The sequence below is a fragment of the Procambarus clarkii genome, chromosome 4, assembly GCF_040958095.1.
Source record: "Procambarus clarkii isolate CNS0578487 chromosome 4, FALCON_Pclarkii_2.0, whole genome shotgun sequence".
NCBI lineage: Eukaryota > Metazoa > Arthropoda > Malacostraca > Decapoda > Cambaridae > Procambarus > Procambarus clarkii.
Window position 1 is genome coordinate 5,486,276 of NC_091153.1, and position 72,089 is coordinate 5,558,364.

General features: G+C 44.6%; 2 protein-coding genes across 8 annotated transcripts in view; one reads left to right on the plus strand and one right to left on the minus strand.

Annotated features, from left to right (window-relative positions):
• The window catches only part of e(y)3 (enhancer of yellow 3), a 41,712-nt gene extending 35,416 nt beyond the window's left edge, over window positions 1-6,296 (minus strand). For 2 of the 3 annotated variants that reach the window (XM_045733944.2, XM_045733930.2), the window contains exon 1: window positions 6,155-6,296. The gene's annotated coding sequence lies outside the window, so the exon portion shown is untranslated. Of the gene's footprint in view, window positions 1-1,242; window positions 1,400-6,154 lie in introns of all 3 variants that reach the window. The other variant, XM_045733936.2, reaches the window with a different exon arrangement.
• Window positions 6,297-8,497: 2,201 nt separating this feature from the next.
• TrpRS (Tryptophanyl-tRNA synthetase) lies at window positions 8,498-21,795 on the plus strand. 5 transcript variants are annotated; one of them, XM_045733973.2, is made up of 11 exons: window positions 8,498-8,631; window positions 9,637-9,823; window positions 10,446-10,596; window positions 10,773-10,893; window positions 11,303-11,410; window positions 12,235-12,432; window positions 13,633-13,825; window positions 14,661-14,834; window positions 15,664-15,858; window positions 17,062-17,182; window positions 21,540-21,680. In XM_045733973.2, the coding sequence occupies exons 1-10, from the start codon at window positions 8,513-8,515 to the stop codon at window positions 17,170-17,172; spliced, it is 1,557 nt and encodes a 518-aa protein (XP_045589929.2). In that variant the 5' UTR covers window positions 8,498-8,512; the 3' UTR covers window positions 17,173-17,182; window positions 21,540-21,680. The 5 variants fall into 5 exon arrangements, with proteins under 5 accessions (XP_045589929.2, XP_045589922.2, XP_069188645.1 ...); XM_069332544.1 differs by having other exon boundaries at window positions 8,505-8,729; window positions 9,578-9,823; window positions 21,540-21,795; XM_069332560.1 differs by having other exon boundaries at window positions 8,541-8,729; window positions 21,540-21,795.
• Window positions 21,796-72,089: the final 50,294 nt, after the last annotated feature.

Here is a 72,089-nt window from a genome sequence, read left to right on the forward strand (position 1 = left end):
AAACATTGTTAAATGTTATTTAAAATTATGAATACAAGCTGCATCATTTTGCAAGACATTATTGTCGTGTTTGAAAATAGCACAAGCACCTGAGGAAAACTAACATGTATCAGTATATGTTAAGTTAAATTAAATTAAGATTGTAGATTGTCCAGTTCAATAATGGGAAGTAAAGTTTAGTATAAGTTACAAAAAATTATAATACTAAATTGTAAAGTTACAAAAAATTATAAAATTATAATAATAAAGCAATGAGCACCCTACAGCAATCAGTAGCAAATGCAAACACTGTTAAAAATGGAAATTAACCTTTTAATATTTCAATTCACAAACTCTAGTAATAAAGCAAGACCCCTAATTTCAAGTCTTACTGCTTTAATAGATTTAGTAACCAATGAGTAACATTTTCAATTACATAAGATGTACAGTATATTACAGTGTAACCAATACAGTACTGTAGTCTACATGGAATGTAGCCAATACAGAATGAAGATGAACAAGACAGCCTACATCCCCAGATACAGAAACAGAGCACAAGATATTAAACTACACCATCAACTACCTCTAACCAACAAAATAGCAAGTTAAACAAAAGTAAGTAAAATACAAGAGAATGGGGAAACCCAGGACTCTGAAGAGAACTTATGCAGTGTCCTAAACAGTTGCAACAGCCCTCAAATTATTACAACTACAGTCCCACAAATACAGCAAGAAATTGGAGGAAAAAAAAGAATATTGCATAGAGCAGGTAGAGTATATCAGTATTCATTGTAATACAGTATATCCCTGTTGGCCATCACACAAGTTTGTGTTAACTTTTTTTTGTATTTCAAGAAAACATTTTCTCTTGATTTCATAAGAACATGTACTGAAATATATGCTTAATGTTTACTGCTGGTTATTATACAACACAGTACCATATTTAAAAGTGTACACATTAATAGTGTATAGTACTGATACACAGTATACACAGTATTCAATTTAATGAACAAGCTTTTATTTACTGTATACTGTATTTGAATCAAAACTAACTTGACAACCTGACCTAACTTGTATTTACAGACAGTACAATACAAAAAAGTTTAACAATAAGATACAGTATTACAGCACGTGTAAAATGAAACCTCTTTTACCTGGCCATAGGTTGGCTGCATACAAACAACTTAACTTCACTTCAATACTGTAAACTTGTTAACTAGCCTACACACACAAACATGAAAATTATGTTGAAATTTTACTAACCTTAAAACATAGTGCAGTCCATCAAATAGGCCTCGAGACTGTACATTACGTACAGTATAGTACTATTGGGCACTTCAAGGCATAGAAGCTGCCCGTGGTGCAGTGGTAGCTCGCACCCCAACACACCTTACGAACAATTTCGGCCCAGCATCGGCCCCTGGGTAGGGAGGGATGATTGGGCATCAATTCTTAACTGACTGCCCCTGTTTACCCAACAGTAAATGGGGACTTGATTGCAAACTGGATGGCGGATCATGTTCCAGGGAAAACGTATAGGGTATAGCTTAAGAAGTGAGGTTTAAGGTAGAACCCAAAGCCTGCTAACATGAGTCAAAAGCTATCTGCTCCTGTACCTCCAGTATATATACTATATGTACAATGTGTGTGCATGTGTGTATACACATTACCTCTTTTCTAAACTGATTTATTCATGTCAACATCCTGATGGAGCTTATTACAACGTTTGGCAACTAAACATGCTGACCAGACCACACACTAGAAGGTGAAGGAACGACGACGTTTCGGTCCGTCCTGGATCATTCTCAAGCTGATTGTGAGATTCACCTTCTAGTGTGTGGTCTGGTCAAAATACTTCAGCCACGTTATTGTGACTCATCGCCAACTAAACATGTTTCACTCATATGGTTTACCACCATAACTCACACTCCTGCTAATGAACTCTAAAATCTACTTTTTTTTGTTCTTTAGATGCATTGCCAGCACCATAATCTTCTGCCAGGTTCCCCATTCCCCGACCTTGATCTCTGTAGCATGAAGCTCATTACAATCTTCGTTTCCTGTTCAATACTAAGTACAACATGCATCTCCTTGCTAGTACAAGTGCTTCCTGAAGTATTTGCCAAACTATTATTTTCACAGCAAAAAACAAAACAAAATCTAAATTCACTAGGCAGGGAATTAAAACACACAGATTCAGGAAAATGAGGCAACCATGAAACCAAATGTAATCCACAAATAGATTACAATCCACCAGAAATCAATCAAAATCAATCCAATCAAAATGTAATCCACCAAATGTAATCCTTAAATAGATTACTTGTACCTATCCAACTGCACTTGCATTGAATACATTAATTCAAAGATTTGTATAATACAAGCTAGGATAAATAGGTTTCACTGTACTGTATGGTATATTACAAAACTTATTTTAGTTTCATTAAATATTCATGCTAATTTTAGTCCATTTCCATACCTTTCCTTATAAGCCTCTGCAGGATAATTTACAGTGAAACACAGACATTCCACAAGCAGATAATTAATAATAATTATTAACTGAAACAAGTATTCTGTAATTTGCATAAATATAGGTATTACAGTAGTCCATCCAGAGCATGGTCTCTGCACTCAGCATGGGGTTATCTTCTAAATGTTTTAAAAGATGTATATTTTTGGTTCCTATCATTTTTATAACTTAGCTACATCCTTGGGGGTGTTCCAAACTTATTTTGTCTCTGATATAATTTGATAAGCATATTAAACAGTCAAAATCATTAGTCGACACGCATGTATGGCTCAATTTTCAATTGGCATTCCATCAACTGGAAGCCATGACATCAGTATATCATCACACCAGTGAAACTGCAGACACCATACTCATGTCTGCCTGTTATAGTTTTCATGGACTGCAGAAGCCCGAAAAGCATTGAACTGAATCACTTTTAGTATGGTTAAAATATTTTCACTTTAACAACTTTAAATCTATAAATCACAAGTCAAAGCTAAAAAGTCAACTGTATCCAATCACTGAAGCATAAAAAAAACACATAGCACCTGTACCAGTGGATAGAAAGAAACTCTAAAACTCGGGAACTTCTCGAATATACTCCAATAATATATTGAAACATAAATGGTAAATAATACAATTGTTTTTAATTTTAGAACTTTTTTTGGGGTAAATACTGTAAATAATTCTGTGCATGCTTTCAGCAATAGTTATACTGTACTGGTTTTGTACATTTTTCTGGTATGTATCAACTTTTCCTGTGCATACTGTACTTCAACAATCATATTTTTATTACAATATTTATGGAGTTATACTCAATTATATTTATTCTCTTAGGTTCAGGTGGATGTACAGTCCTTAAACTGAAGGATGACATAGGTAGACACCTACAGAATAAGAGCACACTATGGGTAATAAGCAATATGACAACCGACACCGCAATCGGCTGATCACTCTCCAGCCACCACAACCAAGCACGTGTTCGGTACTGTATATACTGTATCTGCAAACCAATTAAAATGCTACCAATGCATGCCAAACACACCATGCTGCTTTGCACATTCATAATAAATCTTTAAAGTCAGTAGTTAGCAAGGAATGAGTCACCAAATATGAACTGGGTACAGTAGGATATTACAGGAGTGCTGCCTAATAGTATAAAACAAAAGAAGGCATAATAGATCATAATATACACAGCTATACTGGCAAAATTCCTTCAAGAAGAACATGAGTAGTCAAGAGTCACCACAGCAGATCTCTTGGCCCATCTAGAGATCTAACCCATCTTAAAAAATAAGTCTTCCTTATTAAGACCACTCAATAGCTCAGTTGATAGAGCTTCGGCCTCACATGTCCATGGTTCGAGTCTCCTCGAGACCAGGTGAATGGAATAACCCATCTTCCTTGTATGTATGTATGTATGTATGTATGTATGTATATATTATATATATATATATATTATATATATATATATTATATATATATATATATATATATATATATATATATATATATATATATATATATATCAAGCCTATTTTAAAAGATAGCTATACTACTGTATTTGCCTTCATCATGTTGCTAACATATTCCACTCATCCACCACCCTATTACCAAACATCCACATCCCCATAGCCTTCCTGAAATTATACTTCAGCACTGGTATGAGTTTCAAATCCTTGCTCATATCTCCCCTGTTGATAACCCTCATCCACTTTAAAAGTTATAGCATCCCTTCCCTTCCCTTGTTCTACACCCCTGCAGGTCTTTCATCAACAGGAAATACAATGCTTTCTTAATCTCGCCAATGTAGGATTCAGTCTGGTGCAGTCTACACTGAATTTTCTCAAGGAAATCGATGTCCACTCTGTAATACAGCGACCAGAATCAGACAGCAAAATCTAAGTGGAGCCTCACCAGGCTCAAATATAATTGAAGGACAATGATGGTGAATTTTTATTGCTGGCACTTTGGGACATAAATCCAAGCATTCTCTATTTGCTTTGTTACAGTCACTGATATACTGCTGCCACGATCCAAAGTCTCAAAACTCAATTAGCCAAAATCTGCATCATTCATCCAGTAGCTAGTGCCACTGTCATTTCTCAAGTTCAGGATTTACCACTTATCTGTGTTAAGTTGATGAATACCAGTAACTTTATCCTATCTTCTTACTTTTCAAGTAAGGGACTTTAAAATTGTTGTATACAACAACATTTAAAAACAAGTTGTATACATCAACATCATGGCACAGAATTCAACATGGCACCTATATATGTAATTTAAGTTTAGGAAATTTGGAAATGTTAATTGCATTACAGTGTTACTTTTTTATATGGTGAAATTAGCAGCCAGTAATACTCAGTCCATTTTGTAAATTTAGCAAAGAAAATACTAAATCATTCAAGATAATTTATATAGCCTAATAAACTATTATTTTTCAAAATGGATGTACTCTATCACACTGCACATGCATAAGCTTCACAGCACTGAATTCAAAATAATGTCCAAGGGGTGTATATAGACCCTTCTGCATTGAATAAATCCACAATGGCCGTGATGAGGATTCAAACCTGCATCCGAGAGCATCCCAGACACTGCCTTAATCGACTGAGCTAAGACATGGTCAAAAAGAGTTGAAAAATGCAGATACTCCTTCTGCATTGTTTTTGGGAAAATGCACAATATGAGGTTAGGTTAGGATTGGGGTTTTTTTTTTAGTTAGGTTAATTATATTAGACTGTTAGTTCTTGTGCAGCACATGTACTCTGAAAATAGTTGTCAGTGCAATAAAAGCAGTGATATAAAATTATATAAATAGAAAAGTGTAAATGTTTGCTAATCAATATTTTTAGTACCAAATGCTAGATTCACCGACAGTATAGCACTTAAGCATGATAGATATTTTTGGATGCTTTTTTTCAGTCGTACAGGAACCTGTACTGAATTTAGTACCTTTCAAGACATCACATATCTATCAAACATAGCTGTTAGAGACAAATTAAACATCATTGGGCTTCTGTGCCTTTTTTAGTTTGAATTAACATTAGAAACAGTCACTATGCCACCCAACATTACCCAAACAGTGAGAGTGAACCATGCAGTACTATGAAAAAAAAATAAAAAAAGGGATAGGTTCATTAAAAAAAAAAGATTAATGAACCTATCACTGGCAAAAAAAATATAAAAAAAAATCTGTATGAGGACTTATGTGATCTTAACACCTAATGTTACATTCACCACAATCTTTCTTTTGTTATTTTAGGGCTAATGCGAGCTATGTTAGGCAAGGTGGTTAAGTAGGCCAGGCCTAGGTAGTTTATATTTCCTGTAGTAAACAAAACCTGGGGACTGGCAAACAAGGAGATAATAAATATTATAGAGTACACAATTTTTTAGGCACTTTTGGGGACGGGGCCAAACGAGCTAATTAAAATGCTATTGTCAACCCTCCAAATAGTATAATACCCCAAAGGGACTGCATCCAAATACCATAGGCTGTGAATCTATGAAACAATGATACTTTCACAGATTAAAGGATATAACCAAACATGAAAAGAAGCTAGCTGACCTTGTCGTGTTCCGGCAGTCTTATACTCTATAATCCAAGCCAGCGAGTGTCTTCCAGCTTTTTAGTGCCACAGGAAAGCAGGCAGCCACTTAACTTACCTACTATCATCCAGTGGTGACTGGTAAACACCTAACCGGAGGAAACACAGCACCCCAAAAAAATTATTTGGGCGAGACCTGGCACAATACCCCAACTCTGTTGTCCGGGTTTGTTTACCAGCGGGTGACAGGCGCGCGCCCCGCCGCCTGCCGGACGTCCCCTCAACTACACACACATTCCCGCCAAATTTAAATTTTTCAAGCAGGTCGGCGTTCAATCCCCGACCGTCCAAGTGGTTGGACATCATTCCTTCCCTTACCGTCCAATTCCAAATCCTTATCCTGACGATTGACGAAGATTGATGAAGATTTAGCCACCCAAAAGGTGGCACGGGCATGAATAGCCCGTAGGTAGTGGCCCTTTTGAGCCATTACCAGTATCAATAGATGATACAGGAGATCTGTTGAGGTGCGACTGCACCCTGCGTGATGGGAGATGTCTCCCGTCTTATCCTGACCTCCTTCCCAGTGCTATATAGTCGTAATGGCTAATTCCTTCCCCTTGATAACTCCTTCCCTTCCCGCCAAATTTAAATTTCCTGAGTTTACCTGAGAGTCACTAACATTGATTTACTTTGTGACGGGTTGTGGTATCGCAGCTATACTGAACCAAGATGGTATGGCTCTCCCTCACACAAATAAAAAAAAATGCTGCTATTGGCCTTGCAGTGTGTCGGTCAAACAAATGAAAATCAAATAAATCATTAAAACAATTTACTTGATGTGACGACTTATATTGAATTTTGTAACTAGCTCAAGATTGTAATTTGCTTAGCTAAATGAATTGTGGGGTTCAGTCCCTGAGCCCATTATGTGCCTCTGTAACCCTTTCCACTACCGCCCACAAGATGGGTATGGGGTGCATAATAAATGAACTAAACTAAAAAAACTGTAATATTAATGAACAAAAAGACATGACAATACTTGGCTATTATTATATAGCGAATCAAAAAAGTAAATGAAAGTTTAACTCTAATACAAAGCAAAAAGATATACTGGTGTACTGAAGACAGCTACCATATACCACCATGGCATCAGTCACACGGCGTTGGCTGAAGGCGGACGACGGGTGAGAGAAACTACGGTGATCCTAGAGCACTAAGGGAGAGACTGGCTATCCAGGGCTGTTGTTATTTAAGATTCAGCTACTCGGAACAAGTTCCAAGTAGCACGGGCTATGGTGAGCCCGTAACTTACCTGGCACAGGAGCGGGGCAAGTAGCACGGGCTATGGTGAGCCCGTAGTAGACTTACCTGGCACAGGAGCGGGGCAAGTAGCACGGGCTATGGTGAGCCCGTAGTAGACTTACCTGGCACAGGAGCGGGGCAAGTAGCACGGGCTATGGTGAGCCCGTAGTGGACTTACCTGGCACAGGAGCGGGGCAAGTAGCACGGGCTATGGTGAGCCCGTAGTGGACTTACCTGGCACAAGAGTGGTGCTGTGGCTCTCCAGTTGTTGTTTGTTGTTTTAGATTTAGCTACTCAGAACAAAAGTTCCAAGTAGCACGGGCTATGGTGAGCCCGTAGTGGACTTACCTGGCACAGGAGCGAGGCTATGTATGTGGGTTCTCCAGGGAGGCGGCGCAATTTAAAGTCCGGCGGTGATGACTCCTCCGGTGTCAACGCAAGGTGGACACCTGGTCAACTAGCACACTGCTCGTTGTGGCAGGTGGTGCCTTTGTGTTGAGCTGCACCACTGCCAGTTGAAGGCGGCAGTGGTGAATCCCAGTGCTATGCAGGGGATTCACGTGACAGCTCCTCCCGAAGCCTTTTCCTAATGCCTGAGATGTCGATGCTGGAAGGAGTGTGGAAGCGGAAGGTTCCACGCATAACATTTCGGGCAGATCCTTAATCTAACATATTAGGCAAGATGAAGAGGTACATTGTAGCAAGGTTTTACATAAAAAATATTTACAATATATATTAGCAGAGGTGATTACATTGATAATGATATATGTCTTAAGTACTAATATTTGGGAAGTGGCTAGTACAAGATACAGTGTGAGTTTCAATACTTCTCATAATCTTTTTTTATAGATTAAAGTATACACTTAGTAAGCCATGAATTGTTAATCCTTTTGAGTTGAGTAGTTTAGTTTAGTTCATGTATTATTTTATGCACCACATACCCATTTCGTGTGCGCTAGTGAAAAGGGTTACAGAGGCACATTTGAGTATGTGAGTACTTTTTTTACTTTGACATGTTTTCCTGAGGGCAAATGGAGGTTAGGGGGAGGGGGAGACCTGTGACAAGCCTCCGGCTTCCTGTCCTCGCCGAGGCCACTAGTGTTTAGTGTCATCTATTGAGGAGAGGGAGAGGTAGAGGGTGCGGGGGTTGCCGGTGGTTGCTGGGGCGGTGATGGCCACCTTCCTGTCTGGTCTTCACCAGTTGCCACAGTGTCACAACACCGTGCCATGTGTATCCTCCCCGGCACCTCCACCACTGGTTAACGAGCCCCAACCACAACTAGGTGTATGGTAGGCAGTAATTAGGGCGACCCGGTGCGAGACGGCGGCCAGTGGACACGGGAGAAGCTCCGGAATTCTTTATAATTGCTAAATTGTGGCGGCAGCTGGTGAGGCTCCATGCTGCACTTGAGGGCTATATTCTTTTTCCCCCCGGCTTTGGGACGGGCTTTTTGATAATTATATCCTTCCATTGCAGTTAAAATGTTCCATTTTCCATCACCACTTTCGTAGTTCTAAAGGCATGTACCCACTCTGTACCCTCTCTTGCATATTTGGTGGTGTAATTAATACCTTTGTAACAGCCTCGACCCCATGCCCATATTACCCCATATTACTCTACCCCATTGGCTATATTATTGTATATCTGTTACTAATCTTACTAGTGTTTCATTGTTCATTTCTATAGCCATGTTATAGGGCACAGAATCATTGAAGAAGCATCTATTAAGTTATTGCTATGTCTTTACGGTACAGTGATTTTTGTTCTTTGTCTAAGTGTTAAGCATTATTGAAATTGGACAACTTGGCCTTTGCTGTTGGTTATTTTATATAAAATGCTTCTTTGTATATCTGTAGTAAACATTTCTATTCTGTCATATTAAGATGGAGAGCATTTCACGTCATTCATGACTATACAGCATTTGATAAGACTTTTCAAGTCGCTAGAAGAATACACAGTATCATCAACCATTTTATAATGTTCATGTTCCAATTTGTATAAGATTAGTACATTATATGATATTATGATGATATATTTATAGTTTTTGTTTACTATATACCGCGTAACGTGGAGGTGGAGTCCCTCGATTGTTTCAAGCGAGGGTTGGACATGCATATGAGTGGGATTGGGTGGTTATAAATAGGAGCTGCCTCGTATGGGCCAATGGGCCTTCTGCAGTTACCTATGTTCTTATACCACAAGTCTGTTACCTAATAAACATTATGCTTATGACAGAGGATGCCAATCACCAGGGCGGAGGAGGAGGCATTAAATGATCACTTTTTGGTCAACAGCTACATAGAAGGATTTGCAGCAAGCCAGACTGACACACTGTTATTTGAGCAGTTTAAATCCACCCCCAGCCAAGACTTCCATAACCTTCGTCGCTGGTATAGACATATAGACAGTTTTGGCAGTGATAGGGGGAAGTTTCCTGGCACTAAAAGCAGCTGTTTAACTCTATCGGTGAATGGGACAAAGGTTAGTTTGAATTCAACCATTTGGAAATTTAACATCTCTTTTTGTATATTTATTCACTCCCTTCTTAAGCATATATATTTAGTTTTTGCTATTAGCAAGAGCAACATTTTTCATGCATGCAAAATCTTGTTCAAGTTATTGTGTTTCCATAAAGACCATTAAATACAATTTTTACACAAATCATTACCTAATTTTGCATTAAATATTGCACTAAAATTAATATTGCGAAATAAGTTATTAATAAACATTAATGCCTTAAATACTATACTCCAGTTTCTATGGTTAGTTTTAGTCCAAAATTCTTTAAGTTGACAGTTCCTTGAGTAACTTTAAGGTTTACTACAATTTTGGTAAACTTACTACGTACTTTGTAATACTGGAGTCACATATTTAGTGCAGCTGATTTTTTACAGCTTACATATGTGGTAGATTGATAATGTTCCACAGAATATGTCGGGCAATACGCATACAACAAAAGAGCATTTGCTCGTAACCTTATGCGCCTAACCTAAATAGTACTTAATCCTACAAAATACCTTAATCCTAACAATTAGGTTTGTTAAATGGTCTGTATGCATACTCGAGCACTAAAAGTCTTAAGATTTTTACTATTGTTCTCCAGGTGAAAGTAATGATGAATTGCAACAGTGAGCAGGTTGATGGTCCTGAAGGGACGGAGCAGGATCAGCAGGAACACACTACTGAAGATATTGTTGATCCCTGGAATGTACAAGCTTCTAGCAATAAAGGCATCGACTATGATAAGCTGATAGGTAAGGAATTTTGCTCGGATGGTTTGTAAACGTACTTTGTCGATTTGTTTACATTTTGAATATTATTAATTTTTTAATCTATTGTATAACACCTTTCAGGTGAACCGAGTAATAAATTAACTTTGTAATGTTAGCCATTACTCGGACTTCACTACTTAGTGATAGTGTGTTTTTAGACAGATTTGGATCGTCTCGTATTGATGATGCACTGTTGGAGAGATTTGAGAAGCTGACTGGACAAAAGCCTCATCATTTCCTGAGACGTGGTATATTCTTCTCACACCGGGACATGCACAGGTTAGGATATTATACTTTGGATCAAAGACAAATAACATTGTGGCTATATTGTAAAAACGAATCCAGGCTTTGAATTAATGACTTCTGTCCGATTGTTACCGGTTTTAGCTTGCTTTACCCTCACTAACAAGGGGGTATCAGAGTTGATCTCTGATGCTCATATGAACAAGCTCATATGTATGGGGAGAACTATTGATAAATTGCTTGACATTATTGTACCGAGATTGTCACCTGGGACATGGTATGGTCATAGTATCTAGAGTGCAAGTGACAAGTCAAGTTTAGCTACTAACGTGTAATTCAGAAGTACATTTTTCCCAAGTAGTCCAAGGGAAAAGCGTATTATATTGCTTATATTTTTAGAGGTACTTTATATTGTTGCATATTCTTTCATCTTTCTCTTTTTCAGGATATTAAATCTGTATGAAGCTGGCAAGACATTCTTCATTTATACTGGTCGGGGTCCATCCTCAGAGTCCATGCATGTTGGTCACCTCATCCCCTTTATTATGACAAAGTAAGTGGCGAATCAATGTTTTTGTTTGAAATGTGTGTACCAGTAGGAACGGAAATATTAAATGGAAGATTTTACCGATTTGTTGCTTGAGGAATTTTGCTCAAAATTTTAGGCCATGAGCAACCCGGAAAAAAAAATATTTTGAGAGGGCCTACATTCACTATAATATACTGTATACAGTATATACAGGTTTGTTACCCAACTTACCAGATTATTGTAATAAGATCTTTGAAGCACTTTTAGTTAAGTAAAAATTCATCATAAATCACCTTCCTCCAACATTGAATTGAAACACAAGCATCTGAAAATTCATTATGCAATCCTCATTTTGGCTTACATGCAATATTGGTCCCAAAAATGTAAATTGATTATTAAGAACTTTCTCGGCAGTTAATGATGGAGGAAGGTGGTGAAGCGAGCAGGCCCGAATACCTCCCCAAAATAACACCACTGCTATGGCAGCTGTGTCTAAGGCCTACTCCTGTGACATATAAATTTTTCTGGTCCATGGAAGGGAATTATCTGGAGAAAGTTCCAAGCTAGTATGACTGTTTAGCACTGGGAGCTAGTGGAAATATTTATAATTTTTTTCTTTCCATCTTCAGTACCACGGTTGTTGTGTTCAAGTATATTTGAAGAGTTCCTGGTAATTTTGAGGTTTCGTTCTTTCCATAGCTGTAGGTGCTTTGTTTTTCATGAAGATAGCCACATGGTGGTGGCTGGCTGGATATGGGCGACATTACTTTTGTCATAATGTGTTAGTTCTGTCTTTGTCTTGTGTGCTATGTTAATATATTTAAGGCATATCATTCTGATGATTTCAGGTGGCTCCAGGATGTATTTGATATTCCATTGGTAATTCAACTCACTGATGATGAAAAATACCTGTGGAAGGATCTGAAATTGGAAGTTTGTAATAAGCTGGCCTATGAGAATACAAAGGACATCATTGCTATTGGATTTGACATGAGCAAAACATTTATATTTTCTGATGTTGACTTCATTGGTGGAGAGTTTTATAAGTAAGTACTGTACTAAAGTTTAATATAATTTCAGATGTTAACCATTTATAGTTTTATAAGAAAATTGATTAGGTACAAAACACGAAGTTATCAGTTTTATGTTGTAAGTGTTATTATTTATGCTTTTTGCTTAAGCTGTAAGAATAAATGAAGTATAGTAATTATTGTGCTGGCCTCCAGTATGGAACAGGTGACTCGTGGGAATAGCTTATTCATTTGCTACTTCTCTATATAATATCTCTTGTCAGACAAAATCGACCAATAAGTATTAATGTTGAGACGATGAGTTGCAATACTGTGGATATATTTGGAGTATCTGGTGTTAAAAGGGAGTGTGCTTAATTTTAAAGAAATATCCTATTGGTAGCGTGACTTTCTGAAATCATTCTGGCATAAGTTGCAGTCACGCCACCGTGGCTAGCTTTGTTTGTTCTCGTATGGTGTGTATATTTCTGTATCCCTTCGAGGGATTGCCAAGAAATAATTTCTCTGGATTAAATATACAACATTTGTTGCTAATACTCGTGAAATATGTATTACAGTATTTATTATTAACTTAAGAAAAGTTTATCTTTCTGGATGGATCGTTATTCCTTGAATTCAGAGGTAGTCAGTCTATGAACCTACTGTTTTATCATTTTTTGTAGCCCCCTGCTACCTAATATTACTTGGTGGAAGGAAAAAAGGGAGAATTGCATACTCATTTATGGCTAACCCTGGAAATTTCCCACATACTGTATAAAATGTAAATTAAAGAATAGGATTTGAATGGGGTATAATTTAATTTTTTTGGTGCTTACCTCGAGAGGTAAACTTTGGTAAAAACCAGTGACATCAGTTACTGGGTACAGGTGCCTGTTTTTAAGGCCATAAGACCTGGCCAATCACTACATGATTTGGAAACATTTTTCTTGGGGACTTTGACAGAGGTTGCATATCCTAGATGAGGCTATCTTTAAATGAATTCAAGTGGTATTCTTATCATTGCCAAAGGGATAACAAGAGTTATTGTCAATAATAACTTGTGAACGATAACAGAACGAGTAAGTACAACTTGCTTACTCGTTCTGTTATCACATCAGTTTACCAAGTTCACATCAATATGGTTTCTAGCTGTTGTAGAATTTGTTCAGGTTCGCATTCCTCTTGACTTAATGTAACAGGAAAATGATTAATGTTTTGTTGTTTCTTTACCATCAGAAATGTATTGAAGGTTCAGAAGCATGTAACATTCAACCAGGTGAAAGGAATATTTGGGTTTGACGATTCCTCCAATATTGGGAAGATAATGTTCCCAGCTGTACAGGCTGCTCCAAGCTTTTCTTCTAGTTTTCCATTCATATTTGGGGGAAAGAAGGACATTCCTTGCCTTATTCCATGTGCTATTGATCAGGTAAGCATGAAAGTTTTAATGTCTAAACAAGATAGGAGGAAAATGAGTGAACGAGTGCAATAAATTTAGGATCAAATAATTTAGTAGAAGAGTTAAAACAGTAAATGTTATTTATTTTAAATTTTCTTATAAAGTTGATTGATAGTTGGCAAGGTTGGAATTAATTATAAAAAGTGAACATACTCTTTGGTATTTGTTGGGTTAAGAAAATGTAAATATTAGTGTTAAGGTAAGATTATATAAAGGCTTGCTAAGGAAAGGTCATAATGTGTATAGCTTGATATTATCCCCAGGAAATGAAGATCATGCAAATTAAATGTTCTGTTTGCATGTGGTTAATTTGAGTAGAAATTTATTGATCTTAAAAGTAATTAGTAATGCACATGCAGAAACATATGTAAGCAGAGCACATCATATACCAACTCGCCTTCCTGTTTAGATAGTACTTTTTGTAACTATGTGGAGCATTGTACATATAGTAACGTAATGTACAATTAGATAGTAGAATTTGGTGCTATTCACTTTATAAAGAGTGGAAAAAATAAAGCTTAAAACCAAACGTAAAATATTTTTAGGTATAGTATAACACATATATATACTAAATTAGGACTCGGATAGCATGTATTAGGCATAGAATGGTTAGGTTAGGTTGTTTTATTAGCCACATAAATACAAAACTTTTTCCAGTTTGTCCAAATTTAGTACTGAGAAATTCTTCCTTTTTTATTGTCCATTACATCAATACATGTATGATGGTCCACATTGTTACTACAAGTACCGTCTTAACAGAAGAATGAGCTGTCTATACACGTACTGCATACTAGTACTTTTTCAGGACCCATACTTCCGGATGACTAGAGATGTGGCGCCGAGGTTAGGGTTCCAGAAGCCGGCACTCATTCACTCGACCTTCTTCCCAGCACTGCAGGGTGCCAGCAGCAAGATGAGTGCCTCGGATGAAAATTCCTCCATTTTTCTAACAGATACCGGCAATCAGATTAAGAAAAAGGTTATTATCATGGTGCATGTCTGAATCGTAACACGTTTTAGGCTATATATGCTGAACTGAAACATAATTCAACACCCTACTGCATGTTTTTAATTTGCATGAAAATATATGACCATTCTTATCCATGGTTGAGATATGTTACCCTAAAAGGTGTGGTCATTGTCACATTATCAGTTTTTACTTTGCTACTTTATACAGTAAAAAAAGAAAGTTGCCTGGATTATTGTGTGTGGCTGCCTGCAAATGCTAGACAGTTGCAGTGGGTCTTGTTTTCTCTCAAGATGGTTTCAGGAGCTCTTCTTTGGCCTTTCAGATTTGTTTTTGTTGTCACTTTGATTTCTATCCTGCTGGCCATTTTGTTTTGCTTCCCTTATACTTTCTGGGTAGTTTTATTTGGTTGAGATTCATCATAGATCTCTATACTTGTCTCACTTCTGACCACACAAGATTCTGGCTTAGAGGCCTGGTGGTAGTTTTGTGGCTATGGGGTACCAAAGCACTGGAAAGCCACTCACTCCTGGGAGGGCAATTATTAAAAGAAATCTATAAACAAAAATTGGCAAACCTGGGGCGAATCTGGAACAATGTGATGTGGATTTTGGAGGGTGGAATGTACCTACTTGATGAGATTTTGGGAACTCTTCTACTCCCCAAACCCGGCTTGAGGCCAGGTTTGCCTTGTGAGAGCTTGGTCCACTAGGCTGTTGCTTGGAACAGCCCACATATCCACCAAGTATCTACAGTATATTATTATTTTGGGGCTATGAAGTATTGTGATATACTAATTTTTATTTGTGCACTATTTGATATTGTATAATTTCTTTGGCAGATTAATAAATATGCTTTCTCTGGGGGTAAAGACACTTTAGAGGAGCACCGAGAGAAGGGTGGAGACTGTGAGGTGGATATTTCCTATATGTACCTTAAATTCTTCTTAGAAGATGATGACAAACTAGAGAAAATTCGCCAAGAGTATTCCTCGGGCAGAATGCTCACTGGAGAGCTGAAAGCAGAGTTGATTCAGGTATGTACTCGATACATTTTATATTTATCAACATTTAGTGTTGGTAAACCTTATGTAATTCTTATATTGTATGTATTTGATTTTAGGGCTGCATTATTTAGCCTTAGTGTTTACGTAATTAATATAATTTTTGTAAAGGTTTTAACATTCTTTAATAGGTATCGGTAGATAGTAATATTTTGAGTTTTAAACAACAATTTATAGTCGGAAAAGTTAGGTACATAGCTGCATGGTTACAATATACCTATTAATTGTAATCTGTATTATGCAGGGTTACAGGCTATTTTAATAAATTAAAGTATTATAGTTTGAAGTCTAGTGAAAATAAGATGACATTAACAAGTAATAAATAAATAAATACCTAATTTGCTGAGATAGCTACACAATAATGGTGAATATTTAAGTTACTGGAACTTTAATACAGTTGTTCAGGATGATTTGTGTTGATTTTGCCTTTTTTTTTTTTTTTTTTTTTTTATAAATATGGTGATATTTTTGCTGAATGGACAAATAATTACCGGTACATTGAATTAGCTTGTAGAACTTTTGTGTGCTCGACCTATCCTATAAAAATTATACCAACTATGTGGTTGAACATATAAAAATGGACTATTGTAGCCAATGAAGTTCACATTATATACTATTAATTTGTAAAAGGTCCCCTTCCCCCCCCCCCCAAAAAAAAAAACTTTGCTGGGCCACTTACAGCATGTTAAACTGGGCCTTAGATTGCGTATAGTGTAAGGGCCTAAGATTGCTTATTCAGGCTGTGGAGAGGTTAGGTAAGGTTCTTTTAGTATTATTATTATTATTATTATTTTTTTATGCATGCCATTTGGGGGTAATTGACTAGTACAAAACTTCACACTTTTTGGGTACAACAGTCCATGGTTTATAAGTTTGATCAAATTGTTGCTATAATTACTCTAATTTTTGGAGGACGAGCAGGAATATTATATATTTATCAAAGTACATTGGCCTAGGGTCAACATATGATGATCGACCTTTAAGGGTTAAAAGGCAAACCCATAAGATATGAACATGTTCGAAAATCATGCAGATTAATGGCTGTGTTTTATATAGAGTATTTGTATTTGAGTGATGTAATGTGTTCAGATACTATGTAGGAAATTTTAAATGATGTATATTGCAAATATAAAATAATCAAATCAGTTATTAAATAAATTCTACGTATTTTTACAGATTCTTCAGAAGATGATAGGAGAGCATCAGGAGCGGAGAAAAACCGTTACAGATGATATTGTGAAGCAGTATATGACCCCCCGACCTCTTAACTTTGTTGTCAAGAAATGAGGTTACTGCTGTATGTTTCAATCTTTTTACTGTTATAAATTTGGTAACCCTTTTTTTCTCTTGTATTTCTATTGCCTCGTGAGAGATTGGGTCAGTATACATGGTATTACTTTGTTAGCACACTGTGTTACAGCTAAAGCACACATGTTACAAACTGGTGTACTGAGTAAGAGAGACGTGCAGGGAATGATAGAGAACTAAACTGCATGGAGATAATGATTATGGTTAAACAATGAGAGGTTGTTGATAAATAACATTAGGATATTTTCTCATGCTTTTCTTAAGTAAAATAACAAAAAATGTATGGGATGGGGGTGTATCTGGATGGGGTTCTGGGAATTATTTTGCTCCCTAAGCTGGGACCAGGGCCAGGCTTGACTTGAGAGTTTGGTCCAACAGGCTGTTTGTAGCAGCCAGCAGGCCCACATGTCCACTACAGCCGGGTTGGTCCGGCACTTCTTGCAGAAAACTGTCAAAGTTTTTCTTAAACTTCCACATTTCTTATACTTGCTGGGAGGATATTGAACCACTATGGAATGTTGTTGTTCATAGTATTGTTTATGGCGCACCTACTCTTCATTGGCTCTTATTGTGCATTTCCTTTCGTATCATTCACACCAGTAAGTTATTTTACTGTGCAAAGTACAGTAGTTTTCTTTTGATAAGATTGAATCCATTATAGTTTTTAAAATTTATATTCGGTATACATTTGTTGTACAGCACAGGGTATGGTCACAAATTCTCAGCTGTTGCCTGCAGTAGGCAGAACTGAGCCAAGTACCTATGATGGGTACCCAAGGGGAAGTGGAGGAAGAAGCCAGTTGACAAGATGGGAAAAGAGAAACATGGCCCCCCTCATGCTTGCAGAGCAATAACCTGCCAGGTATTATCCAAAACACGTGTGGATAATCACAAACGCTTCCCTCTGGCATTACCACAGAAGCTTTATATCAAACCCCTTGGCCACCCACCCTATAGTGGTAGGGGGAAAAAGAAGCTTTGGGATGGAGCCAGCCACCTGAACCCAGGGAATTCAAAGTCAAACACCCTGTATCAGCTAGGAAAAGGTCATCTAGAGAAATACGACTTCTTCCTCCAAGCGCACCCACAGAGTGACAAGTGGAATGATTATTCCATGTGGAATAATTGTGTTGTGGAATTATTGTGGAATAATTATTCCACAAGTGGAGTGGAATGATTATTGTTGCCCGGTGTTGAACCTTCTCCAAAGCAGCTGTGTCTTTCTGAAGATGAGGTTTCCATACTTAAATACAATAATCCAAGTGATGATACAGCAAAAGGGAGAGAGAGAGAGGCACCAATGGCTTTGCTGCCAGCCCTTAAGAGTGCCCTTGCCAGCTTCCTGAGGCTGTTGGTTGGCAGTACCCTGGTTGCCAGGACTACCATCTGATTATTTGGATAGAAATTTTCCGGTAGTAATGAGTGATTTGCATGAATGTAATTACATTCGAGTGGTTGCTAGTTTTGTGGCACTTTTGCTTTTGGGATGGATTTTTCTCAGTTTTTGGGTAATCTCTCGTCCCCCCCCGTCAGGCTGCGTCAGACCGAGCTGTGGGGACGCTAAGCCCCGGAAGCACCTCAAGGACCTCAAGGTAGCACTCCCCCCCCCCCCCCCTTCCTCCTCCTAGGCTCCTCTAGTCAAAGATGGAGACCCATTTTTGTTCTGGTCTCTGGTAGGCTTCATTGGTCTTAAAAGCCTTGTATTCCCTAAGGTTTTGTTGCTCCAAATAGCATACTCATGTAACATTATGGTTTGTTAAGCTTGAAGCTGTTACACCTTGTGAGTGTTACACTTTTCAAAGATGCGGTCTGCATTTATATCTTTGGATTTGCTCAGTATAGTAAAGATTTTGTCGATCAACCCTGTCATGTCTAATTTGTAGTGTTTTTAATCATTAGGCCTTAATCGTTCCTGGTTTGAAAGTTAGCTTGGTTCTGGGATTATTTCTGCTGCTTTGCACTGAACTGAACTTTTCCAAAAGCAGTTATGCTCTTTTGAATGTGGTCTCCATGCTTGGATTCATTTATACAAATGGGGTTGTAAATAGAGATTTGTACAGTTAAATATCCATCCTTTTCCTTGAAGTCAAAGGTTTGAATATTCCATAGCAGTGCAATTCAGCCTTCTTGGCTTAGCACTTTTGATAATATTTTTTGGCCAAGTAATTTGATGTATTATAACTGGTAAATACAGTAAACCAAAATATATTCTGCCATTTTTTTGTGCGTAGTACTGTGTGTTTTATTAATCGGTTGGTTTTCACTTTATTTTTTACATTTTTCGTAGAAAATAATGCTAGTTTCATATCTGCCATTTCTTATTTTTGATCTAAAAATAGTGACCAAGTCTTGAATAAGATGGAAAAACGCTTTATATATAACAAAAATAACTTCTAATCTTGTAAATCAATTATAACGTTAAAAAAATTATGTATATAAGCACACTTTTGTATATACATTATAATGTATTTTTTACAGAAAATATTTTACAAGTACTGTATTAGAAATAAGCAAGAGGGTTTGAAGGAGGCGTAATTGCTAATGTTATAGTCGCTACCTCTTGTGGTGGTGATTTTGTCACTATTAGATGGCAACATCTATAACCAGGTTCAGACACCTGTTTTGTTATTCAGATGACCTGTGCAAACGTGGCAAGGTGTTTCTCGGCATTCAGACGGAAATTGCTTGTTGCATCGTCAGCCTCATTTCCTCGACCACTTTTCCTTTAGCAGCAAAAGGGTTTAAGTGTAGCTTGTGAAAATACACCTCATCTACTTGGAGAAAATATATTGTTACTAATGAAAGCCAATAAGTAAGTTAGCATCATTCAGGCATTATTTAATGCATGCCAAATATTCCATCTTTGCTTGTTCCGACAAATTCTACATGTATGCAAATGTTAATGAGCATTCTTACTATTACTGTATGCTTCGCAGTCATGATGTGTTCGTTTACAAAAATTTATCATCTGCCTAAATGATGGCCAAAAAAGAGGAAAGTCTATTATTCAGTATCATTGTACGATGTGTATACTGTATTTGTGATGCCTTGATATTATGGTGCTACATAGCCTTCCTGGTTTAGAGCCGTCTTTTGATAATTACTTGCTTGATTTCTCCAGGAATTCCCTCACGTGAAGCAATGAGCATAATTTAGCGGACTTGTACAAAAATATTACCCCTTGATATGCATTTAAACTCGTGTGACAAATGTCACACGAATATTTGTTACCTAAACTACAGTGAAATGGGCAAAATTGTCTTTATCTTTGCTCTGCATGGAATATATTTGTTACAAATAAAATATTTTTGTTGTAAATATATTGTTAAATACATTGTTTTAGACCTTTAAATGAACTCTTGAAATTCTGTCCTTATTAGTGAAGTAGTTGACAACCATTCGAGATGGATGGTCAGGTATTGTGAATAATAGGTGCAAGCTTTGTGTTCCTGACAACAGGGACCAAACCAAACTGGGAACAATTAAATATGACATAAGTATTATGACCAAAGCTGCTGTAGACTTTAGTGTACCATTTACAGATTCATACAGCAGTGAGCTATTGCAATTACTAGGTATGTTCCAGGAACCACCATGGCTTCTACCATAGTTTGGTCATGTTGACCAATCCACACATTAGAAAATGAAGGAACGACAACGTTTTGGTCCGTCTTGGATCATTCTCAAGTCGATTATGAATGGTCACAATCGACTTGAGAATGGTCCAGGACGGACCGAAATGTCGTCGTCCCTTCATTTTCTAGTGTGTGGATTGGTCAACATACTTCAGCCATGTTATTGTAACTCAACACCTGCATAGTTTGGTCATGTTGAATGAATGGACGATGATTAACTGAAGAGTGAATTTGAGGGTTGGATGAGAGGAACGTCAGGAAAATGGGCAAACAAAGCTATCGAGTGTGAGGAAGATTGGTGATTGGTTTTCCCCATTGTCGGAGACAGGACACTAGTAGGCTAATAAAGTCCCACCTAGGCTAACAAGCATTTCAAAGGATGCAACCCACAACAGTTGTTAAACTCCCAGGAACCTATTTACTGCTAGGTGAACAGAGGCATCAGGTAAAGAGGAAGCACAGTATGCCCTAACATCCCTGTTCTGCCATTATAACTATGGAGTTCTCAACAGTCGCAAATATCAGGTGGACAACTGGATACTGGAGGAAAACAGTGCATTGAAATATTGTATTATATGCCTATTGGTTGTCAAAATATAATGCATGTGTATAGAGAGGGAGTTAGATTAATTTATGAATACTATATTGGAGATATATATATGTATGCATCATAGTCCATAATTTAATTGGATGCATTTTTGCCCTTTTCAGGTATTAACCGATGCTATCCACCTGCAAATTTCAATTGAAGGATACTGTAATTTAGTTTATACACAAAGCTTAATTTTCATTAAAGATATTAAAAATATTATTGTAAACAGTATATGAAAAATATTGTGTACAAATGTATAAAAAATGTGCATCGGGTATTTTAATTGTGTAATGATTGTAATGCTGTATAATACTGTGAATTTTATCTTATTTATGATTTACGTAGGCATTTTTATAAAATCTAAACCATCTCAAAGTATTTTATTGAACCTGGGTTAATTTGATATAATTTCCAATTTCTGCTAGAAACAAATGACCCAAATTATCAGCATTCTATTGGAACAGAACAATATCCCATCGCCGTTTTCAGCAATTGGATATTGTTAGATAGGGAGCCGGTCGGCCGAGCGGACAGGACGCTGGACTTGTGATCCTGTGGACCTGGGTTCGATCCCAGGCGCCGGCGAGAAACAATGGGCAGAGTTTCTTTCACCCTATGCCCCTGTTACCTAGCAGTAAAATAGGTACCTGGGTGTTAGTCAGCTGTCACGGGCTGCTTCCTGGGGGTGGAGGCCTGGTCGAGGACCGGGCTGCGGGGACACTAAAAGCCCCGAAATCATCTCAAGATAACCTCAAGATAACCTGTTAAACTGCAGCGGGGTTTGGGCAAAATGTGACCCATCGCTGTTTTCACCAATTGGCATATATATATTTTCGATATAAAAAGTCGTAATTTCAAACCAACCCGTCTTCAACTCAAGTCCATTACATCCAGCGGTCGACCCCTCAGACGCATTAATAAATTTTTACATGCTGTTCATTCAAAACATGGAATTTTCTCAAATTAATATTATAATAGCATATTTTGCATATATAGGCATAGGTTAGGTTAGGTGTTTAGCTTCTGTTGGCGATTATTTGTAGTACGTGGGTGAAGCATTTGCAGCGTTGTGGTTCGAACAAAATTCGTCAGTGAAGAACTTGTTCCAGAAGTGTTCGAACGAAATTAGTTGAGTCGTGTGCGGACCGTTTTTCATTAATAAACGTTCATAAACATTTATAAAATGTGACCAGTTGCACTAACATCGTAAATAATAAAAGTTTTGAAAGAGTGATTAAAATCCAATTTCTAGTTTTACGGCAAATAATGAACTACACAACCCAGGATAACATGGATTTAGAGCGAGAAGATCCTGTCTGTCATGGTTACTCAACCACTATGACAAAATCACAGAAGCTTAGAAGAAAAGCAAACTGCAGATGTAGTATACACAGACTTTGCAAAGGCATTCGACAAATGTGATCATGGAATGATTGCACACAAAATGAGGTCAATGAGAATAACTGGTAAATTAGGACGCTGGATACTCAATTTCCTGTCGAACTGAATACAAAGAGTAACAGTCAATGAAATAAAATCGAGCCCAAGCACCGTATAAGCTCTGTACCTCAAGGTACAGTCCTTGCACCACTGCTTTTCCTTATTCTCATATTAGATATAGACAAAAATACAAGTCACAGCTTCGTGTCGCCCTTTGCAGATGACACTAAAATCAGCATGAAAATTACCTCTGCGGAAGACATGGAAAAATTACAAGCAGATATCAACAAAGTTTTCGATTATGCAGCAGAAAATAACATGTTTAACAGTGATAAATTCCAGGTACTCAGGTACGGCAAAAATAAGGATCGGAAACATAATACAGGGTACAAAACAATCAAATCTGCAAATAGTAGGAAAACAGCATGTCAAGGATCTGGGAATAATGATGTCCGCGATGAACTAACGTTTAGGGATCATATCCAAGTAAATATTGCGACAGCCAGAAAAATGATACAATGGATTACGAGAACTTTCAAATCCAGGGATCCCATCACAATGGTTGTACTCTTCAAGTCACTTGTGTTGTCCCGTTTTGAGTACTGCTCCGTACTCGCTTCCCTCTTCAGAGCAGGAGAGATTGCTGAAATAGAGGGAACACAGCGAACATATACGGCACGCATAGACGCGATAAAGCACCTAAATTATTGGGATCGTCTCGAAGTTCTCCAAATGTACTCTCTAGAAAGGAGACGAGAGAGAGATACAAAATAATATACACATGGAAAATACTAGCGGGCCAGGTCTCAAATCTGCACAGTAAAATAACAACATACTGGAATGAACGATATGGAAGAAAATGCAGAATAGAACCAGTGAAGAGCAGAGGTGCCATAGGCACAATCAGAGAACACTATATAAACATCAAAGGTCCACGGTAGTTCAACGTCCTCCCAGCGACTATAAAAAATATTGATCCATCGCCGTTTTCATTAATTGCAATATTTTCGGTATAACAAGTCCTAATTTGCACTTCCAAATAGGTGCAGTGAGCCAGATTTCGGCTCAAAAATAACGCTCATGAGTCAGATTTCCGATATATCCAATATTTTGAAAACTGCAGGGGGGTTTGGCCAAAATATGACCCACCGCCGTTTTCAGTAATTGGCATATTTTCGGTATAAAAAGTCGTAATTTGAAACTGAAAATAGGTGCAAAGAGTCAGAAATCGGCTCAAAAATCAAGCTCAGGAGTCAAATTTCTGACATTTCAGATATTTTGAAAACTGCAGGGAGGTTTGGGCAAAATGTGACCCATCGCCGTTTTCAGTAATTGGCATATTTTCGGTATAAAAAGTCGTAATTTGTAACTGAAAATAGGTTCAGAGAGTTAGAAATCGGCTCAAAAATCACGCTCAGGAATCAAATTTCTGACATTTCAGATATTTTGACAGCTGCAGGGGGGTTTGGGCAAATTGTGACCCATTCCCGTTTTCAGTAATTGGCATATTTTCGTTATAAAAGTTCGTTATTTGAAACTGAAAATAGGTGCAGAGAGTCCGGATTCGGCTCAAAAATCACGCTCAGGAGTCAAATTTCTGACATTTCAGATATTTTGACAGCTGCAGGGGGGTTTGGGCAAATTGTGACCCATTCCCGTTTTCAGTAATTGGCATATTTTCGTTATAAAAGTTCGTTATTTGAAACTGAAAATAGGTGCAGAGAGTCCGGATTCGGCTCAAAAATCACGCTCAGGAGTCAAATTTCTGACATTTCAGATATTTTGAAAACTGCAGGGGGGGGGGGGTGCAAAATATAACCCATCGCCGTTTTCAGTAATTGGGGTATTTTCGTTATAAAAGTTCGTTATTTGAAACTGAAAATAGGTGCAGAGAGTCCGGATTCGGCTCAAAAATCACGCTCAGGAGTCAAATTTCTGACATTTCAGATATTTTGAAAATTGCAGGGGGGGGGGGCAAAATATAACCCATCGCCGTTTTCAGTAATTGGGGTATTTTCGGTATAAAAAGTCGTAATTTGAACTGAAAATAAGTGCAGAGAGGAAGAATTCGGCTCAAAAAACACGCTCAGGAGTCAAATTTCCGACATTTCAGATATTTTGAAAATTGCCGGGGGGGGGGGGGGGGGCAAAATATGACCCATCGCAGTTTTCACTAAATGGCTAAACGTTATATTTTCGGTATAAAAAATCGTAATTTGAAACTGAAAATAGATGCAGAGAGTCAGAAATCGGCTCAAAAATCACGCTCAGGAGTCAAATTTCTGACATTTCAGATATTTTGACAATTGCAGGGGGTTTGGGCAAAATATGGCCCATCGCCGTTTTCAGTAATTGGCATATTTTCTGTATAAAAAGTAGTAAGTTGAAAATGAAAATAGGTGCAGAGAGTCAGAATTCGGCTCAAAAATCACGCTCAGGAGTCAAATTTCCGACATTTCAGATATTTTGACAACTGCTGGGGGATTTGGGCTAAATATAACCCATCGCCGTTTTCAGTAATTGGCATATTTTCGGTTTAACAAGTCGTAATTTCAAACTGATTGGGCGCATTTCCTATGACCTAATGCAGCTGTTCACCTAATAGTAAGTAGGTGCTCAGGAGTTAATCAGCTTGTTGTGGGTTGTATCCTGTGTGGGGTCAGTAATATAAATTTTTTTTGTTGGTGGGGGGGGGGGGGGAGGATATGGGGTCCCCCATTAAAGTCTAACGTGTATGAATACACACTGCCTTCCTGTCCCCAACAAAATTAAGTACTTTTATTATTGTAATTATTGTATTATATTATTATATATTATTCATTTCATATTATTATATTACATTATTATATGTTATTAATTTTATATTTTTATATTATATTATTATTATATACATTTTCTTTTGTTTAATAAACCTTGAAACCGCCTACCTGCCGAGGCGTTAAATACAAGACATTACTTCACTTCAGAATCCCACTGGAAAAACCCTCAGAAGCAATAATAAGCCGACGGCTTCCTGTCACCGTTGAGGTTACCAGATATATATTTTCGAGAGTTCTTACATTCTTGTACAGCTACCGCATAGCGTTTCGGGCAGGTACTTAATCCTAATATTCCCCGGAATACGACCCGCCATGCCCATCCTGTGGGTGGTAGTGGACCCCATGCCCATCCTGTGGGTGGTAGTGGACCCCATGCCCATCCTGTGGGTGGTAGTGGACCCCATCCTGTGGGTGGTAGTGGACCCCATGCCCATCCTGTGGGTGGTAGTGGACCCCATGCCCATCCTGTGGGTGGTAGTGGACCCCATGCCCATCCTGTGGGTGGTAGTGGACCCCATGCCCATCCTGTGGGTGGTAGTGGACCCAATACCCATCCTGTGGGTGGTAGTGGACCCCATACCCATCCTGTGGGTGGTAGTGGACCCCATGCCCATCCTGTGGGTGGTAATGGACCCAATACCCATCCTGTGGGTGGTAGTGGACCCCATACCCATCCTGTGGGTGGTAATGGATCCCATACCCATCCTGTGGGTAGTAGTGGATCCCATACCCATCCTGTGGGTAGTAGTGGATCCCGTACCCATCCTGTGGGTGGTAGTGGACCCCATACCCATCCTGTGGGCGGAAGTGGACCCCATTCCCATCCTGTTGGCGGTAGTGGACCTCATATGCATCCTGTGGGTGGTAATGGACCCCATACCAATCCTGTGAGCGGTAGTGGACTCCATAACCATCCTGCGGGTGGTAGTGGACTCCATAACCATCCTGCGGGTGGTAGTGGACCTCACTACGAATCCTAAGCGCTGTCCACTCAGCCGTCAGACCCTGGCCCCCCACTAGCATTAAATAGGTTCCCAGAAGTTAGCTTGTTGTGGGGCTGCATCCTGGGGAGGGTCAGTAATTTTTTTTTTTTTTTTTTTTTTTTGAGATATATACAAGAGTTGTTACATTCTTGTACAGCCACTAGTACGCGTAGCGTTTCGGGCAGGTCCCTGGAATACGATCCCCTGCCGCGAAGAATCGTTTAAACCCTGGGGGAGGACCTCGCTATGAACCTAACATGTACTGAGTTTTTACACTGGCTGCCTGTCCCCCGACACTATGAATTAAGAGAATACACCAATCTAATAGTAATAATAGAATAATAATAGAATAATTCTCTAATAATAATTCTCTAATAATAGAATAATTCTCTAATAATAGAACATCCTCTTTAGTCTCCCCATCATACTCACCAGCCACGTACTCTATCGCAGAAAATACCCAAGAAAATGGTCACTCTTAATCCCATACTAACATAAATTCAGAAAGCTATTTCTCCCACCATATTCCCAACAAATTCACTCGCTTGATTGATGAAGATTAACCACCACCACCACCATCACTACCACCACTACCGTCAACATCTTTACTACCACCACCACCTATGTGGTGCCATAGGCACAATCAGAAAACACTGTATGAACATCAGAGGTCTGCGGCTGTTCAACACCCTCCCAGCAAGCATAAGAAATATTGCCGGAACAACCGTGGACATCTTCAAGAGGAAACTAGATTGTTTCCTCCAAGGAGTGCCGGACCAACCGGGTTGTGGTGGGTATGTGGGCCTGCGGGCCGCTCCAAGCAACAGCCTGGTGGACCAAACTCTCACAAGTCAAGCCTGGCCTCGGGCCGGGCTTGGGCAGTAGAACAACTCCCAGAACCCCATCAACCAGGTATCAACCAGGTAACCAACATCAACATATCAGAGAGGTTATGATAACTACGTACAAGATCTTAAGGGGACAAGATAAAGTGGATATAGGAAGCCTATTTAAATGATAAAGAAGTAGGACAAGGGGACATGGGTGGAATCCAGACATAACTGAGTCCAAGAGGTGAGGAAGCCCTCGTTCCCTGTACTGATGGTTAGTAAGTAGAATGCAATGAAGGAAGAGGTTGTTGAAGCCAATCCCATCAACAAATATTAGAAAAACGTTAATAATGAGATAGGTAATTAGCATGACAGGTACGAATGAGTAGGAGGGAAGGTATGAAGAGCTAGAGCTCAATTCCCCGGTAATCACTGATAGGTAAGCACTACCACCATCTTTCATCACTATCACTATATTTATACATGTAATGCAATGTGAAAAATTGATAAATTCAGAGACACCAACACAATCAATGGTGTCTAAGAAATGGGTAATACTTCATTCATGATGATGTACTGCCAGGAATCTTAGCGAAGTATCCAAAATTTGCTTACTGTAGGTGCAGCTGCCGCCCAGTTGGGTGGGTGTGGAGCACATGACTGTAAAGCTGCCGCCCAGTTGGGTGGGTGTGGAGCACATGACTGTAAAGCTGCCGCCCAGTTGGGTGGGTGTGGAGTACATGACTGTAAAGCTGCCGCCCAGTTGGGTGGGTGTGGAGTACATGACTGTAAAGCTGCCGCCCAGTTGGGTGGGTGTGGAGTACATGGCTGTAAAGCTGCCGCCCAGTTGGGTGGGTGTGGAGCGCATGACTGTAAAGCTGCCGCCCAGTTGGGTGGGTGTGGAGTACATGACTGTAAAGCTGCCGCCCAGTTGGGTGGGTGTGGAGCGCATGACTGTAAAGCTGCCGCCCAGTTGGGTGGGTGTGGAGCACATGACTGTAAAGCTGCCGCCCAGTTGGGTGGGTGTGGAGCACATGACTGTAAAGCTGCCGCCCAGTTGGGTGGGTGTGGAGCACATGACTGTAAAGCTGCCGCCCAGTTGGGTGGGTGTGGAGCGCATGACTGTAAAGCTGCCGCCCAGTTGGGTGGGTGTGGAGTACATGACTGTAAAGCTGCCGCCCAGTTGGGTGGGTGTGGAGCGCATGGCTGTAAAGCTGCCGCCCAGTTGGGTGGGTGTGGAGCAAGACTAGTAACTGTGTGACTCACTATAAATGTAAAGTGCCTTGTATAGTGACTGTTGTGAGCCTCTTGTTGAATAATTTCTGATATGTATAATGGTAGCTTTATTAATATATATAACTGCTGTCTTCACAACTGTGCATCACTTTTATGTGCTTTTTACACAAATTCTTTAAATACAAATTTGAATTTGAAGATATAAATTACTACATTTAATATCAAATTATTGTTAGGTTAGAATTGTTTAAATTAGGTTAGCTTCGGATAAATTAGGTAACGTATGAATAGATAATATTAAGTTAGGTTCGGTTCGATTAGGTTACGTTAGAAGAGATGTGTGTTCAAAGAGTATCAATGACGTAGAAAGGTACATCATTTTTCTCCAGATTTTAGACCCTACTCAGTTTAACTCACTTCGCGTTTTTTCCAGTCCACGTTTTCTATGAGTGGTATTTACCAGCGCACGAACAATACAACACGGGCTGCTGATCGCACTCCAACACTGGTTAATGCGTTCCAAATTAATGGCGTCATTAGGAGACGGGATTAGCCGGAATATTCATTAGAGTAGTGCAAGGAGGCGCAGAGCCGGGTAAAAGCCTGTAAATGAGTTGTAAACATTGGAGTTGAGAGCGGCTGTAAATCATTTTCTATGACTTCTCGGTTGAGGGGTCGTGGAGGGTGTGGGGATCGTGGAGGGTGTGGAGGGTGTGGGGGTCATGGGTGTGGGGGGGGTCGTGGAGGGTGTGGGGGTCATGGGTGTGGGGGGGTCGTGGGGGGGGGGTCGTGGGTGTAGGGGTGGAGGGTGACTATAGACAGGGGCTACGTGCTCTCTGGAAAACAAACTAAAGACAGAGACGGAGTTAGGCTACAGCCAATCCCAACACGGGATATTTCACCGTTAACGCAGAACAACAATGTGACTAGACTGACCAGCGCGTAGTTATGTCACCCCGCTAATCCTTTTGACCTCTCAGGGTCGTTAGAGAGAAAACAGAAGCAACATTTGCAATCAAAACTCCACTTCGAGTAAAAACATTTCGTCTGTGTTGTGTAAACACACTTATAAACACTTGTACATTAGATTCTGACCTTAAAAGTGGTTTAAAGTTGACCTTATTTCAGTGTGTTCTACACTGTTGACTACCTATATAAGGAACGAGTATTTCTGACCTTTCTTAGACTCATTTGCGTTTCCAGCTTCCACATACGTTCTTCTGTCCGTCTTTGTCTCAATTTAAAGATGCCTTTCTTGTCCACCTTGTTTATTCCCATTAGTATCTTGTATGTTTTGATCATATCCACCCTATATCTTTCCTCCTCTAGGGCTGTGGGGTCTGGTTCCATTAACTTCTTACCTCTGGCACCAATCTTGTTGCATACTATATATCTATAATGTTGACCAGACCACACACTAGAAAGTGAAGGGACGACTACGTTTCGGTCCGTCCAGGACCATTCTCAAGTCCTAGACCAGTCTCAAGGGACTTGAGAATGGTCCAGGACGGACCGAAACGTCGTCGTCCCTTCACCTTCTAGTGTGTGTGGTCTGGTCAACATACTTCAGCCACGTTATTGTGACTCCTCGCCTGTATATCTATAATGTTCAGTTTTGGTTTGATGCCACACACGGTGTGGGGTTACAGTCCGGTGCTGCACATTCCAATATTGGTCTAACGACGGTTGTGTAGATTGTCTTGTTTAGAGCCTCCGGTTTAGGTTTCTAAACGACATTTTAATCTTTGCCAGCGTCCCATATGGAGCTTTATGTTACCCTGTTTATGTATGCCTCGGGTGGTTGGTGGTTAATGGTGGTTAATGGTGGTTAATGGTTGTTATTGTGGTGATGGTGGTCATGGTGACAGACACAAGGGAAGAGTACATACAAGGATGATGATTGACAGAAAGGGAATGGGCCCTCCCTGTCAACAATACGGGAACAAACAGCTTGACAAGTGGGGTAATAAATTCATATTTCTTGACAGATAATGGCGATGGTAAGGACCGGTAGGACAGTTGACAGATGAGGATGATTGACAGGGGTGACAGAGTGGAGGACTGACAATCTTAGCGTGATTTTGGCCATTGTTAAGAAACACAAAATAATATTAATAATATATTTAGGCTCGTAGTGGATATCTACGAAGAGAGAGAGAGAGAGAGAGAGAGAGAGAGAGAGAGAGAGAGAGAGAGAGAGAGAGAGAGAGAGAGAGAGAGAGAGAGAGAGAGAGAGAGAGAGAGAGAGAGAGAGAGAGAGAGAGAGAGAGAGAAGATAAGGAGGGGATTCAACAATAAGGAACCTTAACATTAAGCATAAAGGAGAATAATATGACATTGAAAAGAGCAGCAATGACGAACCACAAGAATGTAAACATTGTGATGATGGCGGGAACCAGGCGACCCACAGGAGAGAAAATAGCCACGTCTCTACACACACACTTATATATGGTACTAAGACCAGCGGGTGTTAGGGAAATACAACACCTGCTTCTATTGACCCACACACACACACACACACACACACACACACACACACACACACACACACACACACACACACACACACACACACACACACACACACACACACACACACACACGCACACACACACACACACACACACACACACACACACACACACACACACACACACACACACATACACACACACACACACACACACACACACACACACACACACACACACACACACACACACACACACACACACACACACACACACACACACACTCACACACTCACACATACAGGGCTCAGGAATCTGTACACCAGTTGATTGACGGTTGAGAGGCGGGACCAAAGAGCCAGAGCTCAACCCCCGCAAACACAACTAGGTGAGAACACATTTATAAACAAAATACTGTTACTTCAGCTTATACAGCTACTATGAAGATAGTAGATAGATAGATGATAGATCACCCACTAGTATCTACTAGTAATTAGTAATGGTGTTGATGATAGTCAATATGGCAGAGAGCTGCATCACGTGTAGTGTCAACACAAGGGCAAACATTTATTGTTTTTGAACAGAGAAACAAACACTCACAGCTGACGGATACACACCAACACTCACAGCTGACGGATACACACCAACACTCACAGCTGACGGATACACACCAACACTCACAGCTGACGGATACACACCAACACTCACAGCTGACGGATACACACCAACACTCACAGCTGACGGATACACAGCAACAATCACAGCTGACGGATACACACCAACAATCACAGCTGACGGATACACAGCAACAATCACAGCTGACGGATACACAGCAACAATCACAGCTGACGGATACACACCAACAATGACAGCTGACGGATACACACCAACAATGACAGCTGACAAAGACATAAATAAGGAACATTCAACTTGTTATATAATTCTCAATTGACGATGAATACCTGTGTGACTCATGTCTTACATGATAGTACATATAGCGACTGTCTGAAGCATAGGCTCACTCTGGACCCCCGAAAGACCACACATTGTGTACTGATGGTAATGTAAAAAAAATGGCAGAAAACGAGGCAATATCTTAGGCCTAGAGCAGTAGGCTTATGATTGCATATAACAGGTCTATTGTACACAATCTAGTTTGTCCACTATGGCTCTCGATTCCCTCGATGGGGGGGGGGGACAAGTGAGGGAGGGGGGAGGGGGCTTGTCAATGGGGAGGGGTGACTGGCAGGGGGAAGGGAAGGGAAGGGAAGGGGGGGGGGAGAGTATTGTTATGCATTGGGTACAGTGGATGGCTACAGCAAGGATCCTCAGATCCTCCCCCAGGGGGTGGGGGATCAAGGATCCCCCACCCTCGGAGGCAAAATGATTGACATATAATGATTATCCTGCCCCCCCCCCCTTCCCCCCCCCTTCACGCCTTCTTCCAAACACCCCCCCCCTCACCTCCTCCAGCTCCGCCCACAACTTAAACTGTAAGATGGAATAAAGGGGGGGGGGGGGGGGTTGGGGGTTGGGGGTTGAGAGGTTGAGGGGTTGAGGGGTTGGGGTGGGGGTAGAGAGATGTCAGTCGCAATTCATTGTCTGTTTTTCGTGTCTAGGGCTTGTTTATTAAAGTAAATGTTTCAATTCTTTTCGTGACGTCTTAGGTAAGAAATCGAGTGTACACATACACGATATATATATATATATATATATATATATATATATATATATATATATATATATATATATATATATATATATATATATGTATATATATATATATATATATATATATATATATATATATATATATATATATATATATATATATAAGCCTATACTTGCATAAACCACAAGTGAAGATAAACAATCTTTGGACAACACCCACCAGTGGGACTCGAACCCAGAAAGCACAACTACCTTCCAGTAGCTGGCATAACTAGTATGCTTTAACCCACTACGCCATCAGACCTTACAAAAGAAGTAGATAGTTCGAGATATATATATCTCAAACATCTCTACCTCCCGAAGGCACCAGATGAGTGAGGGGTCAGTCTGCAATTTTCGTCAAGCCACTGTCAATGTGAGAGAACTCACATTGACGAAAATTGCAGACTGACCCCTCACTCATCTGGTGCCTTCGGGAGGTAGAGATGTTTGAGATATATATATCTCGAACTATCTACTTCTTTTGTAAGGTCTGATGGTGTAGTGGGTTAAAGCATACTAGTTATGCCTGCTACTGGAAGGTAGTTGTGCTTTCTGGGTTCGAGTCCCACTGGTGGGTGTTGTCCAAAGATTGTTTATATATATATATATATATAGCCCCACAACAGTTGCTTACCTCCAGGGCGATACGTGAACATAGAGATTAGGTGACAATCAGATAGAATAATGTTCTTGATCTTGATCGATAATGTTCACAATCGACTTGAGAATGGTCCAGGACGGACCGAAACGTCGTCGTCGTCCCTTCACCTTCTAGTGTGTGGTCTGTTCAACATACTTCAGTCACGTTATTGTGACTCCTCGTCTGCGAGTGGTACATACTCAAGATGGAAGCGAACTTGTGTTTCAATTGTTCAAATTTTGCAACCCTTTGCTGTTGAGAAGGCATGAAATGGGTCTTAGCACTGCAAGTTTCTTGGCTGCCTTACTTACGAGGTTCAACACGTGATTCTTCGATGTTTTTGGAGTCAAACTTCAAATTCAAAATGTCAGCTTCATTGAGCACTATAGTTCTGCCACCCATACATGTGTCCGTCCCATATGTATTGTCATGACGCGGACACATGATCCGTGTAGCTATGATCATCGTCTGTGTCTCTCTCTCGTCAATGTAACCTGCCATCTTCACAATCTCAGAGGCCAGATTCACGAAGTAGTTGCGCAAGCACTTACGAACGTGTGCATCTTTATTCAATCTTTGGCGACTTTGTTTACAATTATTAAAGAGTTAATGAGTTCCGAAGCACCAGGAGGCTGTTTACAACAATGACAACCGTTGATTGGCAAGTTTTCATGCTCGTAAACTGTTTAACATATGTAACCAAAGCCGTCAAAGATTGAGGAAAGATGTACACGTTCGTAAGTGCTTGCGTAATTGCTTCGTGAATCTGGCTCCAGGTTCGTAAGTGCTTGCGTAACTGCTTCGTGAATCTGGCCCCAGGTTCGTAAGTGCTTGCGTAGCTGCTTCGTGAATCTGGCCCCAGGTTCGTAAGTGCTTGCGTAACTGCTTCATGAATCTGGCCCCAGGTTCGTAAGTGCTTGCGTAACTGCTTCGTGAATCTGGCCCCAGGTTCGTAAGTGCTTGTGTAACTGCTTCGTGAATCTGGCCACTGGCATGAGACCAGTGCCACTGACATGAAAGAAAGGGGGGGAAAGTAGGATATGGGAGGGGAAGGAGAGGGAGGGGAAGGGAGAGAACGACGGAGGGAGAGAGTAAGGGAAGGGGGGAGGGAGAGAGGAGCCTGGGGATCCTATCAAAGTCCGGGGCAGAGCCTCGTTAGCTCAACTTTTCTGGTAAGTTTGGCTTGCCGGCCGTGAAGGAAAGTCTGGCAGCGGGAGAGCCAAGAACGCTGCTGAATTCGACAGAGTTTCCAAGACTCGACTCTTCCTCAGAGATCCAAATTGACCAGATTTTCGATCTCATAGTTTTTTTTAGATCCCCAAATCACCGTCGACAGTGGCTGATAGACAGCTTCGCTCGATAGAGGGACGAGTGGCTCGACAAGGTCGCTGAAGAAGGACTCACCGAAAGAGTCTGTATTTGTAATTTCTTTTAGCATGTATCTCAGCCGTCTTCAGATTACATTAATTGTTGTCCATATTTATTTGGAGGAGGAGAAGGAGAAGGAGGAGGAGGAGGAGGGAGAGGGGAAAATGGAGGGGAAGGAGGAGGGCAGGAGTCGGAAGGGGCAGCAAGAGGAGGAAGAATTGAAGAAGCAAAAGGAAAAGGAGCGTTCAGAGAAGGTTGTTTAAGGAGGAGGAAAAGGAGGGGGAGGGGGGGGGGGGGGAGGAGAAGGGGGAAGGGGGAGGAGGAAAGGGTAAGTTTCTCTCCTTACCCCTCCCCCCCCCCCCCCGCCCCCTCCTACCCCCCCATCCCCACCCCCCGTCCCATCGAGCGGGAAGTTGCTAAGTGTCTCTTTCTCACTCCAACAAAGTTAACACGACGTTAGAGTCGGACGCGCAGCCAGGAAATTGGTTCTTTGTCCAGCACCGGGTCTTGCTGGAACTGGTCTGTCCGCTCCTCGCGTCCTCAGTGGCCGCTTTTCCCCCTATTTTTGTCCGGTCATGACATTTCTGGAGGCAATTTTGTCCAGTATGTTTTTTTATCAGTATGCCTCGTCTGGTACAGGCGAAAGTGAAGGTTGTTCTGTCCAGTGTAATCAATAGGCTAAGGCGTAATATCACAACACTTGCTGAAGCAGTCCGTCCTCTCTAGTTGCCACAACGGACAGGATATGATGTTCTAAAAACAACCGAACCACACCTAACCCAAGCAACCCGTTTTCGCACTTTCTTACAGTCAATATTGACTTATTAAATAAGTGCATATGTGACATACTAATTTATTGTGAATATTTTAGTTTACCTTGAAAAGCTTCATAGAAAACACCGACCTTACCTAGGTTAAGTAATAATTGTAATTACGAAGCAATAAGATGCTTATCTTAACATGCTAAAAAGGTTAGGTAAGGTCGGTGTTTTCTATGAAGCTTTTCAACGTAAACTAAAATATTCACAATAAATTAGTATGTCACATATGCACTTATTTAATAAGTCAATATTGACTGTAAGAAAGTGCGAGAACGGGTTGCTAACCCAAGGGAGCGACCCCGCGTAAAGAAAACGGGAATGTTTGTATGTCGCGCTGTGATTTGTAATACCAGTACATCATATATCGTCCGTTGGGGATTTTGAGGTCAAAGTCCGATGTATTATTAGAGAAGACAGGTTGACTGAAAGAGGCTGCAGATGACCTTTGTGTTCTGTTAGTTAAAATCAATAAAACTTTCTCTTTATTTTTTAAAAATAAAGAAGACAGGAAGCACCAAATTCTAGATCAGTATTACCTCAATATTATAAAAAAAAACGGGAAGAAGACAGGAAGCACCAACTTCTTCATTCATCAGTGTCACTGACAAATGTCTCACTCAAAGTGCTGGAGAAAGTAATCAGATTAAGAATAATGGAACATCTGACAAGGATAAACCTTGTGTTTATAGGCAACACGGACCTAAATGTAAACAAATAATTCCTTGCAAACTTGAGTTTGTCAGGAAATGTCAGGAAAATGAAGATTGGGTAGCTATCCAGATGGGTAATTTTTTTTTTAATTCTGTTCCATAGGGAACGAGATGGAGAAGCAGGCTGGGATAAAAAGATATCTATAGTATCTTCATTTTATATATTATATAGATGTGGTATCTCTCTCTCGTCTCCTTTCTACAGAGTATACAGTTTGAGAACTGTGAGACGGTCCCAGTAATTTATCTAGCTTTATTTTGTCTTTAAATGTTCTCTGTAATTCCTTCTTTTTCATAAATATTCCTACCACGTCTTCACCACCACTACCACCACCACCACCACCACCACCACCACCACCACCACCACCACCACCACCACCACCACCAGTATCATCACCACCACCACCACCATCACCACCACCACCACCACCACCACCATCACCACCACCACCACCACCACTACCACCATCACCACCACCACCACCACCATCACTACCACCATCACCACCACCACCACCATCACCACCACTACCACCATCACCACCACCACCACCATCACCACCACCATCACCACCATCACTCCCCTTCTCCCTTCGCATTTAAATTGGTTAATTAAATTGTAAAAAAGGAACTTAATCTATCGTTAAAAAATGAACAATTATGTTGTCAGGAACACTGCAAGGGTAAGTCAGGAAGACTGAGGGTGAGTCAGGAACACTGAGAGTGAGTCAGGAACACTGAGGGTGAGTCAGGAAGACTGAGGGTGAGTCAGGAAGACTGAGAGTGAGTCAGGAAGACTGAGGGTGAGTCAGGAAGACTGAGGGTGAGTCAGGAACACTGAGAGTGAGTCAGGAACACTGAGGGTGAGTCAGGAACACTGAGGGTGAGTCAGGAAGACTGAGGGTGAGTCAGGAAGACTGAGGGTGAGTCAGGAACACTGAGAGTGAGTCAGGAACACTGTGGGTGAGTCAGGAACACTGAGGGTGAGTCAGGAAGACTGAGGGTGAGTCAGGAACACTGAGGGTGAGTCAGGAAGACTGAGGGTGAGTCAGGAAGACTGAGGGTGAGTCAGGAACACTGAGAGTGAGTCAGGAACACTGAGGGTGAGTCAGGAACACTGAGGGTGAGTCAGGAACACTGTGGGTGAGTCAGGAACACTGAGGGTGAGTCAGGAACACTGAGAGTGAGTCAGGAACACTGAGGGTGAGTCAGGAACGCTGAGGGTGAGTCAGGAACACTGAGAGTGAGTCAGGAACACTGAGGGTGAGTCAGGAAGACTGAGGGTGAGTCAGGAACACTGAGAGTGAGTCAGGAACACTGAGGGTGAGTCAGGAACACTGAGGGTGAGTCAGGAACACTGTGGGTGAGTCAGGAACACTGAGGGTGAGTCAGGAACACTGAGAGTGAGTCAGGAACACTGAGGGTGAGTCAGGAACACTGAGGGTGAGTCAGGAACACTGAGAGTGAGTCAGGAACACTGCAAGGGTGAGTCAGGAACACTGAGGATGAGTCAGGAACACTGAGGGTGAGTCAGGAACACTGAGGGTGAGTCAGGAACACTGAGGGTGAGTCAGGAACACTGAGGGTGAATCAGGAACACTGTGGATGAGTCAGGAACACTGAGGGTGAGTCAGGAACACTGAGAGTGAGTCGGGGACACTAAGGGTGAGTCAGGAACACTGAGAGTGAGTCAGGAACACTGAGAGTGAGTCAGGAACACTGAGAGTGAGTCAGGAACACTGTAAGGGTGAGTCAGGAACACTGAGGATGAGTCAGGAACACTGAGGGTGAGTCAGGAACACTGAGGGTGAGTCAGGAACACTGAGGGTGAGTCAGGAACACTGAGGGTGAGTCAGGAACACTGAGGGTGAGTCAGGAACACTGAGGGTGAGTCAGGAACACTGAGAGAGAGTCAGGAACACTGAGGGTGAGTCAGGAACACTGAGGGTGAGTCAGGAACACTGAAAGTGAGTCAGGAACACTGAGGGTGAGTCAGGAACACTGAGAGTGAGTCAGGAACACTGAGGGTGAGTCAGGAACACTGAGGGTGAGTCAGGAACACTGAGAGTGAGTCAGGAACACTGAGGGTGAGTCAGGAACACTGAGGGTGAGTCAGGAACACTGAGAGTGAGTCAGGAACACTGAGAGTGAGTCAGGAACACTGAGGGTGAGTCAGGAACACTGAGGGTGAGTAAGTAACACTGAGAGTGAGTCAGGAACACTGAGGGTGAGTCAGAAACACTGAGGGTGAGTCAGGAACACTGAGAGTGAGTCAGGAACACTGAGGGTGAGTCAGGAACACTGAGGGTGAGTCAGGAACACTGAGAGTGAGTCAGGAACACTGAGGGTGAGTCAGGAACACTGAGGGTGAGTCAGGAACACTGAGAGTGAGTCAGGAACACTGAGAGTGAGTCAGGAACACTGAGGGTAAGTCAGGAACACTGAGAGTGAGTCAGGAATACTGAGAGTGAGTCAGGAACACTGTGGGTGAGTCAGGAACACTTAGAGTGAGTCAAGAACACTGAGAGTGAGTCAGGAACACTGAGGGTGAGTCAGGAACACTGCAAGGGTGAGTCAGGAACACTGAGGGTGAGTCAGGAACACTGAGGGTGAGTCAGGAACACTGAGGGTGGGTCAAGAACACTGAGGGTGAGTCAGGAACACTGAGTGTGGGTCAAGAACACTGAGGGTGAGTCAGGAACACTGAGGGTGAGTCAGGAAGAGGAACACTGAGGGTGAACACCCTCACTGAGGGTGAGGAACACTGAGAGTGAGTCAGGAACACTGAGGGTGAGTCAGGAACACTGAGGGTGAGTCAGGAACACTGAGGGTGAGTCAGGAACACTGAGGGTAAGTCAGGAACACTGAGGGTGGGCCAGGAACACTGAGAGTGAGTCAGGAACACTGAGAGTGGGCCAGGAACACTGAGAGTGGGTCAGGAACACTGAGAGTGGGTCAGGAACACTGAGAGTGGGCCAGGAACACTGAGAGTGAGTCAGGAACACTGAGAGTGAGTCAGGAACACTGAGGGATGAGTCAAGAACACTGAGGGTGAGTCAGGAACACTGAGGGGTGAGTCAGGAACACTGAAGGTGAGTCAGGAACACTGAGGGTGAGTCAGGGACACTGAGAGTGAGTCAGGAACACTGAGGGTGAGTCAGGGACACTGAGGGTGAGTCAGGAACACTGAGAGTGAGTCAGGAACACTGAGGGTGAGTCAGGAACACTGAGGGTGAGTCAGGAAGACTGAGGGTGAGTCAGGAAGACTGAGGGTGAGTCAGGAACACTGAGAGTGAGTCAGGAACACTGTGGGTGAGTCAGGAACACTGAGGGTGAGTCAGGAAGACTGAGGGTGAGTCAGGAACACTGAGGGTGAGTCAGGAAGACTGAGGGTGAGTCAGGAAGACTGAGGGTGAGTCAGGAACACTGAGAGTGAGTCAGGAACACTGAGGGTGAGTCAGGAACACTGAGAGTGAGTCAGGAACACTGTGGGTGAGTCAGGAACACTGAGGGTGAGTCAGGAACACTGAGAGTGAGTCAGGAACACTGAGGGTGAGTCAGGAACACTGAGGGTGAGTCAGGAACACTGAGAGTGAGTCAGGAACACTGAGGGTGAGTCAGGAAGACTGAGGGTGAGTCAGGAACACTGAGAGTGAGTCAGGAACACTGAGGGTGAGTCAGGAACACTGAGGGTGAGTCAGGAACACTGTGGGTGAGTCAGGAACACTGAGGGTGAGTCAGGAACACTGAGAGTGAGTCAGGAACACTGAGGGTGAGTCAGGAACACTGAGGGTGAGTCAGGAACACTGAGAGTGAGTCAGGAACACTGCAAGGGTGAGTCAGGAACACTGAGGATGAGTCAGGAACACTGAGGGTGAGTCAGGAACACTGAGGGTGAGTCAGGAACACTGAGGGTGAGTCAGGAACACTGAGGGTGAATCAGGAACACTGTGGATGAGTCAGGAACACTGAGGGTGAGTCAGGAACACTGAGAGTGAGTCGGGGACACTAAGGGTGAGTCAGGAACACTGAGAGTGAGTCAGGAACACTGAGAGTGAGTCAGGAACACTGAGAGTGAGTCAGGAACACTGTAAGGGTGAGTCAGGAACACTGAGGATGAGTCAGGAACACTGAGGGTGAGTCAGGAACACTGAGGGTGAGTCAGGAACACTGAGGGTGAGTCAGGAACACTGAGGGTGAGTCAGGAACACTGAGGGTGAGTCAGGAACACTGAGGGTGAGTCAGGAACACTGAGAGTGAGTCAGGAACACTGAGGGTGAGTCAGGAACACTGAGGGTGAGTCAGGAACACTGAAAGTGAGTCAGGAACACTGAGGGTGAGTCAGGAACACTGAGAGTGAGTCAGGAACACTGAGGGTGAGTCAGGAACACTGAGGGTGAGTCAGGAACACTGAGAGTGAGTCAGGAACACTGAGGGTGAGTCAGGAACACTGAGGGTGAGTCAGGAACACTGAGAGTGAGTCAGGAACACTGAGAGTGAGTCAGGAACACTGAGGGTGAGTCAGGAACACTGAGGGTGAGTAAGTAACACTGAGAGTGAGTCAGGAACACTGAGGGTGAGTCAGAAACACTGAGGGTGAGTCAGGAACACTGAGAGTGAGTCAGGAACACTGAGGGTGAGTCAGGAACACTGAGGGTGAGTCAGGAACACTGAGAGTGAGTCAGGAACACTGAGGGTGAGTCAGGAACACTGAGGGTGAGTCAGGAACACTGAGAGTGAGTCAGGAACACTGAGAGTGAGTCAGGAACACTGAGGGTAAGTCAGGAACACTGAGAGTGAGTCAGGAATACTGAGAGTGAGTCAGGAACACTGTGGGTGAGTCAGGAACACTTAGAGTGAGTCAAGAACACTGAGAGTGAGTCAGGAACACTGAGGGTGAGTCAGGAACACTGCAAGGGTGAGTCAGGAACACTGAGGGTGAGTCAGGAACACTGAGGGTGAGTCAGGAACACTGAGGGTGGGTCAAGAACACTGAGGGTGAGTCAGGAACACTGAGTGTGGGTCAAGAACACTGAGGGTGAGTCAGGAACACTGAGGGTGAGTCAGGAAGAGGAACACTGAGGGTGAACACCCTCACTGAGGGTGAGGAACACTGAGAGTGAGTCAGGAACACTGAGGGTGAGTCAGGAACACTGAGGGTGAGTCAGGAACACTGAGGGTGAGTCAGGAACACTGAGGGTGAGTCAGGAACACTGAGGGTAAGTCAGGAACACTGAGGGTGGGCCAGGAACACTGAGAGTGAGTCAGGAACACTGAGAGTGGGCCAGGAACACTGAGAGTGGGTCAGGAACACTGAGAGTGGGTCAGGAACACTGAGAGTGGGCCAGGAACACTGAGAGTGAGTCAGGAACACTGAGAGTGAGTCAGGAACACTGAGGGATGAGTCAAGAACACTGAGGGTGAGTCAGGAACACTGAGGGGTGAGTCAGGAACACTGAAGGTGAGTCAGGAACACTGAGGGTGAGTCAGGGACACTGAGAGTGAGTCAGGAACACTGAGGGTGAGTCAGGGACACTGAGGGTGAGTCAGGAACACTGAGAGTGAGTCAGGGACACTGAGAGTGGGTCAGGAACACTGAGGGTGAGTCAGGAACACTGCAAGGGTGAGTCAGGAACACTGAGGGGTGAGTCAGGAACACTGCAAGGGTGAGTCAGGAACACTGAGGGTGAGTCAGGAACACTGAGGGTGAGTCAGGAACACTGAGGGTGAGTCAGGAACACTGAGGGGTGAGTCAGGAACACTGAGAGTGAGTCAGGAACACTGAGAGTGAGTCAGGAACACTGAGAGTGAGTCAGGAACACTGAGAGTGAGTCAGGAACACTGAGAGTGAGTCAGGAACACTGAGGGTGAGTCAGGAACACTGAGAGTGAGTCAGGAACACTGAGAGTGGGCCAGGAACACTGAGAGTGAGTCAGGAACACTGAGAGTGAGTCAGGAACACTGAGGGTGAGTCAGGAACACTGAGAGTGAGTCAGGAACACTGAGAGTGAGTCAGGAACACTGAGATTGAGTCAGGAACACTGAGGGTGAGTCAGGAACACTGAGAATGGGCCAGGAACACTGAGAGTGGGCCAGGAACACTGAGAGTGAGTCAGTAACACTGAGGGTGAGTCAGGAACACTGAGAGTGAGTCAGGAACACTGAGAGTGAGTCAGGAACACTGAGAGTGAGTCAGGAACACTGAGAGTGAGTCAGGAACACTGAGGGTGAGTCAGGAACACTGAGAGTGGGCCAGGAACACTGAGAGTGAGTCAGGAACACTGAGAGTGGGCCAGGAACACTGAGAGTGAGTCAGGAACACTGGGAGTGGGTCAGGAACTCTGAGGAAGCCAGGAACAGCAAATAGTTCCAGCTACCCTAAATTCATCTCTTAATTGTGAATTTAACAGCAAAACAAACCATCGATAACTGTCTTGTCAGAAGACATACTTAGCGATGAATTAAGTCCTCCAGCCAACAGCATAATTGATGAATACATGATAACCCTAAGTTCAAAATGAAGACCAAGTAAGTTTATTGGAATAATGTAATAGATCTCAAATGGATAGAGTAGCTTAGGCTATTTTCCACGACCTCCCAAACAGACAGAGGAACCTGATCTATGTCCCACGACCTCCCAAACGACCAGAGGAACCTGGTCTATATCCCACGACCTCCCAAACAGACAGAGGAACCTGATCTATGTCCCACGACCTCCCAGACGACCAGAGGAACCTGGTCTATGTCCCACGACCTCCCAAACGAGCAGAGGAACCTGGTCTATGTCCCACGACCTCCCAAACGACCAGAGGAACCTGGTCTATGTCCCACGACCTCCCAAACGACCAGAGGAACCTGGTCTATTTCCCACGACCTCCCAAAAGACCAGAGGAACCTGGTCTATGTCCCACGACCTCCCAAACGGACCAGAGGACGTCAGACTAGTTTCTAGCACCTCGCAAGACGTTCACAGCTGGCGTCGAGCCCTGGAGACATATTCTCCCGTCGCCACCAGTCCCATTCCGCCAACGGGGCGTGCCGACGCCGTCCGCCTGTCAACACACATAAACCAATTTTCAATTTCAATTCGCAATTCAGCGGAGCCTTTGACAGGACAGCGGAGGCTCAGGGAATCCCGCCACGGAGTTACCAGAAAATGCCAGGAAGCTGTGAAGACTTATTCCCAAGGAGAAAGGGAGGGAGAGAAAGAGGGAGAGAGAGAGAGAGGGAGGGAAGATGGAAGGAGGAAGAGAGAGAGAGGGAGGGAAGGTGGAAGGAGGGAGAGAGAGAGAGAGGGAGGGGAGGTGGAAGGAGGGAGAGAGAGAGAGGGAGGGGAGGTGAAAGGAGGGAGAGAGAGAGAGGGAGGGAAGGTGGAAAGAGGGAGAGAGAGAGAGGGAGGGGAGGTGAAAGGAGGGAGAGAGAGAGAGGGAGGGAAGGTGGAAGGAGGGAGAGAGAGAGAGAGGGAGGGGGAGGTGGAAGGAGGGAGAGAGAGAGAGAGGGAGGGGAGGTGAAAGGAGGGAGAGAGAGAGAGGGAGGGAAGGTGGAAGGAGGGAGAGAGAGAGAGAGGGAGGAGAGGTGAAAGGAGGGAGAGAGAGAGAGAGGGAGGAGAGGTGAAAGGAGGGAGGGAGAGAGAGAGAGAGAGAGAGAGAGAGAGAGAGAGAGAGAGAGAGAGAGAGAGAGAGAGAGAGAGAGAGAGAGAGAGAGAGAGAGAGAGAGAGAGAGAGAGAGAGAGAGAGAGAGAGAGAGAGAGAGAGAGAGAGAGAGAGAGAGAGAGAGAGAGAGAGAGAGAGAGAGAGGGGGAGGGAGAGAGAGAGAGAGAGAGAGAGAGAGAGAGGGGGAGGGAGAGAGAGAGAGAGAGAGAGAGAGAGAGAGAGAGAGAGAGAGAGAGAGAGAGAGAGGGGGAGGGAGAGAGAGAGAGAGAGAGAGAGAGAGAGAGAGAGAGAGAGAGAGAGAGAGAGAGAGAGAGAGAGAGAGAGAGAGAGAGAGAGAGAGAGAGAGAGAGAGAGAGAGAGAGAGAGAGAGAGAGAGAGAGAGAGGGGGAGGGAGAGGGAGAGAGAGAGAGAGAGAGAGAGAGAGAGAGAGAGAGAGAGAGAGAGAGAGAGAGAGAGAGAGAGAGAGAGAGAGAGAGAGAGAGAGAGAGAGAGAGAGAGAGAGAGAGAGAGAGAGAGAGAGAGAGAGAGAGAGAGAGAGAGGGAGGGGGAGGGAGAGGGAGAGAGAGAGAGAGAGAGAGAGAGAGAGAGAGAGAGAGAGAGAGAGAGAGAGAGAGAGAGAGAGAGAGAGAGAGAGAGAGAGAGAGAGAGAGAGAGAGAGAGAGAGAGAGAGAGGAGAGAGAGAGAGAGAGAGAGAGAGAGAGAGAGAGAGAGAGAGAGAGAGAGAGAGAGAGAGAGAGAGAGAGAGAGAGAGAGAGAGAGAGAGAGAGAGAGAGAGAGGAGAGAGAGAGAGAGAGAGAGAGAGAGAGAGAGAGAGAGAGAGAGAGAGAGAGAGAGAGAGAGAGAGAGAGAGAGAGAGAGAGAGAGAGAGAGAGAGAGAGAGAGAGAGAGAGAGAGGGGGAGGGAGAGGGAGGGAAGGTGGAAGGGAATGAGCTAAAATGGGAAGGAGTGAGAGGCAAGGACAGGGGAAGAATGGAGGGGCAAGGGGGTCCATTAATACAAATTTTAAGTCACCATTTGTATAACATAAAGTAACCATTAATATAACTTAGTGACCATTAATTTAACTTGAAGTGGATACTAATATTACATAAGGTATACATTATTATATCTTAAAATGGTCATTAATGTAACATTAACAATTAATATATAAAAAATGACCATTAATATGGCATAAAGTATCCATTAGTGTATCTTAAAGTGACCATTATTATAACTATGTGACCTGAAACTTGAGGCTTTAGACTTAAGGGTTCTGAAAATACAGCTTATCACTTGTATTATACACTGACACCCATTACCACTACCCATTTTTTGTCCCCATCATCGTTTAATAAACATCTCTCAGTCAATGTCCCTACTTCACGATCTCACTATCACCACCCCACCATCACTTTCCCATCATCACCTTCCCATCACTTTCCTATCACTTTCCCATCACCTTCCCATCACCACCCCACCATCACCACCCCACCATCACCTTCCCATCACTTTCCCATCACCTTCCCATCACCTTCCCATCACCACCCCACCATCACCACCCCACCATCACCTTCCCATCACTTTCCCATCACCTTCCCATCACCACCCCATCACCGCTGCACTGATACACTCCATAACCAAATTCACCATCACTCGACCCCTTCCTCCTTGGCGCTTTTCCCCTGATAGTTCCCTTCCCTTCCCATCACCACTGGCTCCTTATACGGCATCTCACCACCCATTCCCCCCCCCCTGCATCACCCCACTCGTCTCCCCATTATCATGGCCCCCCTATTTCCCCCCACTCTTCGTTTCAGCTGCCTCCCCCAGGCCCTATTTCCAATTCATTCTCTATCCAACATCACCTCTGTTTAACCGCCCCTTCCTCCTCCACCATCGTCCCCACTCTTCCCCCATCACTATCCGCCCCCACTATGACTACTTACCATCTTATCCCCACCATCACCGCCCCCCATCAACTCCCCACTATTCCTGCCTCTCACAATCAGCCCCAGCCCCCATACCTAACCCCCAGCCCCCATTATTCCCCACCCCTCTCCATTATTCCCCACTCCATTATTCTCTCCCTCATCCTAGTTCCCCTCCCTCCCCCCCCCCTTTACTCCTCACCCCCCACTTCCCCCTCCCTCTCCCCTCCCTCACCCCACACCCCCCTCCGTGCATACATTTGCCTCTCCCCCGAACCAGCCATTTCCAAATTTGTTACAGGACATTTTACGTGAAAATTGAGTTTGCGAGTGGCAGTCAGTCCTGTGGGTGGGAGGAGGAGGAGGGGGCGAGAGAACAGGGAGGAAGAGGAGGAAGAGAGAACAGAGGAAGCAGAGGGAAAACGAGGGGGAGAGAGTGAGATAAGAGGCAGACACAGAGGGCACAGAAAGCAAGGCACAGCAGAGAGTGGAATGGTAAGTTGTAGGATAGCATCCTAGACTAGATTGGGAGGAGAAATATAGAGGCATGTGGTGGGTTTTGGAGTCAGATATCGAAACACAGTGCCATGCCCAGGGGTATGTAGGGTATCCCTGATGAAGCCCAGACACTCATGCCCAACTGTGCGTTTACCTGAGGGCCACTGTCACCTCTCTAGTGGCCTCGACGAGGACAGGAAGCCGGCGTCCTGTCGAAAGTACCCTCTCATTGTTCCCGAGAATTTATTCCAACTGGATTTTGAGCTGGAGTAATGTCATAGACTCTGAAATCTGGCAGAGCATCGCGGATGCTCACTCTGCCAGGCACAGATGAGTTCATCTTGGTACTGCAGTCTACCAACTAAAGAGATAGAATGATGCTGCGAAATACTGAGGATGGATCAGGAACACTGAGAGTGAGTCAGGAACACTGAGAGTGAGTCAGGAACACTGAGAGTGGGTCAGGAACACTGAGAGTGGGTCAGGAACACTGAGAGTGGGTCAGGAACACTGAGAGTGGGTCAGGAACACTGAGAGTGGGTCAGGAACACTGAGAGTGAACCAGGAACACTGAGAGTGGCCCAGGAACACTGAGAATGGACCAGGAACACTGAGAGTGAACCAGGAACACTGAGAGTGGACCAGGAACACTGAGAGTGGCCCAGGAACACTGAGAATGGACCAGGAACACTGAGAGTGAACCAGGAACACTGAGAGTGAACCAGGAACACTGAGAGTGGACTAGGAACACTGAAAGTGAGTCAGGAACACTGAGAGTGAACCAGGAACACTGAGAATGAACCAGGAACACTGAGAGTGAACCAGGAACACTGAGAGTGGAACAGGAACACTGAGAGTGGACCAGGAACACTGAGAGTGGACCAGGAACACTGAGAGTGAACCAGGAACACTGAGAGTGGACCAGGAACACTGAGAGTGGACCAGGAACACTGAGAGTGGCCCAGGAACACTGAGAGTGAGCCAGGAACACTGAGAGTGAACCAGGAACACTGAGAGTGGGACCAGGACTGGTGGCGCCCCCGTCGGCAGCACTGCCATGTCTTCACCGTAACCGGAAATTCCGGGCTCAGATGGGACCAAGGAGCCGTCCCCGGACACATTCTCGGAGAAACAGATGACACCGAGTCGTCTTGTACCAACAGCATCACGTGTAGCGGGCCCACAAAACGTCCTTAAGTCATTAGGAGTGTCTTACTCTTTGTCTTGAAGGAGTAAGCGATCTGGATGACCTCTAACGAGTCCCCTGTGTAGAGTGCCGTGATAGCAAGATGCTGCTTTATGTAAACTTTATCAAATAAAACAAAACAAAAGTCAACTCGCCTCGCTAGTCAAGATCCAAAGGGGATAGAATGAACGGATGTCGACTCGCTAATCATGGATCAGAATGAAGGAGGACGTTAGTAGATAGAAGTTCAGGACGCAAATGAGTGTCAAAGTGAGGATTAATGTCAGTCAAGGTGACTAAAGCGAGATATGTACACACACATTCACACAGAACAAGTTTGCACATTACGTTCTGTTGGTTCAGATCAGTCTGATGCGAGGAAGAACGTTTGTTCTTCGGGTGATATGGCGACGCTGGTGTTACCACCAGAAGTAAATAACCTTCTGCTTTCACGAATGAACAAATTGTAAATAAATACTGATAAACAGAGACTCATACTGCAGGCGATGAGTCACAATAACGTGGCTAAAGTTAGTTGACCAGACCACACACTAGAAGGTGAAGGGACGACGACGTTTCGGTCCGTCCTGGACCATTCTCAAGTCGATTGGACTTGAGAATGGTCCAGGACGGACCGAAACGTCGTCGTCCCTTCACCTTCTAGTGTGTGGTCTGGTCAACAGAGACTCATACTGCTGCAAAAAGGTTCCTTATCCTCGTGTTTATGAGGCAACTCAGATCTAATTCCTGTTATCTCTCCCGGGAAAGGAAACAGGAGGACGAATGTCGAGCGGCGCCCTCGTGGCTGCCATATTGGCATCGTGGCAACCTCTTGGCTTCTTCCTCGTTAGCGTGGCGGACAAATGACCAGTTTTTGTCCGGCGTTTGAAGAGCGGGGCGGCGAGTCCCTCGTTTGTCATCCTTTGCCGGCAGCTCGGACCCGCCCACACGCTTGCTAATCGTCTTCGCTCGGTCCTGGAACCTGGAGGAATCTTGGGAGCCAGCTGTCTTCTGGGGGCATGCTGGGTTCTGGGGACATGCTGGGTTCTGGGGACATGCTGGGATCTGCAACATGGCTGGGATCTTCCATATGGCTGGGATCTGCAACATGGCTGGGATCTTCCATATGGCTGGAATCTGCAACATGGCTGGGATCTGCAACATGGCTGGGATCTGCAACATGGCTGGGATCTGCAACATGGCTGGGATCTTCCATATGGCTGGAATCTGCAACATGGCTGGAATCTGCAACATGGCTGGGATCTGCAACATGGCTGGGATCTGCAACATGGCTGGGATCCTTGGGGACATAGCTGACCCCCGGAACCTGGCTCCTTACTCATTCATGGTACCTGACTGGCTTCTGTGATCATTCGTCACTGACTTTTCTGACTATTCGGAACGACTTGGGTCCAGGCTCGAGGCTGACTCAAGGAGCCTGGCATAAAACGAATGACCTGGCTAGTTTCCGTTGCATTTCCTTGGATTTGACTGACTTCGGGGACCTGGTTAGCTGCTGGATTGAGAGGGGGATTCCATTGCTATTGCCTAGCTCTTTGATCCTAGGTGACGTGCATATTTAGCCTTTAAACCCTAGCAAGTTTATGGGTCTAATCTGGCTTCTTGTTGACTCCTGGGGGTCTCTGGTTGCTTCTGCCTCTGGATCTTTCCAGAGGTTTCTGTAGAACTTTTCAGTGCCTCGGGTGGATTATTCCAATGATTTCAATGCCTCCTTATAGTACTCCTGGTGAGACTTAGTCTCTGCTTGTGGGAGGGTTTGGGTAAAATGTGACCCCATCGTCGTTTTCACTAATTGTTTTATAATTTTTGGTATAAAAAATCGTAATTTCAAACTCCAAATATGTGCAGTGAGCCGATATTTCCGATATTTTGAAAACTGTATTATCTTCATCTTCCCAGCTGTGTGTGTGTGTGTGTGTGTGTGTGTGTGTGTGTGTGTGTGTGTGTGTGTGTGTGTGTGTGTGTGTGTGTGTGTGTGTGTGTGTGTGTGTGTGTGTGTGTGTGTGTGTGTGTGTGTGTGTGTGTGTGTGTGTGTATGTGTGTGTGTGTGTGTGTGTGTGTGTGTGTGTGTGTGTGTGTGTGTGTGTTTTTACTATTTGTATTTACTATTTGAGCTGCAGAATCGAACTATTAGCTCTTGGACCCCGCCTTTCTAACCAATCATTTTTTCCTCTGTAATATCTACTGCATATGTTTATCTTTAACACACACACACACACACACACACACACACACACACACACACACACACACACACACACACACACACACACACACACACACACACACACACACACACACACACACACACATCCCCAAAAAGCAGCCCGTAGCAGCTATCTAACTCCCAGGTACCTATTTACTGCTAGGTGAACAGGTTCATCAGGGTTACAGAAACTCTGCCCATTTATTTCTACCTCGGCCTGGACTCAAACTCGGGCCCTCAGAACTACGACAAGCTCAAGCACGATTATTGAGACATTAAACTACATATCAAAGGGATAGAATAGCTTAGGCTATCTCTACCCCTCCCTCCATGACTACGAATCCCGAGCGCTATCCACTCAGCCGCGAGGCCCCCACACACACACGTGAGAGGCTGTCCCTGGGGGTGGAGGGAAGGCTAGTGGTTATAGACATAATAACAGGACTGAGGGGCTCTATGCGGGCCCCAATAGAAAAGCTCACAGGGGCCTTTCATTCCCCGAAATTAGTTCTTTCCTCATCCCTCGCTCCTTCCCTTTAGATGTCCATTATTACTTTGACCAAATCCAATTGGGTCTGGCCGCCTGCCAATCCCAATCTCCTTCTCCTAATCGGATCCCTACCTTCCCTGGACGCGATCTAATAAGACGACGAACCACCACCCCCGTCTCCGACCCGTGCCCCCAATCCCCCAGAGGCGATCCAACCCTTTTATGAGGAGATAAACGTTTCCGTCATCTATACACTTGGAAGATATGATGGCGGCCTTGTGCGCCTGCGACCCTTCCACCGCTAAGGCCGCAGTCATTATGATATAATTATACTGGATGGGACGGGGGTGGGAGGGTATTATCGCTGATATGGGAGAGGTAAGGGATGGGGGGGGGGGGGGAGTCCATTTCAGAGATCTATTTAGGCGCTCGACCACTAATGCGTCCGTTACTCTGGCGTCTTCAAGACGTTTGGGCTGCTCGGCGTCTGTTCTCCAAAGCGTTGGATTTAGACGTTTGCTACGAGCAATGTCCGATGTTGCGTCTACTCTTAAGACTACTCGGTCAGCGTAGAGTCCCCTCCAAGACTACTCGGTCAGTGTAGAGTCCCCTCCCAGACTACTCGGTCAGTGTAGAGTCCCCTCCCAGACTACTCGGTCAGTGTAAAGTCCCCTCCAAGACTACTCGGTCAGTGTAGAGTCCCCTCCAAGACTACTCGGTCAGTGTAGAGTCCCCTCCAAGACTACTCGGTCAGTGTAGAGTCCCCTCCAAGACTACTCGGTCAGTGTAGAGTCCCCTCCAAGACTACTCGGTCAGTGTAGAGTCCCCTCCAAGACTACTCGGTCAGTGTAGAGTCCCCTCCAAGACTACTCGGTCAGTGTAGAGTCCCCTCCAAGACTACTCGGTCAGTGTAGAGTCCCCTCCAAGACTACTCGGTCAGTGTAGAGTCTCCTCCAAGACTACTCGGTCAGTGTAGAGTCCCCTCCAAGACTACTCGGTCAGTGTAGAGTCCCCTCCAAGACTACTCGGTCAGTGTAGAGTCTCCTCCAAGACTACTCGGTCAGTGTAGAGTCCCCTCCAAGACTACTCGGTCAGTGTAGAGTCTCCTCCAAGACTACTCGGTCAGTGTAGAGTCCCCTCCAAGACTACTCGGTCAGTGTAGAGTCCCCTCCAAGACTACTCGGTCAGTGTAGAGTCTCCTCCAAGACTACTCGGTCAGTGTAGAGTCCCCTCCAAGACTACTCGGTCAGTGTAGAGTCCCCTCCAAGACTACTCGGTCAGTGTAGAGTCTCCTCCAAGACTACTCGGTCAGTGTAGAGTCCCCTCCAAGACTACTCGGTCAGTGTAGAGTCCCCTCCAAGACTACTCGGTCAGTGTAGAGTCTCCTCCAAGACTACTCGGTCAGTGTAGAGTCCCCTCCAAGACTACTCGGTCAGTGTAGAGTCCCCTCCAAGACTACTCGGTCAGTGTAGAGTCTCCTCCAAGACTACTCGGTCAGTGTAGAGTCCCCTCCAAGACTACTCGGTCAGTGTAGAGTCTCCTCCAAGACTACTCGGTCAGTGTAGAGTCCCCTCCAAGACTACTCGGTCAGTGTAGAGTCCCCTCCAAGACTACTCGGTCAGTGTAGAGTCTCCTCCAAGACTACTCGGTCAGTGTAGAGTCCCCTCCAAGACTACTCGGTCAGTGTAGAGTCCCCTCCAAGACTACTCGGTCAGTGTAGAGTCTCCTCCAAGACTACTCGGTCAGTGTAGAGTCCCCTCCAAGACTACTCGGTCAGTGTAGAGTCCCCTCCAAGACTACTCGGTCAGTGTAGAGTCCCCTCCAAGACTACTCGGTCAGTGTAGAGTCTCCTCCAAGACTACTCGGTCAGTGTAGAGTCCCCTCCAAGACTACTCGGTCAGTGTAGAGTCCCCTCCAAGACTACTCGGTCAGTGTAGAGTCTCCTCCAAGACTACTCGGTCAGTGTAGAGTCCCCTCCAAGACTACTCGGTCAGTGTAGAGTCCCCTCCATGACTACTCGGTCAATGGGACACCTTTTGCGTGGACAGGGAACCGGTGGCTGAGCGGACAGAACACTGGGCGCGTGATCCTGTGGTCCCAGGCGCCGGCGAGAAACAGCTGGAAGAGTATCTTTCACCCTGATGCCCCTGTTACCTAGCAGTAAATAGGTACCTGGGTGTTAGTCAGCTGTCACGGGCTGCCTCCTGGGGGTGGAGGCCTGGTCGAGGACCGGGCCGCGGGGACACCCGCTATCGACCCCAGCGTAAAGATTGCTGTGGATTTTGGATATTAAAACCATTGTAATTTTGATGCTTCCTGAACCTATGTTGTTGGTTTGGTGGGTTGTGTAGGTTCTGAAGCTTTTGGTTAGGTCAAACCGTTGCATTTTGTACGGAGTGGTTGTTGATAGAGAGTGGCCGGACGCCCAAGATATTGTCTGTTTTATTGTCATTGTTCAATCTGGAATCACCTTTGTACGTTGTCTGACGTACGTTGTATGTAGCGGTCGGAAAGCTCCGTTGTTCAGGTTCCTGAAGGCTGTCGTTGGCCAGGTTTTGCATATGCCGCTGATGTGGCTCTGTTGAGCCACATCAGCGGCATATGCAAAACCATATGTGTGCCACTGGCATTATATTTGCGGCTATTTTTACTCTCAGGTCTTTCTTCTCTGAGACAGGATGAGTCGCGCCTGCGTTCTTGACTGCTGTAAAGGGGGCTTCTTGCTTGGATTTCAATCCTCATATCTTTGCATTTGTTTGAGTTGAAGTCTAGCAGCCCTTTTTCTGAGCACCTCTGGAGGGAAGGGAATTATAAGGGGGAAGGCACCAAGCTATTATGCCTATATAGCATTTGAAAGGGGGTCAGGATAACGATTTGGGATGGGGACAGGAGGGAAGGAATGGTGTCCAACCACTTGGACGGTCGGGGATTGAACGCCGACCTGCATGAAGCGAGACCGTCGCTCTACCGTCCAGCCCAAGTGGTTGGGCACCTCTGGAGTGTGTGTAGGTAATGTGGCAGAGTACGGTGATGAACCAGTCTTACAGGTTCATCACCAAATATTGAAAAGTATGGGTACATTTCCGGTCAGATGAGCTCAGTGGACTGACTTAATACACTAAGAAAAGATTGAGTGAGATGGGGAAGTGAGTCTAGGTGAAGAACAGCTTGGCGAGAGGCGTTGGTGAGGGAGGATTATATGTATAATAATATTAATTTATATATATGAGAACAAACCCATGTTTAATACACAGAATGTTAAATTGATGAATGCGTCTGGGGAGGACGGCCGCTGCTTTAACCAGCCTAGTGTGAGGACGGCCGCTGCTTTAACCAGCCTAGTGTGAGGACGGCCGCTGCTTTAACCAGCCTGGTGGGAGGACGGCCGCTGCTTTAACCAGCCTAGTGTGAGGACGGCCGCTGCTTTAACCAGCCTGCTGTGAGCACGGCCGCTGCTTTAACCAGCCTAGAGTGAGGACGGCCGCCGCTTTAACCAGCCTAGTGTGAGGACGGCCGCCGCTTTAACCAGCCTAGTGTGAGGACGGCCGCTGTTTTAACCAGCCTAGTGTGAGGACGGCCGCCGCTTTAACCAGCCTAGTGTGAGGACGGCCGCCGCTTTAACCAGCCTAGTGTGAGGACGGCCGCCGCTTTAACCAGCCTAGTGTGAGGAGGGGGTTGCATATTCACCACCACCTCCTCCCTCCCACTACTAGTCCTTGCCTCCCTCCATCATCCTCCACGTTGGCAGTGCCTCTTATCTCCTCCTCGCCCTCTCGCTGAGTGGGATGAGTGGGCTGGAAGACACGGTCATTACGGCGTATTACTGCAATGGTCATTATCCTGTGAACTGCCCCGGATAATCCAAATCATCCAATCCTCGGTGGACTGACCACTACTGTCTCCCGGACTCTCCTTTTCTGGCTTCGTTCAGGCCGAACGTTATTCGTATTAATTAAAACTTTCAAATAAAATTGATCTACGATTATGTTTTAATATTTTGGGTTGTTTATATAGATATTTAGGCATAAAATTATATATTTTTTTTTCGTAGTTTTAAAGCCTCTGAATGGGCTGTTTCGTGAGCCAAAGTTAAAGCCAGAGCAGTGAAACGGGACGCGTTCATCACGGTCAGTTAGTCAAAGAGTCCGGATGGTTACTCGTCTCTTTACGGAATTTTTATCGCAGAGTGAATTTTTATTGACATATAAACAAAAAGCTTTTATGAACCAAATACGCTTTGTACCATTTCCTACAATATTTCTTCCCTGCCAAGAATATAGTAACATCAACATTTTGAATTCAAAGACAAATCCACAGTAGAAATATATTTAAACGGTCGCGGGGTAAACTATGGTATTATAGCTTCTGAGGTTCAAATAATAAGTAGATTGTTATTTGTAAATAGACGAAGGTGAAACATACGTGTACTTCTTCAACCATTGTAGGGAGCCGGTTGGCTGAGCGGACAGCACGCTGGACTTGTGATCCTGTGGTCCCGGGGTCGATCCCGGGCGCCGGCGAGAAACAATGGGCAGAGTTTCTTTCACCCTATGCCCCCTGTTACCTAGCAGTAAAATAGGTACCTGGGTGTTAGTCAGCTGTCACGGGCTGCTTCCTGCGGGGTGGAGGCCTGGTCGAGGACCGGGCCGCGGGGACACTAAAGCCCCGAAATCATCTCAAGATAACCATTTTAAGTTTATTTTCCTAGCAAGTGGTGGCATTTGTTGACATATTTTTGGGGATTTCTGTTTTAAAGCATTAAAGCAAAAATACATTTAAAACTATAGCAAAGTCGTGGAAGCGGTTAGGCTATGTTGAACCATACAGCGCTTCGGATTCGTAGTCCTGAGGTTCCGTGTTCGATCCCCGATGGAGGCGGAAACAAATGGACGGAGTTTCTTTCATTCTAATGCAACTATTCACCTAGAAGTAAATAGGTACCTGGGAGTTAGACAGCTGCTACGGGCTGCTTCCTGGGGATGTGTAGCAAAAAGGAGGCCTGATCGAGGACCGGGCCGCGGGGACGTTGAGTCCCGAAATCATCGCAAGATAAGCCATGTTGATGCTTGCTTACATACGTAATTCTTTCTAGGTGTGTAACCAGTCTTAACCTTAATATAATTCTTGTAACTACTTCACAAGGTGATGCTTGTTAGTGTCACTGGTGTGTAGTTAAGTGCCTCTTCTCTATCTCCTTTCATGTAGATGGGCACCACGTTTGCCTTCTTCTACCAGCTGGGCTATTCCCCCTTTGTAAGTGACTTGATAAGTATTTGATCATCTTGAGAGGTTATCTTGAGATGATTTCGGGGCTTTTTAGTGTCCCCGCGGCCCGGTCCTCGACCAGGCCTCCACCCCCAGGAAGCAGCCCGTAACAGCTGACTAACACCCAGGTACCTATTTTACTGCTAGGTAACAGGGGCATAGGGTGAAAGAAACTCTGCCCATTGTTTCTCGCCGGCGCCTGGGAACGAACCCAAGACCACAGGATCACAAGTCCCGCGTGCTGTCCGCTCGGCCGACCGGCTCCATCATTGCTAGAGTTACGCTGAGGGTCTGTGTTGATTTCTTTAACATCCATGGTGATACTCTTATCTGTCCCAATAGCTTTAGTTACATCTAGTGATGCCTTACTTCCTATGTTATTTCCTTAACACTTAATAGTCTCTCGTCAGGGGGTTTAGCTCTAGGAGCTGTTCAGTCTCAGTAGTGAACACTCCATAGGAAGCTGGCATTGAACTCCACACAGATTTCTTTATCATTTTCTGTATACTGGCCGCCCCTTTTTCGGAACCTAGTCACTTGGTCAGTCACTGTCATTTTCCTTCTTATATTTCTATGTAGGTTATCTTGAGGTTATCTTGAGATGATTTCGGGGCTTGTAGTGTCCCCGCGGCCCGGTCCTCGACCAGGCCTCCACCCCCAGGAAGCAGCCCGTGACAGCTGACTAACTCCCAGGTACCTATTTACTGCTAGGTAACAGGGGGCATTCAGGGTGAAAGAAACTTTGCCCATTTGTTTCTGCCTCGTGCGGGAATCGAACCCGCGCCACAGAATTACGAGTCCTGCGCGTATCCACCAGGCTACGAGGCCCCTAGTAATATATATATAAAAGCTAACATATATACAAATATATATGTATATTGTATATAATATATATACAAAGCTATATATATAATATATATACAAAGCTAACTATAACAGTTAGCTTTGGTTGTCTCTTTGCTTTGGAAGCAACATCGTTTTTGTGGTGTCTTTCCGTCAATCTTCTAATATTTACAACAATTACGGGCTCACCATAGCCCGTGCTATTTGGAATTCTTAAAATCTTAAATCTTATATTTATATTTTCATTCCTGGCCCTGTTGCATCTATTTAGTTTTTTCACTGTCTTTTGCCCTGTGTGTGTGTGTGTGTGTGTGTGTGTGTGTGTGTGTGTGTGTGTGTGTGTGTGTGTGTGTGTGTGTGTACTCACCTATTTGTACTCACCTATTTGTGCTTGTAGGATCGAGCATTGACTCTTGGATCCCGCCTTTCTAGTCATTGGTTGTTTACAGCAATGACTCCTGTTCTCATGGTCTAGTGTGTGTGTATGTGTGTGTGTGTGTGTGTGTGTGTGTGTATGTGTGTGTGTGTGTGTGTGTGTGTGTGTGTGTACTCACCTAGTTGTGTTTGCGGGGGTTGAGCTCTGGCTCTTTGGTCCCGCCTCGTCCCTGTGTGTGTGTGTGTGTGTGTGTGTGTGTGTGTGTGTGTGTGTGAGTGTGTGTGTGTGTGTGTGTGTGTGTGTGTGTGTGTGTGTGTGTGTGTGTGTGTGTGTGTGTGTGTGTGTGTGTGTGTGTGTGTGTGTGTGAGGGGGTTGCGGGAAAGGGTGAGAAGAGGAGAGAGAGACAGATCTGACGTTGAATACAAATTGATGCTCCTGTCACTTTAGAGACGGGACTAGAGAAAAGTTGACATGTATTGATGGCGGTGGAGGGTGTTGAAGGGTGCTGGAGGGTGTGTATGGCCGCGGTGGAGGGTGTTGGGGCAGGGAAGAGGGGGAGTGTTTAGCATGGTGGAGGACAGTCTTTTGGAGGTTGGAGAGGGTGCTTGTCCTGGAAAAAAATGATGTTTTATTTGTGTATGAAGTTTTAAAGTCTGGTAAAAAAAGAAATTCAGGCGTAGGAGTGTTTTCTAGGGTGTTGGAGGGTGTTGGAGGGTGTTGGAGGAATTGGCAGCTGTTCTCAGTGTTGGAGGAGACCAAGAAGAGGTTAACGACCCCATTAAGAATGCCTTGGAGGTATTCAAGAGTGCTGGAGACTGCCAGCGTGAGACAGCTGTCATCTGCGGTCGTTGGTATCTCCCCATTCTTCCCTACGGACTTCCAAATCGTAGGGGAGGGAGGGAAAGGGGGGTAGAAATAGCCTCCTACAATGGCCTTCCCCCCTTCCATTCCGTCCGTCGCATCATCTGGCGCACATCAACTCGACCTGTACTCATTTCCCGCCAACAAAGGTGTGTGTTTACATCGACCAGCTGATGGAGTGGAGCATCAACCAATCCCGCGTCTGCCAGGGCCAGGTGGCGCCGTGATAAGCCCGCGGCTGAGGCCAATCACGGGCAAGGAGTGGCCAGAGGCGACTCTGATTGGTGGAACGAGGGGGGGTATGGAGGGTTCTTTAGTGGGGAACCCGCGGAGACCTGACACCGGGCGGCCTACTTCACATGTTCCCCATGTTGTCCGCCTCCTGCCTCGCCCATGTGTATGTTCCCTGCTTCCCTATTTCCCCCCCCCTCCCTCCCTCCTCATTTTCCTGGCCCCTCCCCACGTTCCCTCCCTTCATATTTCCCCCCTGCCTCCCTAATTTCCCCTGCCTCCACAACTCCCCTGCCACGAATTACGACACTGAACTAGTGATGCTTGCTGCTTCCTTGCCTAATAACCTCAAACTTGGTTTCTCTGGTGATTAACCAACGAGTATATATATTCATAGTTTCTCAAGTGTGAGTACCTGAGTACCTGAGTACCGAGGATGAGTACCTAGAGAGCTGCAATCATCATGTGAGTGTCAAGATTGAGGCAGATAATGCAGTAAATTTTCAACCTCTGCACCCTTGAAATAATTCCAGGTCGTGCTATGGATACACGCACACGGGTTGAACTGAAAGAGGACGATTTCTGTCATTGCTTTTGGTGCTGCTCAAATGAGAACAATTAAACCCAAAAGTGACTCAAAATTACATTTGTATGAATATATATATATATATATATATATATATATATATATATATATATATATATTGTGACGGTAACGCGTTGGTGTTCGGCTGTTTAAGGCTAGGGGTATGGCCTCGTCACATAGTTATAAAAAAAATAGAAAAACTGGAACTTCGTCTGTGGTAAGGTAAGGAGAAGACACACAAAACACAAGTAAACTTTAACAATGAAATTTTAATTACGTTAAATAAATCAAAACATGAAAATAATGCACAAACAAATATGTATAATAAAATCAATCAATCAAAATAATAAGAATACTTAAATGACACAATGAAAAGTTACGTTAAGGCAAAATAACAAGAAGTGCAATACAACAGTTAAGTGGGAGGTGCTGGAATATTGGCTTAAAGCCACCACCTCTCTCAGTACACGCTAACGTCTAGCTGGGAGGAGTGCTGGCTACGAAAGCACGGAACATTCTGAGGACTGATGTTGGGGCGACCCCAGACATCAGGTAGTATTGGGGGCGAGTGCAGGTGCAGCCAGACCGGCGACCAATCAGCGGAGCCGTAGCGATCAACGGGTAGTTTGGTGGTTGGAGTTCGAACAGGTGGCTGGTTGCATACGTTTCTGCTCACCCTGGCAAGCCTTGCTGGTGCTGGTGTTGTTGTCGTTGTTGGACATTTCTTCCATAGTCTTTTTATATAATTGTGAAGACGTAATTTTGGAGGGAAGAGCAGGCTCAATCTCTTGAAGGAGATTATCGTCACAACTCTCCCCCGAAGCCTGCGGTTCTGGAAGAAGTACGTCGTTATGTGGTGGAGTAATGGATGGAGTCGCTTCTACTTCATAAACTCTGGAGAGGGCATCGGCTATGGTGTTGTCAGAACCCTTGATATAGCGGATCTCCAGGTTGAAGTCTTGTAAATACAGAGCCCATCGTAGAAGACGCTGGTTGGTGAATTGGGCTTGATGTAGGAAGCGGAGAGGGTTGTGGTCTGAGAAGATGGTGGTAGACCTGGCGCCTTGTAGGTACGGAGCGAAGTGTTGGAGGTTCAGGACGATGGATAGTAGCTCCTTTTCAATAGTGCTGTAGTTCCTCTGGTGTGGTTTCAGTTTGTAGCTGTAGTAGCTGACAGGTAGAACCTCCTCGCCTCGTAGTTGCATCAGGACACCACCAACGCCGGTACCACTGGCGTCGACATGAAGGACGAAAGGCTTGGTGATATCTGGAGAGGCGAGAATGGGGTTAGAACAGAGGAGGAATTTGAGTTGTTCGAAAGCAACGGTTTGCTGCATGGTCCAATTATACCGTTGCTTGGGACTGGTTAATAGAATTAGAGGTGTGGCGACTGTACTGAAATTCCTCACAAACCTACGGTAGTAAGAGGCAAGACCAAGGAAGCGCAGGAGCTGCTTCCTGGTGGTAGGCTGTGGATACTGTAGGATGGCTTGCGTGTGTGAGTCTAACGGAGCTATGCTGCCACTCCCAATAACATGACCCAGATAACGCACTTTACCTTTCGCGAAAGTGGACTTGCCCAGGTTGATGGTGAGGCCGGCTGTCAGGAGCTTGGAGAACAGACGTCGCAGCTGGAGCAGATGTTCACTCCAGGAGTTGGAGGCTACGACGATATCGTCCAGGTAGGCGTATGTGTTATCCAAGCCCTGGATGACACGGTTGACAGCTCTTTGAAAGGTGGCCGGGGCATTACATAGTCCGAAAGGAAGGCGTTCATATCTGAAAAGTCCAAAAGGAGTGATGAAGGCAGATATCTCTTTAGCGCGCTCCGTTAGACACACTTGATAGTACCCCTTAAGCAAGTCCACTTGGGACAAGTACTGGGCACTACCAATGGCATCAAGGATGTCATCTATCCTTGGCAAGGGGTAAGCATCCTTGACAGTGACAGAGTTCAGTTTACGATAGTCGGTGCACAACCGCACCTTACCTTGGGGTTTGGGCACCAAGATACAGGGTGAGGCCCAGGGGGACTCACAAGGTGTAGCCAGTCCATGATCCAAGAGGTATTGCACCTCAGCACGCATGACTTCCTTCTTGCTCGGGCTGATTCGGTAGAAGGGTTGACGAATCGGCCGGGTGTCGGGGAGCAGTTGGATGTCGTGCTGGGTAACATTACACTCTTGGGGATCATCTCTGAACAACTCTTGATGTTCTCTGAAGATCTTGACGAGAGGTGCACTATGATTATCCTGAAAGTATTTGGGAAGATCATTAAGGATTTCGGAATTAGAAAGCGCTGACTCCTTGTCAGTGCTTTCGGGAGGAGAAGCTGGGAAGGTCTCACTGTGGATGTAGGGTTCTGTGAATGTGGAATAATTAGTCAAGACAGTGGGAGGAGTACCATTATATTGCTTCAGGAGGTTGACGTGGCACAGCTGGGTCTTCCGCCGCCTATCAGGAGTCTCTATCACATAATTATTATTATTCCTGCACTCTTTGACGCAGTAGGGTCCTGAAAATCTGTTTTGTAAAGGTGAACCGGGGATAGGGAAATAAGCAAGGACGAAGTCTCCCGGCTTGAATTTTCTTACTTTGCTGGTCTGGTCGTAATGAGTCTTCATTCTCACCTGGGCTTTCAATAGATTATCATGAGCAAAGCGGTGGACTCTCTCTAGAATGTGTTGAAGGTTTTGAAGAAACTGGGGCACATTCTGATGCTCACTGAAGGTGGCATCTCTGAGAGAGTCTTTGAAAGCCTTAAGGGGAGTACGGCACTTACGGCCGTAGAGCATCTCATAAGGAGATACTCCTAGGGACTCATTGGGGAGACTTCTGAAAATACACATTATTAGGTCAATCTGCTTATCCCAATCCTTTGAGGTTTCACTACAAAACTTTTTCAAGAGTGCTTTGATGGTCTGATGACTACGTTCAAGAGAACCCTGTGAAGCAGGATGATAGGGGCTGGACAATACCTGTTTGATGTTGAACTCCTCCAGTGTCCTTTTGAAGAGATCACTGGTGAAGTTGGTGCCACAGTCACTTTGAATCTCCCTGGGAAATCCGTATTGAGTGAAGATCTTCAATAGATGTTTGATAACCGTAGCAGCCGTGATGTTCTTCACTGGAACTGCTATGGGAAATCTGGTGGTAGGACACAGGATGGTTAGGATGTAGGCGTTACCTGAACTGGTCCGAGGTAAAGGACCAACACAGTCTATTATGAGTCTGTGGAAAGGTTCCGCAGGCACCTGTATGGGAATCAGTGGTGCTCTGGGAATGGAGACGTTCGGTTTGCCTGCCCTCTGACATGTATGACACTGTTTTACGTACTGTTTGACGTTGTTTACCATACCTGGCCAGTAGTAGTCTTGACGAATCCCATGGTAAGTCTTGTTGAAGCCGTAGTGGGAGAATGCTCCGTGGGCCAGGTGTAGAATAGTGGGCCGCAGGCTGGTGGGAATCACAAGTTGTTCGGTGTTGGCCCAATCGTCCTCCTCCTTCAGTTTACTGGGTCTATATCTGCGGTAGAGCAAGTCGTTCTCTAGGAAGAACCCAGGAATACTGTCGGGTTGAGTCTCAGCCTGGAAAAACAATGGTGTTAAAGTAAGATCTTCCCTCTGCAACTTACGGAACTCCAACTTGGTCAGATGCGGGGGTAGTTTCTGAGGGTCTTGAGGGACAGCGGTAGCAGTAGAGTCAGCTGGCTGTGGACGTGCGGCTTGTGCACGGGTGGTCACGAGAACCGGAGGAGAAACTTCATCACTCTCTTGAACCTCTGCTGGAACATACTCGAGAATAGGGTTTCTGGGCACAGAGTTACACACCTGGGGTTTGTCCATGACGATCAGGTTGGTCGGTTGCAGGTGTGACGGTAACGCGTTGGTGTTCGGCTGTTTAAGGCTAGGGGTATGGCCTCGTCACATAGTTATAAAAAAAAATAGAAAAACTGGAACTTCGTCTGTGGTAAGGTAAGGAGAAGACACACAAAACACAAGTAAACTTTAACAATGAAATTTTAATTACGTTAAATAAATCAAAACATGAAAATAATGCACAAACAAATATGTATAATAAAATCAATCAATCAAAATAATAAGAATACTTAAATGACACAATGAAAAGTTACGTTAAGGCAAAATAACAAGAAGTGCAATACAACAGTTAAGTGGGAGGTGCTGGAATATTGGCTTAAAGCCACCACCTCTCTCAGTACACGCTAACGTCTAGCTGGGAGGAGTGCTGGCTACGAAAGCACGGAACATTCTGAGGACTGATGTTGGGGCGACCCCAGACATCAGGTAGTATTGGGGGCGAGTGCAGGTGCAGCCAGACCGGCGACCAATCAGCGGAGCCGTAGCGATCAACGGGTAGTTTGGTGGTTGGAGTTCGAACAGGTGGCTGGTTGCATACGTTTCTGCTCACCCTGGCAAGCCTTGCTGGTGCTGGTGTTGTTGTCGTTGTTGGACATTTCTTCCATAGTCTTTTTATATAATTGTGAAGACGTAATTTTGGAGGGAAGAGCAGGCTCAATCTCTTGAAGGAGATTATCGTCACAACTCTCCCCCGAAGCCTGCGGTTCTGGAAGAAGTACGTCGTTATGTGGTGGAGTAATGGATGGAGTCGCTTCTACTTCATAAACTCTGGAGAGGGCATCGGCTATGGTGTTGTCAGAACCCTTGATATAGCGGATCTCCAGGTTGAAGTCTTGTAAATACAGAGCCCATCGTAGAAGACGCTGGTTGGTGAATTGGGCTTGATGTAGGAAGCGGAGAGGGTTGTGGTCTGAGAAGATGGTGGTAGACCTGGCGCCTTGTAGGTACGGAGCGAAGTGTTGGAGGTTCAGGACGATGGATAGTAGCTCCTTTTCAATAGTGCTGTAGTTCCTCTGGTGTGGTTTCAGTTTGTAGCTGTAGTAGCTGACAGGTAGAACCTCCTCGCCTCGTAGTTGCATCAGGACACCACCAACGCCGGTACCACTGGCGTCGACATGAAGGACGAAAGGCTTGGTGATATCTGGAGAGGCGAGAATGGGGTTAGAACAGAGGAGGAATTTGAGTTGTTCGAAAGCAACGGTTTGCTGCATGGTCCAATTATACCGTTGCTTGGGACTGGTTAATAGAATTAGAGGTGTGGCGACTGTACTGAAATTCCTCACAAACCTACGGTAGTAAGAGGCAAGACCAAGGAAGCGCAGGAGCTGCTTCCTGGTGGTAGGCTGTGGATACTGTAGGATGGCTTGCGTGTGTGAGTCTAACGGAGCTATGCTGCCACTCCCAATAACATGACCCAGATAACGCACTTTACCTTTCGCGAAAGTGGACTTGCCCAGGTTGATGGTGAGGCCGGCTGTCAGGAGCTTGGAGAACAGACGTCGCAGCTGGAGCAGATGTTCACTCCAGGAGTTGGAGGCTACGACGATATCGTCCAGGTAGGCGTATGTGTTATCCAAGCCCTGGATGACACGGTTGACAGCTCTTTGAAAGGTGGCCGGGGCATTACATAGTCCGAAAGGAAGGCGTTCATATCTGAAAAGTCCAAAAGGAGTGATGAAGGCAGATATCTCTTTAGCGCGCTCCGTTAGACACACTTGATAGTACCCCTTAAGCAAGTCCACTTGGGACAAGTACTGGGCACTACCAATGGCATCAAGGATGTCATCTATCCTTGGCAAGGGGTAAGCATCCTTGACAGTGACAGAGTTCAGTTTACGATAGTCGGTGCACAACCGCACCTTACCTTGGGGTTTGGGCACCAAGATACAGGGTGAGGCCCAGGGGGACTCACAAGGTGTAGCCAGTCCATGATCCAAGAGGTATTGCACCTCAGCACGCATGACTTCCTTCTTGCTCGGGCTGATTCGGTAGAAGGGTTGACGAATCGGCCGGGTGTCGGGGAGCAGTTGGATGTCGTGCTGGGTAACATTACACTCTTGGGGATCATCTCTGAACAACTCTTGATGTTCTCTGAAGATCTTGACGAGAGGTGCACTATGATTATCCTGAAAGTATTTGGGAAGATCATTAAGGATTTCGGAATTAGAAAGCGCTGACTCCTTGTCAGTGCTTTCGGGAGGAGAAGCTGGGAAGGTCTCACTGTGGATGTAGGGTTCTGTGAATGTGGAATAATTAGTCAAGACAGTGGGAGGAGTACCATTATATTGCTTCAGGAGGTTGACGTGGCACAGCTGGGTCTTCCGCCGCCTATCAGGAGTCTCTATCACATAATTATTATTATTCCTGCACTCTTTGACGCAGTAGGGTCCTGAAAATCTGTTTTGTAAAGGTGAACCGGGGATAGGGAAATAAGCAAGGACGAAGTCTCCCGGCTTGAATTTTCTTACTTTGCTGGTCTGGTCGTAATGAGTCTTCATTCTCACCTGGGCTTTCAATAGATTATCATGAGCAAAGCGGTGGACTCTCTCTAGAATGTGTTGAAGGTTTTGAAGAAACTGGGGCACATTCTGATGCTCACTGAAGGTGGCATCTCTGAGAGAGTCTTTGAAAGCCTTAAGGGGAGTACGGCACTTACGGCCGTAGAGCATCTCATAAGGAGATACTCCTAGGGACTCATTGGGGAGACTTCTGAAAATACACATTATTAGGTCAATCTGCTTATCCCAATCCTTTGAGGTTTCACTACAAAACTTTTTCAAGAGTGCTTTGATGGTCTGATGACTACGTTCAAGAGAACCCTGTGAAGCAGGATGATAGGGGCTGGACAATACCTGTTTGATGTTGAACTCCTCCAGTGTCCTTTTGAAGAGATCACTGGTGAAGTTGGTGCCACAGTCACTTTGAATCTCCCTGGGAAATCCGTATTGAGTGAAGATCTTCAATAGATGTTTGATAACCGTAGCAGCCGTGATGTTCTTCACTGGAACTGCTATGGGAAATCTGGTGGTAGGACACAGGATGGTTAGGATGTAGGCGTTACCTGAACTGGTCCGAGGTAAAGGACCAACACAGTCTATTATGAGTCTGTGGAAAGGTTCCGCAGGCACCTGTATGGGAATCAGTGGTGCTCTGGGAATGGAGACGTTCGGTTTGCCTGCCCTCTGACATGTATGACACTGTTTTACGTACTGTTTGACGTTGTTTACCATACCTGGCCAGTAGTAGTCTTGACGAATCCCATGGTAAGTCTTGTTGAAGCCGTAGTGGGAGAATGCTCCGTGGGCCAGGTGTAGAATAGTGGGCCGCAGGCTGGTGGGAATCACAAGTTGTTCGGTGTTGGCCCAATCGTCCTCCTCCTTCAGTTTACTGGGTCTATATCTGCGGTAGAGCAAGTCGTTCTCTAGGAAGAACCCAGGAATACTGTCGGGTTGAGTCTCAGCCTGGAAAAACAATGGTGTTAAAGTAAGATCTTCCCTCTGCAACTTACGGAACTCCAACTTGGTCAGATGCGGGGGTAGTTTCTGAGGGTCTTGAGGGACAGCGGTAGCAGTAGAGTCAGCTGGCTGTGGACGTGCGGCTTGTGCACGGGTGGTCACGAGAACCGGAGGAGAAACTTCATCACTCTCTTGAACCTCTGCTGGAACATACTCGAGAATAGGGTTTCTGGGCACAGAGTTACACACCTGGGGTTTGTCCATGACGATCAGGTTGGTCGGTTGCAGGTGTGACGGTAACGCGTTGGTGTTCGGCTGTTTAAGGCTAGGGGTATGGCCTCGTCACATAGTTATAAAAAAAAATAGAAAAACTGGAACTTCGTCTGTGGTAAGGTAAGGAGAAGACACACAAAACACAAGTAAACTTTAACAATGAAATTTTAATTACGTTAAATAAATCAAAACATGAAAATATGGACAAACAAATATGTATAATAAAATCAATGAATCAAAATAATAAGAATACTTAAATGACACAATGAAAAGTTACGTTAAGGCAAAATAACAAGAAGTGCAACACAAAGGTTAAGTGGGAGGTGCTGGAATATTGGCTTAAAGCCACCACCTCTCTCAGTACACGCTAACGTCTAGCTGGGAGGAGTGCTGGCTACGAAAGCACGGAACATTCTGAGGACTGATGTTGGGGCGACCCCAGACATCAGGTAGTATTGGGGGCGAGTGCAGGTGCAGCCAGACCGGCGACCAATCAGCGGAGCCGTAGCGATCAACGGGTAGTTTGGTGGTTGGAGTTCGAACAGGTGGCTGGATGCATACGTTTCTGCTCACCCTGGCAAGCCTTGCTGGTGCTGGTGTTGTTGTCGTTGTTGGACATTTCTTCCATAGTCTTTTTATATAATTGTGAAGACGTAATTTTGGAGGGAAGAGCAGGCTCAATCTCTTGAAGGAGATTATCGTCACAACTCTCCCCCGAAGCCTGCGGTTCTGGAAGAAGTACGTCGTTATTTGGTGGAGTAATGGATGGTGTCGCTTCTACTTCATAAACTCTGGAGAGGGCATCGGCTATGGTGTTGTCAGAACCCTTGATATAGCGGATCTCCAGGTTGAAGTCTTGTAAATACAGAGCCCATCGTAGAAGACGCTGGTTGGTGAATTGGGCTTGATGTAGGAAGCGGAGAGGGTTGTGGTCTGAGAAGATGGTGGTAGACCTGGCGCCTTGTAGGTACGGAGCGAAGTGTTGGAGGTTCAGGACGATGGATAGTAGCTCCTTTTCAATAGTGCTGTAGTTCCTCTGGTGTGGTTTCAGTTTGTAGCTGTAGTAGCTGACAGGTAGAACCTCCTCGCCTCGTAGTTGCATCAGGACACCACCAACGCCGGTACCACTGGCGTCGACATGAAGGACGAAAGGCTTGGTGATATCTGGAGAGGCGAGAATGGGGTTAGAACAGAGGAGGAATTTGAGTTGTTCGAAAGCAACGGTTTGCTGCATGGTCCAATTATACCGTTGCTTGGGACTGGTTAATAGAATTAGAGGTGTGGCGACTGTACTGAAATTCCTCACAAACCTACGGTAGTAAGAGGCAAGACCAAGGAAGCGCAGGAGCTGCTTCCTGGTGGTAGGCTGTGGATACTGTAGGATGGCTTGAGTGTGTGAGTCTAACGGAGCTATGCTGCCACTCCCAATAACATGACCCAGATAACGCACTTTACCTTTCGCGAAAGTGGACTTGCCCAGGTTGATGGTGAGGCCGGCTGTCAGGAGCTTGGAGAACAGACGTCGCAGCTGGAGCAGATGTTCACTCCAGGAGTTGGAGGCTACGACGATATCGTCCAGGTAGGCGTATGTGTTATCCAAGCCCTGGATGACACGGTTGACAGCTCTTTGAAAGGTGGCCGGGGCATTACATAGTCCGAAAGGAAGGCGTTCATATCTGAAAAGTCCAAAAGGAGTGATGAAGGCAGATATCTCTTTAGCGCGCTCCGTTAGACACACTTGATAGTACCCCTTAAGCAAGTCCACTTGGGACAAGTACTGGGCACTACCAATGGCATCAAGGATGTCATCTATCCTTGGCAAGGGGTAAGCATCCTTGACAGTGACAGAGTTCAGTTTTCGATAGTCAGTGCACAACCGCACCTTACCTTGGGGTTTGGGCACCAAGATACAAGGTGAGGCCCAGGGGGACTCACAAGGTGTAGCCAGTCCATGATCCAAGAGGTATTGCACCTCAGCACGCATGACTTCCTTCTTGCTCGGGCTGATTCGGTAGAAGGGTTGACGAATCGGCCGGGTGTCGGGGAGCAGTTGGATGTCGTGCTGGGTAACATTACACTCTTGGGGATCATCTCTGAACAACTCTTGATGTTCTCTGAAGATCTTGACGAGAGGTGCACTATGATTATCCTGAAAGTATTTGGGAAGATCATTAAGGATTTCGGAATTAGAAAGCGCTGACTCCTTGTCAGTGCTTTCGGGAGGAGAAGCTGGGAAGGTCTCACTGTGGATGTAGGGTTCTGTGAATGTGGAATAATTAGTCAAGACAGTGGGAGGAGTACCATTATATTGCTTCAGGAGGTTGACGTGGCACAGCTGGGTCTTCCGCCGCCTATCTGGAGTCTCTATCACATAATTATTATTATTCCTGCACTCTTTGACGCAGTAGGGTCCTGAAAATCTGTTTTGTAAAGGTGAACCTGGGATAGGGAAATAAGCAAGGACGAAGTCTCCCGGCTTGAATTTTCTTACTTTGCTGGTCTGGTCGTAATGAGTCTTCATTCTCACCTGGGCTTTCAATAGATTATCATGGGCAAAGCGGTGGACTCTCTCTAGAATGTGTTGAAGGTTTTGAAGAAACTGGGGCACATTCTGATGCTCACTGAAGGTGGCATCTCTGAGAGAGTCTTTGAAAGCCTTAAGGGGAGTACGGCACTTACGGCCGTAGAGCATCTCATAAGGAGATACTCCTAGGGACTCATTGGGGAGACTTCTGAAAATACACATTATTAGGTCAATCTGCTTATCCCAATCCTTTGAGGTTTCACTACAAAACTTTTTCAAGAGTGCTTTGATGGTCTGATGACTACGTTCAAGAGAACCCTGTGAAGCAGGATGATAGGGGCTGGACAATACCTGTTTGATGTTGAACTCCTCCAGTGTCCTTTTGAAGAGATCACTGGTGAAGTTGGTGCCACAGTCACTTTGAATCTCCCTGGGAAATCCGTATTGAGTGAAGATCTTCAGTAGATGTTTGATAACCGTAGCAGCCGTGATGTTCTTCACTGGAACTGCTATGGGAAATCTGGTGGTAGGACACAGGATGGTTAGGATGTAGGCGTTACCTGAACTGGTCCGAGGTAAAGGACCAACACAGTCTATTATGAGTCTGTGGAAAGGTTCCGCAGGCACCTGTATGGGAATCAGTGGTGCTCTGGGAATGGAGACGTTCGGTTTGCCTGCCATCTGACATGTATGACACTGTTTTACGTACCGTTTGACGTTGTTTACCATACCTGGCCAGTAGTAGTCTTGACGAATCCCATGGTAAGTCTTGTTGAAGCCGTAGTGGGAGAATGCTCCGTGGGCCAGGTGTAGAATAGTGGGCCGCAGGCTGGTGGGAATCACAAGTTGTTCGGTGTTGGCCCAATCGTCCTCCTCCTTCAGTTTACTGGGTCTATATCTGCGGTAGAGCAAGTCGTTCTCTAGGAAGAACCCAGGAATACTGTCGGGTTGAGTCTCAGCCTGGAAAAACAATGGTGTTAAAGTAAGATCTTCCCTCTGCAACTTACGGAACTCCAACTTGGTCAGATGCGGGGGTAGTTTCTGAGGGTCTTGAGGGACAGCGGTAGCAGTAGAGTCGGCTGGCTGTGGACGTGCGGCTTGTGCACGGGTGGTCACGAGAACCGGAGGAGAAACATCATCACTCTCTTGAACCTCTGCTGGAACATACTCAAGAATAGGGTTACTTGGCACACAGTTACACACCTGGGGTTTGTCCATGACGATCAGGTTGGTTGGTTGCAGGTCTTCTGCCAAGTCGTTGCCTAGGAGAAGTTGCACTCCAGGCATGGGAAAAGGCTTTTCCCTGACGGCGACTTGGACTTCCCCGTTCACGTAGGGACAATCCAGGTGGACTCTGGCGAGAGGGTATGGAGTGGTAGCAGTGAGGTCAGTGATGAAGACTGTTTCCCCGGTGTAGACTATGTTGGGCACAGCCGACTTCAAGATGATCGATTGTAGAGCCGCTGTGTCCCTCAAGATCTTCAATTTGAAACGTCCCTCCGGATTTGAACCGTTGGCAGAGACAGTTCCAGTATACAGGTGGTTACTGAAAAGAGAAAGATCATTAACATCAACACCAACATTCATCACAGGCTTACCGGACTTAGGAGGAGTTGGTTTGGGTCGTTGTTGGTCAGTGGTTCCCTTGTATTGAGACTTACCACACTTGTCTATGGTATGTCCATAGAGTCTACAATATTTGCAGTACAGTTGTGAACCAGCTTGATCGGGGCTCACCTTCTCGTAACTGTACCACGACTTCTTACTGGAGGATGGTTCAGGTGTCAGCCGGTGGATGAGGCTGTAAGTGTCAGCCGACTTAGCACACTTCAGGTAGTCGGTTTCTTCTTTATCTGCTAAGTAGAGGCGGACAGGAGGCGGCACACGTCTCAAGAATTCTTCAACAAGCATCAGGTTGACGAGTTCTGTAAAAGTAGAGACATGTGCTGCTTCCAGCCATTTCATGAAATACCTCCGTTTCGTGTTAGCAAACTCGAGGAAGGTAGTGGTACTTGCCTTCAGGTGGTCACGGAATTTCCTTCTATAACTTTCAGTAGAGAGTAGGTAGGCGTCTAACACTGCTTGTTTCAGAGTGTAGTAGTCATTCTCAGACGCCAAAGTACTGAGTGTGACTGCAGCTCTACCTGTAAGATGGACTCTGAGAAGTGTTGCCCATTGGTCGACAGGCCAACTGAGTTGATTAGCAAGGGTTTCAAAGGTGGTAAAGAACACATCAACTTCTGCTTCTACAAAGGATGGCATTAACTTACTTGCATGTGATATATTAAAACTGACGGGAAGATTGGCAGTAGCTTGCTGGCGTTGAGCGAGGTGTGAAGTTTCCAACGTGTATTCCCGTTGACGACACTCAAGAGCCAGAGTCGCTTGTTGCTTGTCATGTTCACGTTGCATTTCCAACTCGCGTTGTTTGGTTTCAAGCCGTATGCGTTCCCGCTCCTGGAGTAAGGCAATCTCACGTTCTTGTTCTTCCCTTCGTATGGCAGCTGCTCGTTCTTGTTGTTCGAGGGCTTCCCTTTGCTGCTCACGTTCAATCTTGGCCAGCTCTAGTTTAAGTTTCATCGTTGCCAAGTCAGTTTTCTCTGCAATATAGTAAGTTTCATGAGTTTCAGAGTCTATCTTACCTTGCTCTAAATAGTAATCCAGCAACAGGTTGTGTAGGTCATTTTTGTTGGCTTGGTAGGGAACTTCTAGTTGATACTCATGTGCAAGAGTTTGTAGTTCAGTCCTCTTGGCACGACTCAAAGTCCCTATTTCACCTGCTGGATTTGCACGGAAAGTTTGGAGACGAAACATGGTGAAATTAGCAAATAAAGGTACACGAATGTTCAATAATGAAATGTCAGAAACAGGACAACGTGGCAACTGGTACCTATCCTGTGTGATCTTTAACAATTAACGTTAAGTGAAAGATATTAAATTAAATCAAGGGCGCAGGAAATCTTGTACCCGGTACTCATGTAAGAGAATAAGGGCAAGAAAATCCTACTAACAAATGAAACAAAGTTTCGAAAACAAATGAAACAGTTAAATGCTTCAAAAGTAAAATTGGTAGTCCAAGAATGTAGGCATACCTTGCCAAGTCTCTATAGGACATAAAGCAAGTTTTTCCCACTGAATTTAATATGATACTTACAGAATTAGCGAACTTTTGTGCTCTGAAAAAATAAGCTAATTCCCTACCGTTGTATGTATCATCATCTCTGACTGACGTGTAGGGGTGCGAGGTGTCAACTGGTGACGAGAACTGCTGCTGAGGTCCCAATTCAGCAACTAAAGTTCGAGCTAGAGGAACTATGGCCCTCTTTGTCCTCCTACAGTCAGATTGCAGAAGATTGGGTACTCTTGACCCGGGGCAGACCACAGTA

Excerpts from the sequence above, each read along its gene's own strand:
- TrpRS (XM_045733973.2), top strand. The coding sequence starts at position 8,513 with ATGGCCACCTTCCTGTCTGGTCTTCACCAGTTGCCACAGTGTCACAAC. Across the intron at positions 9,824-10,445 it reads TATCGGTGAATGGGACAAAG|GTGAAAGTAATGATGAATTG; the intron begins GTTAGTTTGAAT and ends ATTGTTCTCCAG. Across the intron at positions 12,433-13,632 it reads ATTGGTGGAGAGTTTTATAA|AAATGTATTGAAGGTTCAGA; the intron begins GTAAGTACTGTA and ends CTTTACCATCAG.